Source organism: Arachis ipaensis, chromosome B9, assembly GCF_059453495.1.
Source record: "Arachis ipaensis isolate K30076 ecotype BB chromosome B9, ASM5945349v1, whole genome shotgun sequence".
Classification (NCBI taxonomy): Eukaryota; Viridiplantae; Streptophyta; class Magnoliopsida; order Fabales; family Fabaceae; genus Arachis; species Arachis ipaensis.
Genome location: NC_142444.1, coordinates 136623255 through 136694475, shown reverse-complemented (window position 1 = coordinate 136694475; position 71221 = coordinate 136623255). Strand labels below are relative to the sequence as shown.

At 35.4% G+C, this 71221-nt stretch overlaps 5 protein-coding genes and 1 pseudogene across 16 annotated transcripts; 2 read left to right on the top strand and 4 right to left on the bottom strand.

The window, feature by feature from the left end:
- The first annotated feature begins 6377 nt into the window (after positions 1 to 6377).
- LOC148546481 (uncharacterized) lies at positions 6378 to 7762 on the top strand (annotated as a pseudogene).
- Positions 7763 to 16785: 9023 nt separating this feature from the next.
- LOC107619551 (uncharacterized) lies at positions 16786 to 22595 on the bottom strand. 4 transcript variants are annotated; one of them, XM_016321840.3, is made up of 5 exons: positions 22322 to 22595; positions 19479 to 19694; positions 18836 to 19031; positions 17361 to 18068; positions 16786 to 17212 (listed from the first exon to the last, which is right to left on the bottom strand). In XM_016321840.3, the coding sequence occupies exons 2-5, from the start codon at positions 19637 to 19639 to the stop codon at positions 17021 to 17023; spliced, it is 1257 nt and encodes a 418-aa protein (XP_016177326.1). In that variant the 5' UTR covers positions 19640 to 19694; positions 22322 to 22595; the 3' UTR covers positions 16786 to 17020. The 4 variants fall into 4 exon arrangements, with proteins under 4 accessions (XP_016177326.1, XP_088354134.1, XP_088354135.1 ...); XM_088498008.1 differs by lacking the exon at positions 22322 to 22595 and adding an exon at positions 20032 to 20119; XM_088498009.1 differs by lacking the exon at positions 22322 to 22595 and adding an exon at positions 20013 to 20096.
- Positions 22596 to 26621: 4026 nt separating this feature from the next.
- Positions 26622 to 31147, bottom strand: LOC107618179 (chaperonin CPN60-2, mitochondrial). The gene is made up of 18 exons (XM_016320168.3): positions 30677 to 31147; positions 30505 to 30529; positions 30279 to 30410; positions 29934 to 30093; positions 29565 to 29740; positions 29369 to 29464; positions 29129 to 29233; positions 28949 to 29035; positions 28772 to 28861; positions 28600 to 28680; positions 28443 to 28511; positions 28210 to 28287; positions 28015 to 28110; positions 27808 to 27907; positions 27616 to 27719; positions 27295 to 27400; positions 27105 to 27183; positions 26622 to 27008 (listed from the first exon to the last, which is right to left on the bottom strand). Exons 1-18 carry the CDS (start codon positions 30712 to 30714, stop codon positions 26888 to 26890), a joined length of 1743 nt encoding a protein of 580 aa, XP_016175654.1. The 5' UTR covers positions 30715 to 31147; the 3' UTR covers positions 26622 to 26887.
- Positions 31148 to 31155: 8 nt separating this feature from the next.
- On the top strand, positions 31156 to 35974 carry LOC107618497 (chaperonin CPN60-2, mitochondrial). Its single transcript, XM_016320594.3, has 18 exons — positions 31156 to 31414; positions 31610 to 31634; positions 31730 to 31861; positions 32477 to 32636; positions 32819 to 32994; positions 33097 to 33192; positions 33323 to 33427; positions 33510 to 33596; positions 33692 to 33781; positions 33879 to 33959; positions 34056 to 34124; positions 34285 to 34362; positions 34475 to 34570; positions 34673 to 34772; positions 34857 to 34960; positions 35185 to 35290; positions 35393 to 35471; positions 35569 to 35974. The coding sequence occupies exons 1-18, from the start codon at positions 31377 to 31379 to the stop codon at positions 35687 to 35689; spliced, it is 1743 nt and encodes a 580-aa protein (XP_016176080.1). The 5' UTR covers positions 31156 to 31376; the 3' UTR covers positions 35690 to 35974.
- Positions 35975 to 38805: 2831 nt separating this feature from the next.
- On the bottom strand, positions 38806 to 49262 carry SLO2 (Pentatricopeptide repeat (PPR) superfamily protein). Of its 8 annotated transcripts, none has more exons than XM_021112740.2 (8): positions 49120 to 49262; positions 40890 to 43110; positions 40729 to 40811; positions 40022 to 40619; positions 39745 to 39845; positions 39411 to 39491; positions 39238 to 39321; positions 38806 to 39052 (listed from the first exon to the last, which is right to left on the bottom strand). In XM_021112740.2, the coding sequence occupies exon 2, from the start codon at positions 42994 to 42996 to the stop codon at positions 40891 to 40893; it is 2106 nt and encodes a 701-aa protein (XP_020968399.1). In that variant the 5' UTR covers positions 42997 to 43110; positions 49120 to 49262; the 3' UTR covers positions 38806 to 39052; positions 39238 to 39321; positions 39411 to 39491; positions 39745 to 39845; positions 40022 to 40619; positions 40729 to 40811; position 40890. The 8 variants fall into 8 exon arrangements, with proteins under 8 accessions (XP_020968399.1, XP_020968396.1, XP_088355862.1 ...); XM_021112737.2 differs by having other exon boundaries at positions 40518 to 40619; XM_088499736.1 differs by having other exon boundaries at positions 39411 to 40619.
- On the bottom strand, positions 44065 to 49260 carry LOC107616068 (pentatricopeptide repeat-containing protein At3g23020). Of its 2 annotated transcripts, XM_021112733.2 has the most exons (3): positions 49120 to 49253; positions 46963 to 47194; positions 44065 to 46823 (listed from the first exon to the last, which is right to left on the bottom strand). In XM_021112733.2, exon 3 carries the CDS (start codon positions 46819 to 46821, stop codon positions 44287 to 44289), a length of 2535 nt encoding a protein of 844 aa, XP_020968392.2. In that variant the 5' UTR covers positions 46822 to 46823; positions 46963 to 47194; positions 49120 to 49253; the 3' UTR covers positions 44065 to 44286. The 2 variants fall into 2 exon arrangements, with proteins under 2 accessions (XP_020968392.2, XP_020968393.2); XM_021112734.2 differs by lacking the exon at positions 46963 to 47194 and having other exon boundaries at positions 49120 to 49260.
- Positions 49263 to 71221: the final 21959 nt, after the last annotated feature.

Below are 71221 nucleotides of genomic sequence, written 5' to 3'. Positions count from 1 at the left end.
TGAAGTACCAGAGGATGATCACCTTCAAGCTATCATTGATGGTCTTTCTGAAGATTATGCCGTATACATCTCTTCTGTCACAGCAAAGAGAGGATCTTTCCGAGTTGTTGAGGCTGAAGCATTTCTCCTTTCACATGAAGAGATGCTCGAGCGGATCAAAAAACCTGACATTGGTATGCCAATTGCTCATTATGTTCAAAGTTCTCCATCAGGCTTTGATTACAACCGTGCCACAGCCAATCGACGCAGCCGTGGAGGCAGAAATGGCCGTGGTGGTGGACGTTTTGGCTTCAATAACAACAATTCAAGAGTGCAGTGTCAACTATGTGGAAGATTAGGGCATGTGGTGTGGAACTGCTACCACAGATTCGACCATTCGTTCAATCCCAATTCTGAAAACCCTTCTACGACACCTCAAATTCCATACATCAATGCGCACCCACCACCTCCCCCCGTGAATTTTCACCAACCAACAGCCTTTCTTACTGCCCCATCCTCATCATTGAGTGATGCATCCTGGCTTGCAGATTCTGGTGCCAGCCACCATCTCACACCAGACCCTTCAAATCTTCTTTCTTTTTCTACGAGCAACACAGACACAAATCAAGTCTTTGTAGGTAATGGTACAGGTATTGCCATCAAGAATTATGGCTCCTCTATCCTTTATGATAAATATGCTAATATCTCTTACTGTTTAAAGAATTTGCTTCATGTCCCTCAAATTACCCAGAATTTGCTAAGTGTGTCCAGGTTTGCAGCTGAAAATGGGGTTTTCTTTGAATTTTAGCCTGATTTTTGTGTTATCCGTGATCAGGCTACCAGGGACTTTCTCCTACAGGGCATAGCTAGAAATGGAGTTTACTCCTTTGACACTCTCAGAGTTCCTAAGTCTAATATTTAGGACACTACTTTAAGTTGTAATTCTAATTTTCATCATGGTGTTGTTCCTGGTTTAGACAACTTCAATTCAGCTCTTTGTAATTTTACTGTCACTAACAATTCTAATTTCACTGCTTTCAATACTCAATGTAATGCGAATAGTAATTTTGTTCTATGGCACAAAAGACTTGGCCATTGTGCCATAAAAACTGCGCTTACCATCATGAATAAATGCTCCATTCCTATTACAAATTCTGCATCTTCTTTACAATATAAGTGTGAAATTTGTCCTTTGGCAAAGATGTATAGATTTCATTTTGACCAAACTGAAACTATGTATAGTGCACCATTGCAGTGTGTTTTTGCTGATCTATGGGGACCATCCCCTGTGACTTCCCGAAATGGTTATAAATATTATGCTTATTTTGTAGATGGTTTTTCAAAATTTATTGTTATTTTTCTTTTACAGAATAAATCTCAAACTTTATTAGCCTTTCAAAATTACAAGAAACTGATGGAAAAACAAACTGGTCACAACATTAAATCTCTACAAACCGACAAGGGAGGTGAGTTTCTTTCTAAATCTTTTACTATCTTTCTTGTTACTGAGGGTATCCAACATAGAATGTCATGCCCTTACACACATCACCAACAAGGTAGTGTTGAAAGAAAACATAGACATATTACAGAAATGGGACTTTCCCTATTAGCTATATCATCTCTTCCTATGGAATTTTGGGAAGATGCATTTATTTCATCTATTTACATCATTAATCGATTACCCACTAGTGTGTTGCAAAATAAAAGTCCTTATTAAACTCTATTTCACCATACACCAGATTTCACTTTCTTTAAAGTACTTGGATGTGCATGCTTTTCTTTCTTAAGACCATATAAGAATGTTAAATTTGACTATAAATATGAGATTTGTCTTTTTCTTGGCTATGATCCTAATCATAAAGGTTATAAGTGCATGACAAAGAATGGTAAGGTTTACCTTGCAAGGCATGTTAGCTTTATTGAAACTTTATTTCTCTATCATTCTATGTTTTCTAATTCTGCAATCAAGTCTACTGTAGATACACAAGATTATATTCCTGAATCCACTAAGTTTGAAATACAAATACCCTCATCCCCACCCTCTTCTACAGAAAATTCCTCTCTCCCAGCATCATCTGTCCTGCGAGAACCACCAAACACCACCTCTAATGATTCCCCTATTCACATCAGATCTTCAATTTCACAAACATCAGACCCTCCACCTCTGCCTCAACCCCATTCACCTATCCCTTTTAGTGGCTTAGAGAGAGGTTTACCCTCTATTACACATACAAACACCCATTCCATAATGATAAGGGCCAAATCTGGAATACACAAGCCAAAATCCTTCAACATACAAGTAGTTGATCTTATTTACAGTATACCAATTACAGTTAATCAGGCCCTTAACTGCCCTCATTGGAAGAGAGCAATGGAGGTAGAAATTTAGACTCTAGAGAGGTGTAATACCTGGACTCTTACAGAACCACCAGCTAATGCAACAATAATAGGAAGCAAATAGGTTTTTGCAATCAAGAAAAATCAAAATGGAGAGATTCTTAGGTATAAAGCTAGGCTGGTGGGAAAGGGTTTTCATCAAAAGGAAGGTGTGGACTATGAACAGATTTACTCACCAGTAATTCGACCAACCACAGTAAGAGTTGTGTTAACCATTGCAGTTTCTCTGGGGTGGCCATTAAGGCAATTTGATTGACAATGCCTTCTTAAATGGCACACTTAAAGAGAATGTCTACATGGTTCAGCCTCAAGGGTATGTTCATCATAACAGTTCATTAGTTTTTAAGCTAAATAAAGCTATATATAGCTTGAAACAAGCACCTAGAGCTTGGTTCAAGACCTTATCAGATACTCTCTAAAAGTTTGGGTTTAAAAGTACTAAATCAGATGTGTCATTATTTGTTAAACACAATTCTTCTAATGTGATTTATTTGTTAGAGTATGTAGATGACATTATAGTCACAGGGAACAATTCACAGGAAATTGAAACTTTAAAATCTCAATTACATGGAAAATTTTCTTTAAAAGATCTTGGCAGATTCAACTATTTTTTAGGTCTTGAAGCTACTTATCTTCCCCATGGAGATCTTCTGATATCTCAAATGAAGTATGCCAAGGAACTATTACTCAAGGCTGGAATGAATAATTCAAAGCCTTTGCCAACGCCAATGTCGACAGATTCGAAACTCTACTCCTCTGATTCAGAACCATTTGAAAATCCAACAAAGTACATATCTATAGTTGGAGCCTTACAATACTTAACGATGACCAGACCATATATTACTTTTGCAGTGAACCGAGTGTCTCAGTTTGCTCATGATCCAACCCTTAAACATTGGAAAAGCGTGAAGAGGATACTTCGTTATGTGCAAGGTACAGTAGAACATAGAATTGTTTTTACCAAATCCACTAATTTCAGGATCTTGCATTTGCAGACTCTGATTGGGGAGGTGACTTAGAGGATCAAAAATCCATCACTGAATTTTGTATTTACCTGGGCAATAACCTGATATCATGGAAGAGTAGCAAGCAGACAAAGGTCAGTAGAAGTAGTACAGAAGCCGAATACTGAGCTATGTGTGTAGCCCAAACTGAAATCATCTCAGTCCAGCAACTCTTGAGTGAATTACATATACCACAGTCTACACCGCCTACTGTGATAATCAGAGTGCTAATCCCATACTGCATAGTAGATGCAAGCACCTAGAGTTGGATCTTCATTTTCTTAGAGATCTAGTCAATCAAAAATCTCTTTTTGTGGCACATATTCCATCCCCTGATCAAGTTGCCGATTGCCTGACAAAGACATTATCCCAACACTTATTTGATAGATTCAAACACAAACTGAGAGTATTCTCATGTCCATACCTCAGTTTGAGGGGGGGTATAAGGGATAAGAGTGAGAAGAGTGAGTTGGAGTCAGGGTAAATATTCAGGGGATAACATAATTTAGTTAGTCGGCATTTCTATTGTAGAGTTAGTATGTATATATATGTGATCTGTGTATTTGATTCTAGTATGAAAAGTAATAAGAAATATTTTTCCATTACCCTCTATTTCGACTCTCAATTTTCTCTATCAAGAAACCAGCACTTGTTACATAGCTTCTTGCTGCATCCTTTAATTTGAACCAAAACAAAAGTTACATGATGATACAAGTTCTTGCTATAAATTATCTACAAAATCGACCATAACTGATAACTAATTCTTCATTACTTGCAACATATTGAACCTTAGACCTTTAAGTAGACAAGAAGAAATGACCACAAGCCACACCTAAATATTTCTAATTTAAATATTTTTAATTTTTTTCTGATGAAGTTTTTCTATCTTCATCACAATCTTCTTGTTTGTCTCGCGAATCCCTCCTATATGAACAGTATCATTGGCCTTGACATTACACATAGTACATAATAAATTATCATTGTTTCTTTCAATGAGGGCTCATGCTAAACCCTTCCAACCTCCATCAATTTCATCAACCCACACAAAATACTTACATTCTATTGTCTACATCAGAAAGGAGAAGAATAAGAAAGCCTTTAAACAAGTTTTCATTAGAATAATTCAAAAATAAACATATTTTACATTTCATTAATGATGATGAATGAACCATATTTCAAAATTTGTTAAGGTTTCAGGTTGTAGTAGTATCATATTCTAACCACAAAAATATCTCTCAAAATAATTCATCTCTTGGTTCCTCATGGAAGACAAAGTCCTATCTTCGTTGAAGCTTCCATTCGAGGGATAAGAGTTATATCTGTTGCGCTTAGACATGTTAGGATTTTTAATTTGTTAAGAGAATAAGTAAGAAGGGTAAAGGTTGATGTTAGTTACAATTTGTTATAGGTTGTTGGTTTTCACACCAATACTTAGCTACCTTTTCTCTTTTCTGAGTGTGTATAAATTTACTGCAGTATATTATTTCTTAAATAATCAAAGCACATACTTCACAGTTTTGTTTTCTCTTTTACTCAATGATCTGTTTTCATCTTTCTCTTCATACTTTAAGTGCTTTCATGGTATATAAAGTCTTACTCTTGCAAGCAAACTTATCCTTTATTATTCTTCTTTTCTTTTCTTTTCTTTTTGTGTTTTATTTTTCATATCATGAATTGTTTAATGTGGTTCCACAACTACTTGCAAAACTATTTCTAATTCCCAATTTATGCTAATTTCTATTTTATCTAATTCTACACCTAGTCATGTTAATGAAAATTAATCACATCCCCTTCATCAAAATCTTGTATCTTTACCCAAACCCACCAATAACAATTCTATTGCTGTATTTGACATCTCTACTAATAATTTTTCAAGTCAGCAGTCCAGGTCATCTACCACTCCTCCTTCTTATACTTCAGTTGAGTCTACTACAAGCAAATCTAAAAATTCAATGGCTGATAATACCACTACTGATCAAAATCTAAGAATTCCACACTATAAAACACCTACCTTAACAACAGAAGCTTGTCCATCACCCTGTCCACCTTTCACCAATACACATAATATGATAACAAGGTCTAAAACAAGAAGTCTCAAACCAAAATCATTTATTACTACTAACACATTAGATTTGTTGACTCAGGTTCCTAAAAATGTGTCTCAAGCTTTCAGTTCTAGTCACTGAAAATCTATTATGGACCTTGAGTATAATATTCTATTAAAGTGAAAAACATGGAATTTGGTTGAACCTCCATCCACAGCCACCATAAATGGCTGCATGTGGATTTTTGCAATCAAGAAAAATGCTAAGGGAGAAATCCTTAGATACTAGGTGTTAATGTTGCAAGTGCGAGGAGTGTATGAAGTTTGTCCTACCTCAAAGAAAGCAAGGAAGAGTGAGAAGTTTATAACATGAGATACCTATTAACTTACTACCTTAAGGTTTTGAATTGGATGTGGTGTCTTTTCATTTTATGTTATTGTTGTAATTATTCTATAATTAGTACAGATTTGTTTATATTAGGACATATTTGGAGCAGATTTGTTTTGAATAGCTTTTATTACCTGTTATTTTCTTTCCTTAATTAGGTTGTAAATAATCTTTATATTCTGTATGTAATCACAGTCTAAGTAAAACAATTCGGAAATAATATTCAAAAATCTTCTTTTCAAGTTGGTATCAAAGCTCCCGATTCTGAGGGCTCTGCTTCCGCATTTTTCCATCATTTTTCCAGGCAGCCTTCATTGCTGCAACTATACCTGTTTCGGTGCCCTGCCGTTGCCGCACGCCGCCACCGGAATTTTTTCGGCGAGTTTCTGAATGAGACCACCATCATCAGAAGCGGGATTTGTCAATCTACAAAGCCCAGAAGATTTCGTTGCCATCGGCCACTCCGCACGCGATCTCTTTGATTGCGACGCTGCTTGCCCAGACACGATCGTCGGTTTTCTTTTTTCTTCTTCTGTCTTCCTTTTGCCACCGATTCTTACCAATGATGGATGATAAGACTGCGCCTCTCGTCAGCCTCAATGATCTACCGGTGTTACAAGGGTCGTATTGTTTTTATGGGCGCAACTACCTCCAATAGTCTCAACTAGTTCGCACTACTCTCAAGGGGCGAAAGAAATTAAATCATCTAGAAGGGAACCCTCCAACCACGACAGACCCCAAATATGAAGCATGGGATGATGAGGATGCTCTTATCATGACTTGGTTATGGCATTCTATGACACCAGAAATCATCCGTAATTATATGTTCTTCCCCACTACTAAGGAGATTTGGAATAATCTAAGTCAGGCATACTCAACGAAGAAGGATACTACAGCATGTTATGAAATAGAAAATAAGATCTTCAATTCCAAGCAAGGGAGCTTCTCCGTAATAGACTACTATGTGACGCTGAATTGTTTGTGGATCGAGTTAGATCAGTATCAAAATTTGACTATGCAGTGCACACCTGATTCTACTACATTGACACAATTTATTGAAAGGATACGTATATTTAAATTTCTGTCTGGCTTGCACTATGAATTTGATCCAATTCGAGTTCAAATTTTGGGTAAAGAAAAAATTCTTTCTCTCTCAGAAGTTTTTCATATTGTACGAAGGGAAAAAACTCGAAGGTCAGTCATGTTGGAAGGAAGAAATTCTGTTGATGGTTCAGCTCTAGCCACCAGCAAAGGTCTTTTAAAAGGTCCATCCCTTTCGTATGGAAAGCCTCCCTCAAAGGCTCACCGTGATGATTGCTGGTGCAGTTATTGTAGAAAAACGGGTCATACTAAGAACACACATGTTTTAGACTTCATGGAAAGCAGAAGGTCCTCGAACGTATTGGAGGATTCAAAGGTACCATACATAAACGTCCTAACCACACATTGTCTAACTCTGAAAATGTGGAAGACCTAACTATCTCACAAGCTGCAAAGGAGGCCCCAGCCCTTAGCAAAGAAGAATTAGACCGTTTATGTGGTCTTATGGACTCACTTAGTAAGACATCTAGCCCTTGTACTTTAACCATGACTGGTAAGGGTTCTAGCTTCTTATCCTTTAATGCTCCTAGCACTGAGAGTACCTGGATTGTAGACTCTGGTGCTACAGATCATATGACACCTCATTCTCTTTCTTTTTCATCTTACACCAATTCATCTGGTTACAAACAAATTACTGTTGCTAACGGTCCCATATTCCTATTACTGGATATGGTAACATCCACCTTCAACCTTCTATCCATTTAAAACATGTGCTTCATGTTCCAAAATTATCTACTAACTTCTTGTCTATTCATAAGGTTACCAAAGACTCAAATTGTGCTGCAACTTTTTTCATACTCATTGTGTATTTCAAGATCTTGCCACGGGGAGAACGATTGGAATTGCTAAAGAGCAGGACGGGTTATACTATTTACCGCATGAAAAGAGTACCACACAAAAGGCACTTAATTCAAATCATCGGACAAACATACCGTCCTAGGCAAACTCTCAGATATGGCTTTAGCATAAACGTCTTGGTCATCCTCCATTTAGTACCCTAAAGTCTTTATTTCCTTTTTTATTTATAAAAGTGTCTGTCGAGTCTTTTCAATGTGATGTTTGTCAATTAACTAAACACCATCGGGCTACTTTTTCTCCCAGTAATAATAAAAGTTCTAAACATTTTGATCTTGTTCATTCTGATGTGTGGGGACCTTCAGCTATTAGCAATATTTCTGGTGCAAAGTGGTTTGTTTATTTTATTGATGATTGTACTCGAGTTACCTGGATCTTTCTCATGAAAGATAAATCTGAAGTTTTCCACTTGTTTAAAAATTTTTACCAAATGGTTCGAACACAATTTGGAAGCCTGATTAAGCGATTACGTTATGATAATGGCAGAGAATATGTGAACAAAAATTTTTCCAAGTTCCTTAAGGATAATTGAGTTATTCATGAATTGACCTGTGTAGACACCCCTCAACAGAATGGGGTGGCTGAAAGGAAAAATCGTCATCTTTTTTAGGTTACTCGAGCATTACTCTTCCAAACGTCTATTCCTAAGTCTTACTGGGGGGAAGCTGTCCTAACGGCCACTTATTTGATTAATAGATTACCATCTCGGGTCCTAGACGGTGTTAGCCCTATTCAATTTCTTACCAAAATTTACCCATCTATCCCTATTATGAGTAGTATTCAAAGTGGTATCTTTGGCTGTCCTGTTTTTGTTCATATTCATAATTCTCGTCGGGGTAAGTTGGATCCTCGGGCAATCAAATGTGTCTTTATAGGTTATTCTTCAAACAAAAAGGGATACAAATGCTATCATCCTCAAAGTCGTAGATTCTATATCTCCAAGGATGTCACATTTCATGAGTCCGAGTCCTACTTTCCTAGTTCTCAGCTTCAGGAGGAGAGTATTCCAGAAGCTGAGTTCCTTAAGTCGTCACCTTTTCCCTTGTTGCAGAATTTCACTTCTCCGGAGGATAACAAAGACCCTGAATCAGCATCACTACTAGAAAAAAATAATGAGGAGAATAATCATGACAAATTTTTTGGAAAACAATATCAGCGAAGGCAGCAAGAATCCGTCCTGGTCAAACAGCAACTTCATTCGTCTGAACCGGAGGTAAGACCTCATACTCTTGAGACTCTTGACACCTTAAATACCACTTGTGCAACTAACCTAGATGATTTACCTATTGCCATGAAAAAAGAAAAAAGATCATGTGCCAAATATCCTATTTCCAAATTTGTGTCCACTAAAAATATTTTTGTACAACACCAGAATTTCCTTTCAGCTATTGATTCTGTCAGAATTCCTACATCAGTACAAGAAGCCTTAAAAAATGAGAACTGGGTTCGAGCTATGAATGAAGAAATGAGTGCATTAGAAAGGAATGAGACTTGGGAGATTGTAGAGAGACCAACGGACAAGAAAGCAATGGGTTGTAGGTGGATATATACAGTTAAATATCAATCTAATGGCACATTGGACAGGTATAAAACAAGGTTGGTTGCAAAAGGATATACCCAAACCTATGGGATCGATTACGAGGAGACATTTGCTCCGGTGGCAAAAATGAATACCGTCAGAATTATCCTCTCCTTAGCAGCATACTTTGGTTGGGAGATGCATGAATTTGATGTTAAAAATGCCTTCTTGCATGGAAGTTTGGAAGAAGAAGTGTACATGGAGATTCCACCAGGATATGGTATCACTAGTAAAGGAAAAAGGTGTGTAGACTAAAAAAGGCTTTGTATGGTCTTAAACAATCACCTCGTGCCTGGTTTGGAAGATTTACTCAAGCTATGATATCTTTAGGGTATCGACAAAGCCAAGGTGATCATACTCTGTTTATAAAACATTCACAGGAAGGCAAACTCACTCTACTCTTGGTCTATGTAGATGATATGATTATTGCAGGTGATGATGAGTTAGAAAAACAGACTTTAAAAGAAAAGTTAGCCACTCAGTTTGAGATGAAGGATCTTGGCAAGTTAAAGTACTTCCTTGGGATAGAGGTTGCTTACTCTAGACAAGGCATCTTTATTTCCCAAAGAAAATATATCATAGATCTCCTCAAAGAGATTGGTAAGTTGGATTGTAAGATCACTGGAGTGCCCATAGAGCAAAATCATAGAATTGAAAATGATTAGGAAAGCCCAAAGGTGAAGAAGGCACAATACCAGAGGCTTGTGGGAAAACTCATCAATTTATCACATACCAGGCCTGACATAGCCTATGCAGTTAGTGTAGTTAGTCAATTCATGCATGATCCAAGAGAGAGACATTTGCAGGCTATAAACAAGATTATTCAGTACTTGAAAACCTCTCCAAGGAAAGGATTGCTATTCAAAAAGAAAGGGATTTTATCCATGAAAGTATATACTGATTCTGACTATGCTGGATCAATTATTGATAGGAGATCCACTTTAGGATATTGCATGTTCTGGGTGGAAACTTGGTGAAATGGAGGAGCAAGAAGCAAAATGTAGTTGCAAGATCAAGTGCAGAGGCAGAATTTAGAGCCATGGCTCAAGGGATTTGCGAATTATTATGGATGAAGATCATACTCGATGACCTCAAAGTAAAGTATGAAGCTCCTATGGAACTGATTTGTGATAATAAGTCTGCCATTAGTATTACACACAATCCAGTTCAACATGACCGAACAAAGCATGTAGAAATAGACCGACATTTCATTAAGGAGAAATTGGACAATGGTCTTATAGCCACCAAGTACATCCCTTCAAGACTCCAATTGGCAGATATGTTCACTAAGGGACTTTCCATAGAGCACTTAAAAGACCTTACTTGCAAGTTGGGAATGATAGATATACATTCACCAGCTTGAGGGGGAGTGTTGTAATTATTCTATAATTAGTACAAATTTATTTATATTAGGACAGATTTGGAGTAGATTTGTTTTGAATAGCTTTTATTACCTGTTATTTTCTTTCCTTAATTAGGTTGTAAATAATTTTTATATTCTGTATGTAATCACATTTTAAGTGAAACAATTCAGAAATAATATTAAAAAATATTCTTTTCAAGTGTTATCTTACTTGATTCTTCCCTAAAATCTTCTCGATGGTCAAGAGCTCCCCACGGTGGCCCAACACAAGGCTCGCCTTGAAGGAGTGGACCCTTCGACTATGCCAATTTAATTTTAATAATGCCTTCATAAATGGCATTTTACATGAAATATTGCATGGCTTCTGTTGATGATATTGTTGTAACAGACTATCAGGTAGTGGTAATATTGAAGTTGAAGCCCTCAATAATAAACTTAACCAGATTTTTCCATTGAAGGATCTTGGGAAAGTGAATTTTTTCCTAGGTTTGGAAGTGTCATATCTATCTGATGGAAGTGTGTTTTTGTCACAACAAAATTATGCTGAGGAAATATTGCAACCAGCAAAAATGCAGGATGCTAATCCAATGGCCACACAGATGGTTGCCTCCCTAAAATTGTTTAGTGAAGATTCTGAATCTTATGTGGATCCAAGATAGTATCGATCGATTGTTAGAGCATTGCAGTACCTTACAACCACGAGACCAGATTTTACGTACTTAGTAAATAGAATTTTGCAATTCATTACAACAATAGAAGGCTGTCAATCGAGTGCTGAGGTTTTTAAAAAGTACAATTGATCATGGAATTATTTTCAGTAAGTGTACTAATTATCGTTTGTTGGCTTTTGTTGATGCAGATTGGGAAAGTGACCTAGATGGTCGCAAATCAATCACAGGGTACTGCATATACATGGGCTATAATTTGGTGTCATGGAGGTGTCTCAAACAAAGCAAAGTTATTAAAGGCACAACAGAGACAGAATACAGAGCCATGGCCTCCATCTAACAGTTGTTGGTCGAGTTAAATGTGAAGTAACAGCTGTTGGTCGAGTTGAATGTGAAGTAATCGATTACTCTTACAATACTCTGTGAAGTAGATGCAAGCATATGAAACTCGATCTTTATAGTTTAAGGGAGCATGTTAATAACAAAGAACTGTTTGTGAGTCATATAGCGACTCAAGATCAGGTTGTTGATCTCTTAATGAAACCCTTGTCCGTAAGACTATTTGACAAGTTTAAAGTTAAACTTAGGATGAGAAATAACTCCCTCATAAATTTGAGGAGGGTGTGTTAAGGTTGAAATTAGTTACAGTTTGTTATTGGTTGTTGGTTTTCACACTAATGCCTACCTACCTTTTCTCTTTTTGAAAGTGTATAAATTCACTGCAGTGTATTATTTCTTTACATAATAATTAAAGCACATACTTCACAGCTTCGTTTTTTCTTGTACTCAATGATCTGTTTTCATCTTTCTTCTCATATCACAAATGCTCTCACAATTTGGTAAGAAACAATAACGGGGACAAATGAAAGAGAACGAAAACATAACAGTAACTAGGGCAATTGACACATCATACCTTAGAATTAATGTGCCACATGGGATTTTCAATTAACATCTTAATGAATCTTTGACGTATGAGTAATTTTGACAAACGGACTCAATCTTTCTTCTTTCATAATTAAAAAATTTGTTTCATTCTTACACATGGATAATTTTGTCGGCTTTTATAACTTATATGGATAAATTTGATAATTTATTTCTATAATAAGTGATGATTAATTATGCGTGAATTAATTTATGCTTGTTTGACTAGTATATATCATGTTGAAATAATATATATTTTTTATTTATATAAAAATAGTGATTTTATGTTGTATAATTATTGGGTGACTTCTCTGGTGGTACAGTATAAGATGATTTACTATGGCCAAGTTTTGACTTGTAAATGGTATCTTTACACGTAGTATAAGAAATCTCTTTAAAAGAGTGTAATTAAGTTGTTTTTTAGTGGTGTGTTAATGCCAAACACGATAACTTACACTTCTTGACGCAATGGTATTTCAGAAAATTTGCCATTTAATAATAATAGTTTGTAACATGGATTTAGGTTTTGGTTTGAGAAAAAAAGAATAAAACAAAAATTTTAAATTGTCCAAAAAAAATTATACAGGTTTTTTTATATAAAACTCAATAATATCACAATGGAGCAGACAATAAAAAAGAAAAAAAAAGGGTTAGAAGGTGTAAATTTAATTAACGTATAAGGCTTATTTAAGATTCAAAGAGAAAAAATAAAGTTAAGTTAAAAAAATACAACAACGTAATTCATAATTAACGTATTAATGAATTAGTGTTACAAAATAAATAAATAAATAAATAAATAAAAAGTGATAAATATAAAATAAAAAAATATAATTAGATAATTTTAGTAATAAAATTTATTATAATTACTATCTTAATATAATAAAAATAATATATTTATTAATATTATAAAAAGTGAGAGAGAAGAGTATTTAGAATAGCTGTAACATAAAGAAAGAGAATTATTTTATTATTGTGTGTATCTTCTGAAACTTTAGCCTCTTATTTATATACGTATAACATGTTTATATTTTCAGATTCAAATTGAGAAAGTACGAGGAGCTAATGTAATTAGTGTACAATGTGTACAATAGAGATATTTTTTAAATTAATATTAAATGATAATTAAATTAATTAATTACAAAATTATTTCCAATTTTAAATACAAAGCAAATAAGGATTTCAAATAGTCATGAACACCTCCAACCGGTCTCCCTCTCCCTCTCAATCCTCTCTTATCTGCCGCTCCGCTACAGACACCCGCCGCCATAGCCCTCAACATCCACCGCCGCAGCGCCGCGTGACCTGAAGCCTTCATCAGCGCCGATCAGAACTGCAGCCCCTAACCTCCTTCGCACGCGTCTTCGGTCGGCCCCGGTCCTGCACCGCTCACCCATTGCGCGCGCTCGTCTTTTGGCGCCAGCCTATCTCCGCGCCAGTAACTTGCACGGTGTGCGCGCCCTGCGTCCACCTGGCTCCTGCCTCCTTCGTCAGCCAATTGAAGGCGTGACCGTTGGACGGGTCATGGTCGCATTGGTGTTACGACCCCTCACACCTACCGTTCGTCGTCTTCTCTTCATCTGTTCAAAAAAATTTTTTCATTTTTCATTTTATGGTTACATCAAATCATAAGACTCATGTGTCAAATTATACTTTTTTTTCTTTTTTTAACAAAAATTAAACCGTTAGATGATCATAGTTGCTTTTTTCTGTTTATTCATCTCTTTCTTCTTCTATTTTAATGGTCAATTTAAGATGGTCATTTTAGTAGGTATGCGGATGGTTATTTTAAATTTTATGTAGATGATTATTTTGATTGGATTGAGTTTAGTTATATATAATTAAAATATGTTGGATGTTCAATTCATTAGGTAAGCAGATAATTATTTTTATTCAAGTGGATGGTTATTTTTACTAAGGGTGAGTGGCGTGTGGCAAGCCAAGCAACGAAGGTGAAGTGGGATGATTATTGATGAAAATAGGGGTGGTCGTCGGTTGAAAAAGAAGAGGGTATTAGAATGAAATATTTTAGTAAATTAGAATTTTGGATGGTTATTTTTTTGAAATAATTAATTAAATTTTTTAAAAATTTAAAATTAAAAAATTTAAAATTTGAAATTTGAAATTTGATGTGAAATAACTGAACGAGAGTTTTTGAATTTAAGATCATCTGTGGAGGAGTTTTTATTATTTATCCTATTGGGCTAAATAACTAACCCATTTTATACATTGTCAAAGATTTCTCATTATTAGTTAATTATAGCCGTTATTAATTTAAAACTCTTAGAATTTGAGTTATATTTTTCAAATTAAATAGTATTTTGACCTTTTTTTTATATGAGTAATTTCCACAATACTATTATATGAATAATTGCTATTGTTTGATTATATTAGAATTTGAAAATTTAAATTTTATTTTTTGATACTAAAATACCATATTAGTTTATTTTAGAATACTAATATACTCTTTTTAAATTTTGACCAAAAATACTTTTATAACGAATTTTAAAAAGAGTGGAACAATCTCTAGATTTAAGGTCGATTAATTATAAGGGTGCAATTGAGAACAAAATTCATTGTGTATTGTTAATTGTGAAAAATTTGGTTATAAAATTACATTGATATCTATTTCATTGCTCCGTTGTCAAATTTAGATTAGTATTGCAATTTTAGTGAAATATTTTAATTTTTTTTTAATTATAGAAAAAAAATTCATAACTGCCCACTTTAAAAAAGAAACATGGGATATTTTAAGTCTATTATCTCAAAATTAAAATATTTAATTACTAATAAAGCCAAACAATATCGGATTTCTGTTACTTATATTACAATTACTATAAATTAAAATTCTTAACAAAATGATAAATTAAAATTTGGTTAAATACATTTGAGTTAATTAAAAAGATAAAATTTATTTAGTTAAAATGATATAGTTCGGTAATCTGATGAGTAAAAAATTCACTTAAAATTAAACCTACTAATTCTATTAATCATTTATAAACTTTTGTTCCTTTAATTTATCTATCTTGTATAACTATTGAAAAAAAATAAATATTTAAATAAATATTTAAAAAAAGAAAAAAGGACAAATAGGTCCCTGGAATTTTGCCCCGCGGACATTTTCATCCTTAACCATTGAAAAATATTTTTAAGTCCCTGACCTTCACAAAACTTGGACGGATCAGTCCCTGACGGAGACATTTGGACGGATCAGTCCCTGATGGAGGCATTTGGACGGAGGGACTGATCCGTCCAAGTTTTGTGAAGGTCAAGGACTTAAAAGTATTTTTCAATGGTCAGGAACAAAAATATCTACGGGACAAAAGGTCAGGAACCTATTTGTCCTTTTCTTTAAAAAAAAATTATACCTAAGATTGTAGAAAAGTCGTTAATAACTATCAACGAGCCGCTAATATTATTTAAAATTAATGCTTATAATGTGTTCTAATTTTTTTGAAGTGTAATATGCCAGTATTTTAATATCTGTTAAATTAAATTTAAATTTTAATTTGTAGTCCAACATTTTTTTATCACGTCTATTTAATTTGAAAAATATAACTCAAATTCTAAGAATTTTAAATTAATAAAGGCTATAATTAACTAATTCATTAATATGTTAATTATGAATTGCGTGACTTAACCTTATCTTTGTTTTTTAATCAAACTTAAATAAGCCCTATACGTTAATTAAATTTACACCTGCTAACATTTGTTTTTCTTTTTTATTGTCTGCTCCATTTTGATATTATTGAGTTTTATATAAAAAAGCCTATGTAACTTTTTTTGGACAATCTAAAGTTTTTGTTTATTGTTTTTTTTCAAACCAAAACCTAAACCCTTGTTACAAACAATAATCATTAAATGGCAAATTTCTTAAAAGAATTATTCTTCACATACAAGTTATTTATACATACAAGTTTATACAAGTCATTTATATTGTATTATTTAAAAATTTTTGGTGTATATATATTAATAAATTTTGTATAATTCAAACTCTTCCTTTTCTTTCTTACATTATAAAAGTAAATTTTATTGAATTATGATTAACTTGTATAAACTTGTATGCCAAAAAAACTTGTATGTGTAGTAAGTCTCTTCTTAAAATACCATTGCGGCAAGAAGGGTAATACCACTTTCCTTATACTACATGTAAAGACACCATTCGCAAATTAAAACTTGGCTATGGTAAATCACCCTATGTTGTACCACCAGAGAAGTCCCCTTATTAAAGTACATGTAAGATGGTTATTTGTATTATTTGATTTAATAATTGAGATCAATTAAGTATAAACATTACCAGTGTAAAAAAAATTATTTTCTATTTATAATTATAAGTTTTAAGATATTATTTTTTAATCTAAAATTTTTTGAAAATTAATTTGGATATTTACCTTGGAAACAACCGTCCAATGCTTGTCTCTAAAGCTGCGTTTGTTTTTGCAGACAAGACAAGACATGATACTGAAACAGAGACAATAGAATGGAGACATTAAAAAATATTTTTTGAGTATTGTATTTGGATACGATGTACAAGACACTAATGTAAAAGATCAAAATGGAACTGCTATTTTCCACCTGGCTTCAAGTTAAAGAAATCAAGCATTGGCATCTTCATTTGCTTAAGCCACTGCCATAAAGCAATAAATGAAATAATTTTGCCATTAAGTTGCACAAACACCAGTGTTACAACTTATAAGCATTCATATACTTATAAACTACTGTAATCAAGTGCCGATGTTAGGTGCACGGACTGACACTGGTGCACCAAGAGAGTATCTCCACTGATCACAAGCTGAGCATTTGTCCAACTTCACACTGTTTTCCAGCGTACAGAATTTACAAGACCAAGTACTGTATTTGGTGGCAAAATCTTTCGGCTGTTGTGTGCCACACAACTCACATAATGGAGCTAATGTCTGCAGTGGTTCAACATTATTCACATGCATTAGAGAAAGGCCACAACACAATCATTGTAAGAGTAAACTCGCCAAAAATGTTTATTGTACTTTGTGACAAACTGAAAAAAGGTTTGAAAAGAATAAAGCACTATGTTTTGATACTTACTTTATTTAACAGAGTGCACATTGAGCACTCCCACATTGCAAATTCTTCAGAATGAGATGTATTATTATCACCAGAAAGTGGAGTGGAGGAGCTTGGAATATTTGCAGAAGTAGATCCTATCCGCGAATTTGACTCAGAATGTGAAATGCTTTCTAATCCACCAACACCCCTTCCTTGAGTCACAGTGCATTGTTCAATGATAGATCCAATCTGTGGTGCATCCGTAGTCAAATCAACATATTTAGGGGTACTAGACGAGCAATCCAGTAAACTTGAATCCATGACACGACTCCTTTTCTGAGATTTCAGATCCAAAGGTAGAGAAGGATTGTCTCGAAGTCTTGAGCTACCCACATTTTTACCCTTGCGCTCAATATTCTCAGCAGGTTCAAAGTTAAAATCTTCATGATCTGAAGCTTCACAGGTTTGAGAACCACACCATATGTCATCCTGTAATCTCCTTTCTGCAGCCATTGCAGCCGCTTGCACTGGAGAAAGTGCCTTCATTATAACACTATCACCTCCAAGACGGTTAGGTCCAGAGGGAAGGAGTGATCCCAATCGCGATCTCTTTTCTGCAGCTGCAAGTGCTGTTTTACGGAGTGATGAAAGGGATGGCTGCCGGGAATGACCACCTAAGCGCCTTCCTGGAAGGTCAAACCCCTCTCCCGAGCCAGTTACTCCATTGGACATCAGCTCTTCACATTCCTGTATATGATCATTAACATGGATTACATTATAGATGCAAGGCAAGGACTAGAAGAATAATAGCAACTCAATAAGAAAGACATAGATTACTACATAGAATTCATAGCAACAGGGAATAAATGTTTCAACTTTGCAGGAACTTTTATAATCAATACTACTATTTATAAGACTTGTTTGCTACTACTAAAGCTGTAAAGCAATACATCAAAAGTGAAAGTATAGAGAGGATTCTGCAAGTATATTGCTACCTGCAGAGTCTAGCACATCTAGTGGTTGGAGGAAAGTTGCAAGAGAGATAACATTGTGTTCCCCATCTTTTTCATTTTCTTTATATTACTATTATTTTTTATTATTAAGTTGGGAGCTAAGGTAATAAAAATGCTCAATGATCAATGGAGCCTTAATATTATAACAATCTAGGTCTCACATATTACAAACATAGTTATAGCTAAATAAGAACATTATTAGATTAAACAACAAAAACAATGACACGAACAAAATCTAACGGTGAATGTTATTTGCATGTACTATAAAAGAATGACAGGAACAAATTGAAGGAGTTCAAGGCTAATGTCCTTTAGTATAACAAAGAAACTTAAGGCTTAAACAAGAAAAATATCAGATAAAAGTTACTCTTGAATGAAATGTAATACATAAATTCCCAACACCAATGTGATTGTATAAAACAACGAAAGTGTTCTTTTTAAGAATCTAGTATAACAATCCACATGCATGAACAATTAAAAGAGGAAGGGAACAAATAGAACCTTTCTAAGTTCATCCCAAAGCTTGTAGAAGTTGGCATTATGAGGACCATGGGCATTATGGCAAAGCTCATGAAGCATCGTATCCAAAACTTGATCAAATGGGTAGAAGTCCAAATCCCTGTTCGGTCTGCGCAATCGCAACTTCACATGTATACCAGCTCCAACATTCAACCCCAAAAGTCGCGGATTGTTTGGGCTACAATCATTTTGGCAAGTTCTTCAATAATCTCACAAAAAGAAAAGAGCAAAACAGACTCACTCATCAAGTAAAAAATAAAAAATTCAGTTTCATTCCCCTGCCCAAAGCCCCAAACTGAAAAGCCATGCTGCATTTAAGCGAATGCAGCATTGAAGAAACTGCATAAGGGGCAGAACCAATGTTTCTACTCAAAATATTCTGTTAAAGTTCTAGTTGTTAGAAATCGGAACCCCAATAAATTTTAGTAAAATCAACAAATCACAAAAGAACCATAAAAGAAAAAGTAAGCAAAATATCTGATTAAAAATGCGGTTTTTTCCTCCCCTCTTACCGCCATTGCTTGGATCATTCTTTTTCCATTGCTGCATTACCCGTTCAAAAAAACCATAAGAGAAGTGAATGACACTAAAAGCAAAATCAAATGAAAAACAATAGTTGAATTACCAGAATTCAGAGAGAACCTTGACCCTCCATTTGTGCTTGCGCATAATGGGCTGGACCTGTTTGGCGATCTTCTCCAACATCTTGGTGGCTTCTTCTTGCAACGGCTTCCTCTTCAGAGCGTTGATTTCCCAAACCTTGTGGAGATCGCCAACGTTGTTCATGGTTCCCAAAATCCTAAAAATTCCCCCTCAGAATTGTGGAATGCGCTACTGCGAACTGGGTGAACAGAAAAACCGTTAGGATTGGTTTTCAAAGAATTCTAATTAAGTTTTGATTTTGGTTAAAGCTTTCGGCAACCATGCCTGAGAGAGGGTCAAGGATTTCTCCAACAAAATATTTACAAATTGATCCCAATATAAGAACTAAAAGTATTGATAATTATTCATATGAGAATACTTAGATAATTTGAGTTGATATTAAACTATTTAAAATAATATATATTAACATTTAAATTAATATTCAGTTAAATCCCAAAACAATTATGTATCTTGACATCTAAGTAACTGTTAAAAATAAAATAAAACAGAAAAACACCAAAAACTAAGCAGAATACATCGCCGGCGATGGTGGAGGGATCCTCCGCATTCTATAGTTAGAACCGAACCATCAATCGAATTAATCGGATTACTGGGTCACCCCGGACCACCGATTTAACATGTGAATCATTATTTGAATGAGCTAATCCGATCACAATTAAATTTTGGTAGAAATTTAGGTATAATTAACTTTATGTGAAATTGATAACTAAAAAGATGATAATTTTAACAATTTTCAACTATAAACTTCACTTAAAATTAACTGCACATGAGTTTTCACCTTAAATAAATATAAAAAAATTATATATTTTCACTAGTTACCAATTAATTACGAACGAAACTAGTTACACCTAATTTTCACAATAAAAATTCTAGAATCCTCAGCAGATTCAATTCAATTTAAAGGTCCATTTTTCATCTCAGCAGAAAAGAAAAGATTATCACATAATAGTACCTAACACACTAAATTCACATCATACAATTTTGTATTTTTATTCTTCTTTTTTTCTTATTCTCCTCTCATTTTTAACTAAAACCATAATCCTCCATTGATCAACTTTCCTAAACAAATGAAATGGTCTCTCAATACCTCTTAATCAATGGGCCATGGTCCTAACAAATGATTTTATTGTTCTCCTTTAAACATGTTTATACATGATTTTACCACCTTTACTACAGTAATTTAGAATATTCTCATTCATAATCTTATCTTTTCTTGTACAACCAAAACTCCTACATTGCAACAATTTTATATTCGCAAAACTATCTTATGCTCTTATTGGCACTTCACCACCCGACATCTAGTATAATGAAGTATGGCTCGTCACAGCACTTTAGCACCCAAAAGTTATTAATTTTTTCTACACCAATCTTCCCTGTGTAGATCAAAATTGCCATGAGCTGAATCTCTATTAGGCATCAGAATATAGTATTAGCAATTAAATATTATAGGTCCAATTACAGGAAGACCACTGAACCCCAGATTAAGGGCAAGGCCAAGAGAACTTCTCCCTTAAACTTATAGGATGGAACTAGACTCCTAACCAAACCTGTCCAAATTGATTGTCTAAATTTCACTGTTTTGGTTGGCTCTCATGCCTACTCTCTATGCTTCCTTATTTAAGCCCTTAGTATCTAATCAATTGAATTTATTATTTGATCAAGAGGGTAATCTTTTTGGTTGGTCATGTACCTAAAAGAAGGTCCTCATCACACATTAACAACAACAACAACAACAAAGTCTGATCCAACTAAGGTGAGTTGGATACATAGACCACTCAAACACAAATACACAATCTGCTCAATAAAAGGACTTAGCATTTTACTATAAAATTTTCAGAAGGTCCTTCATAATAGTATTTCCTTTTTTTTTCTTTTTATATGTATAATAGTCTTCCTTCATTATTAATTGGACAATCTTCTATCCAATTGACTTTTCTCACTAGAGCCTAAAATCAAGTTCCCTACTGATCCCGTCAAGCCACACACATAACACCCTTGCAAGATTTCAAGTGGTGTTTATTTTAGGTTTAATAACTTTATTAGTTCCTATAATTTAACTAAATTTTCAATTAGATCCTTATAGTTTAAAAGTTTGTAAGTATGTCTCCATACTAGATAAAAAAATTGAATTAGGTCCTTACTATGATTAAAATAGTAGGGTTTCGTGATGGAACTCAAACATCAATTATGTGTGTTACCATCAATTACATTACTAAAGCATTTGTTGCACCTAATTATTCGACAACTGTGTCCACAAAAAGTCTGAGACTTATATTTAAGCATTATTTTCAGTTCATGAAGAAGAAAAGATCTTTGCTCATATCCGGAAACAGGGCTACTTGAAGAACCACCAAAGCTAACTATAGAAATCATCCAAATCAATCACATGAAGAAAGTAGAAGACAGATAATTCATTTAAGAAACCAGAACAGAAATATAACACAAGATGCAAACATCATATAGCTTGTATTTTTATTCGTCTTTTTTTTTTCTTATTCTCCTCTCCTTTTTCAATTTTCATGTAACATTATTCTGCCATAACCTATAACCTTTCACCCACAGAGAAAACCTTCTCTTGTGACCAAAAAGGAGTCCCAGAACAAAGTTTTAGAAAGAACTCACAGCAAAAAGAAACGTTTTTTTCACTTCCTTTGTTTTGCAGTCATGGTTCCTTCGTTCTTATATCTAAAATATATACATCTCTCAAACACCTTTCTGATTCTTCTTATACATCTTTACCAACATCAATCGAATAATTATCAACAAATTAAAGAACAAATAAAAACGAAAGAAAAAAATGCTCACCAGATTAACCCGAGCACGAGCAGCCGGCTGATTCAGGAGGAGCAGAGGCAGACGGCCAACCCGATCACAGAGACGGCGGAGTAGAGGACGACGACCGGAATAAGGAAGCAGGAGATGTGGCAGAAGACGAAACAGAGGTGAGGCCGTGAGGATGGGCGGCTGCAGTGACGGAAGAGAGACTCAGAATGAGAGATTGGGTTGAGAGTGTGACTGCTCAGGGAGGGATGTAGTTACTCCGTTCACACTTCACACAATACAAGAATGAAGAGGGGGAGACATCTGGGGTTGGCGGGATTTTGAAATTTTATGTTAGGTGAAAACTCGAGTTAATACTTAAAATGACCCCTGAAATTTGACCTCCGACGCAATTTAGTCCTTAAATTTTTAATTGACTCAAATTGTACCCTGAAATTTTGACTCGTGCCTCAATTTGGTCCTTCCGACGTTTTCGTCACCGGAAAGCTGACTTGGCAATTTTAAATGACACGTGGTACTGTAACGGTTAGATGACATGGCCAAAATTTTCAAGGCATCAATTTAACCCCTCACAATTTAAACATAAAACCTAGAGCAACCCCAATTTTCCCAAATCGTAATAGTTAATGTGTGTCCTAAGTACACATGATAAATTTATTATTAAAAAATTTTAAATATTTTCATTTAATAAATATAAAATAAATACATGAAAATTTTAAATTTTTTCATTTTTTCAATAAAAAATTTATTAATTTATAAACTTAACATGTCTCTTTAAGACACAAAATAGATAAACTTTTATTTTTATTAGTAACAAATAATATTTATATTTAACATACTATCTATACATTTGTTCTAAAATTTTAAAAGAATCTTTGAAAAATTATTTAAAAATCACATAAAAAAACTAAAATTCGATCTCTTGCAAAATGAAAGAGAAAGAATGCAGATTTCTGTAGCTCACTCTTGACATCATACTGCTACATATAATTTGGACTTCAATTTCATTTTGCGGGAAGCTTTCACAAAGTGAACATGTGTATTTTGATATCTCTTTTTCATTATGTGTATTTTAGGAATTAAATATTTTAAATATTTATTAAAATGAAAAATCCGAATATCATGTTATGAAGTACCATTAACATGGAAGACGAAACAGCGTGGGTTCAATCAGGTACTACTCTCGGAGAACTCTACTACGCAATTGCGAATAAAAGCAAGGTTCATGGCTTCCCTGCTGGGAGTTGCGCTACAATTGGCATTGGAAGACACTTGAGTGGAGGTGGATTTGACACCATCTTTAGGAAATATGGCCTAGCAGCTGATAAGAACAATGGAAAAAGATCTGTTTTGGGCCATAAGGGGTAGAGGAGGTTCAAGCTTTGCTGTTATCACAGCATGGAAGATCAAGCTTGTCCAAGTTCCATCAACAGTTACCATCTTTGAGGTTTCAAAGAATCTTGATGATGGTGGTTCTGAGATTTTCACAAAGTGGCAAACGGTTGCTCCAAAGCTTTCTGTAGAACTCTTTGGGGAAATTGGGGTTGCTCTAGATTTTATGTTCAAATTGTGGAGGGTTAAATTGATACCCTGAAAATTTTGGCCATGTCATCTAAGTGTTACAGTGCCACGTGTCATTTAAAATTGCCAAGTCAGCTTTCCGGTGACGGAAAACGTCGGAAGGGCTAAATTGAGGCACGGGTTAAAATTTCAGGGTACAATTTGAGTCAATTAAAAATTTAAGGGCTAAATTGCATCGGAGGTCAAATTTCAGGGGCTATTTTGAGTATTAACTCGTGAAAACTCAGCTAACTTCGTGTGGTAGCCTAGGAAGCACCGATACGACACGCGATACGGATACGACACAACACGGATACGCCGACACGTTCTTTTTATAAAAAATTGGATACGACACGTTTAGGATACGTTGTGAATTAAAATTTAAATAATATATTAAATTAATAAAATATTATATTATAAATATAAGAGGAAATATAGTTGCATAAAAAAGTCTAAAAATTATGCAATTATTAAAAAAAAAAAAAATTTTAATCTATTCTTGCCATTTCGCTAATAGAAAATGTATCAATTTCTTCTCCTCCAAGTCCATCATCCGTAAATACCACAGCTTCTATGTTTGGTTTATCTAAAGATAAATACGAAACCTCACTCAGATCTGGACTATTGTCATCAACTCTGCTTCTATTAATTATTTTATTTTTAAATTTAAGTTTTGATTTGTTTTTATTTTAAAATATTTTAAAATTAAAAAAAATCGGTTAATTGGGCCATAAAATCACAAAATCGAGTCGGACTCGTTCGGATTCGTGACAGTTTCACCAAAATTCTGCACCACAAGAAGACACGTCACCGATACGCTCGTTTGAAGTATCCGTCGAGTGTCGGTGTCGGATTCGTGTCCGACACGGATACGCCGGCACCATAGGAGAATCCGTGCTTCATAGGTGGTAGCTAAAAATGGTTAGACGATAATTTGATTAAATTTGTCAAATTATTTATAATCAATTTTATATAAAGTTAATTGCACTTGAATTTTCATCTTAATAATTAATAGAGTATATATTCAAAATCTAAAATAGATTTTTAAATAATTTTTGTGGGACATTTTCGTGTCAAAAAATTTTTATTACATTGAAATTTTTAAATTTTATATAGTTTTTGTTTGGATACTAAAAAATTGTTAAATAATACTACATATCTAAAATTTTTTGTTAATCAAATTCAATCAAATTGGTTTAACATAACAAAAATAAGTTATGATTAACATTATTCCAACTCTTATTGTTTAATTTAGTTAGACTTGATTAATAAAAAAATTTGAGTGTGTAGTATTACTCTAAATTCTTATAAAAAAAAAACCTTTTTTAAATTTTAATATATTTGATGAAATTTTAATAATAAAAATAAAAATATTAAAAAAATTTAAAAATATCTTTTTCTAAAAATACAATTTACATTTTTTAAAAATTTTTTACATAAAAAAATATTTTTATACGAGATATCGAAAAATAACAAGGTTGGTTTGAACTATGGACCCTACTCCCCAAAGAACCATGAAAAAGTGAATGCTCTATCCATGCTTGAAATTCTTGAAAGAGACCAAAAAGAGCAAGTTTGATGGCGTTGAGGCAGCTATGGCAAGAACCAAGTTCAATTCGGACCATGATGAGGAGAAGGACAACAATACATAGAACAAAGAAAAACAAATGAGGAATATGAAGATTTAATAGTTAGGATTTTATAATTGTGTATAGACCAATTTAGATATTTTAAACAAATTTAGGACACTAATTTAAGTTAAATTTATTGTTTGTCCACGTCAACTTGTAGTAAATATCAGAGACTTACATTTTTAAGAATGAGGAGTACATTTGTTAAAAAAAAATGAAAGTGTAAAGTGTAATATTTGTTAAAAAAAAATGAAAGTGTAAAGTGTAATCTTTAATCTTTTATTGCTCTCTTTTTTCATATTTATTTTTAGTCCCACTTATAAAATTAATGGTAGAAGATCACATTTTATTCCCTCAAGTAAACAAAAATTAAAAGGATTCATTTCCTGGTAAACATATAGCATGCAACTACCAAACTAACTCCAAGTGTCATCCAGCTCTAACTAACTTCTTATCCCTCTAACTGCTATACTAACTTAACCTGTGATACACATAACTTACTAACAAGGTCACAGTATAACCTAGGGATGTCAAAGGGATGTCAATGAAGTAGGACGAGGGCGAGGGCAGGACAAGGGAGGGGAATGCCTCCCTGCTCTCAGAATTAATCCCCATCCCATTTCCCGCCATGGAGGAATAATTATCCCCATCCCCGTTTTCCGCGTTCCCCGCGAGATCCTATTCCCCATCTCCCTATGTTTAACATTCATATGAAAATTATAATAAAAAACATAAAAAAAATTAAAAAACAAACTACAAAATATTTTTACAAACACACAAACATATCTTATCCAAGATTATAAATCCAGAAATATAAATAGCAAATCATAGTCCATAAAATAAAATCTTAAACAATAAATAAGATTTTTTAATGAGTGAAATTACTAAAAAAATCCCTATATTAGAAATAAAGTAAGGGTCACTAAGTAAGTTAAAAAATTCAGAGAATTATCGGGGATGGGGCGGAGATCCCCGCGCCTGTCTCGGGAGAATTTCACTCCCCATCCCATCTCCACGGAAAAAATTTTCCACCATTGGGACCCATTCGAGGCGGTTCCCGCAAGAATCCCCACCTCCTGGAAATTTTTGACACCCCTAGTATAACCCATGAATAGACGAAAGGCAGAAGGGGCTAACCAGTGAAGGCCATCTTTCAATTGATAATTATCAGGGAAACAATGTTCCGTAAATCAAAATGTAGATGTAAAAATGGTCCCAAAGTTGGTTACCATTTCAAAACAATCATCACGTTTTCCTAACTAACATCTTCGATCTCTCACTATGAATACATGGGTGCCTTATGATAACAAAATAAGACAAAAAAGCTAAAAATTAGTGGAGCACCAGGACCATTCTTGTTCTCCAAAAGGAACCCAAATTAACAGGGAAATAGCAATTACTAATAACCCATGCCACCCATTCCCCCCATTCCACCCATGCCACCAGCCATTTGAGGAGCCTCATCTTCCTTTGGGAGTTCAGCAATAACAGCCTCAGTCGTTGTCATCAAAGAGGATACACTGCATAAAATTGTGATGAGCATGTGTATATAAAATAAACATATACACTATATCAAATAGATTTATATCCTAGGCGATTTTCTTAATATCCTTTACCTGGCGGCATCAACCAAGGCGGTTCTGATCACCTTCAATGGATCAATAATTCCGGATTTAACCATATCAACATATTCACCTGATCATTGAGGTGAGGAAAAAAAATGATGGTGGAATAAGTTAATGATCTCAGACGGGCTTATCTTTCAACCCGTAAGCAGCACTTATAAAGAAAGCAATCAACACTGACCTTTTGCTGCATCATATCCAAGATCAGGATTGTCCTGTTCCAATAGTTTTCCAACAACGACAGCACCCTCAACTCCAGCATTTGATGCAATTGTGTGGACAGGTGTCTGGATAGTTTGTCAAAACCGTTAGCATAAAGTGATCAAATAAAAGTGAAATTCATGTTTTTTTTTTTGGATTAAAAAAAGTGAAATTCATGTTAGAGCAAATTCATGCTAAATTCATCTCTTGTTTAGGGCAGCAAGTGGCGTTCGAATTGCTGTGGATGAAGAATGATACAAACCAAAAAATAAGTGCAAAAGCTGGGGAAAATAATTCAAACCTTCAAGGCATTTTGGATAATTTGTACGCCTATCTTTTGATCGAAGTTGGCAGTTGGAAGCTTATCTAATTCTTTTGATGCATAAAGAAGAGCAACACCGCCACCTGTGGGAACATAACGTATTGTAATGTAGGTCTAATTTAGGTTGTAAAATTGAGCAAATCAGCAAGTGCTATTGTGCTAATAACTTACCAGGTACTATGCCCTCCTCTACAGCAGCCTTGGTTGCATTCAAGGCATCTGTCACTCTGTCCTTCTTCTCACCAACTTCAGCCTCACTGGCTCCTCCAATCTATAAAATGCAAGTTTGTTATATTGATCTTATCATTATAGAAACTTAACAAGTTCACCAATATAATGAAATCACTCAGAAACAAGATCAACAAAAAATAAACTTACCTTAAGCACTGCAACACCCCCAGAAAGTTTGGCCAGGCGTTCCTGCAACTTTTCCTTGTCATAATCTGAAGTGCTATTTTCAATTGCTGACCTAATCTGCAAGTCGAAGCTCATTACAGAAAACAAGTCAGAAAAAGATAAGCTAGTATTAACAAAGAATGGTAAAGCCAAATTTATGAGGAAATTCACTCAGACCTGGTCACATCTTTCCTCAATTACTTTCTTGTCACCAGCACCATCAAGAATGACAGTGTCATCTTTAGAAATTGTTACCTAAAACATTAAGAACCTTAGTTGTTAACATCAACTAAAATTGACCCAAGGAAAATTTATTTTGAGTAAACACTAGTTTTAGAATGTGTGTAAATTCACCGCCAAAAAATATCATGTATATTAAATTTATATCACAAGTACAGCTAAAATGTTACCTTTTTACAGGTGCCAAGCATCTCCAAATCCACTTTTTCAAGATTCAAGCCTAGCTCTTCAGTGATAAGCTAAATGATAGAGAAATGTATCATTCAGATGTTTGTAACATAAGATTTTTAGTCTATGTTAATAATATTAGCACCACAATCCACTTACATCACCTCCCGTAAGAACAGCAAGATCCTGAAGTCCAGATTTCCTGTTTTCACCAAAACCAGGGGCTTTGATGGCACATACCTGAGGCAATCCAACAAACCCACATTAGCAAAAACAGGGATCCAATAATTGACGTAAACAACAAAAATTTAATTTATAGAATGAAACAAACCTTGATTCCAGCACGAAGTTTATTTAGAATAAGAGTTGCAAGGGCATCACTTTCCACATCTTCGGCAACAATCAACAAAGGTCTTTGTCTCTGATGACAGAAATGTCAATTGTATGAACATTTTAAAAGCCAATCCGAAAATAAATACAATTAAAAAAAGCTAATGATATTGCACACCTTTAAAGCCAACTCTAATACTTTGACTATAGCATTTATACTTGAGATTTTCTTCTCATGGATTAGAATGAGTGGATCCTCAAGTTCCTGTAGCCACAATAACACTACAATGTTACAAATAACATTAAAAAGGGCATATTTTAGTAGCTATAAAGTAAAAGAGGTATAGAGGGAACATACACATTTCTGGTTCTTCTGGTTAGTTATGAAATATGGAGAAATGTAGCCCCTATCAAGCTTCATTCCTTCAACAACTTCTAACTCGTTATACAGTGTCTTACCATCCTGGAACAATTTAAATTTAGAGCTGATCAGATGCAGAAAATTATGGACACTAAAAATTTGGAGGCTCCCCTCGTGAAGAAACTAAAATCCAAGCGAAAAAAAAAATATTTACAAGTTGGAAATAAAACAACTTACTGAGATAGTGATTACACCCTCTTTGCCAACTTTCTCCATAGCCTTTGCAATTAACTCACCAATTTCTCTTTCCCCATTAGCTGATATTGTCCCAACCTATCATCCCAAATGTAGAAATAGGTTCAATTTAATGTCAATCTTCTTGCAGCTGAGATAATATCCCATCATAAGCTCTAACAAAACCTGAAACACAAACCTGAGCTATTTCTTCAGAAGTACTAATCATCCTTGCTCTGCTTTTCAGGTTTGTCACCACAGCATCAACAGCCATATTTATACCTCGCCTCAGGTCCATTGCATTCATTCCAGCAGCAACTGACTTACACCCTTCCGTGAAAATTGCTCGAGTAAGAACTGTCGCACATGTAGTACCTGCAAAAATTCAATACATCATTATTAGGTTCTGTAACAATATTAAGATAATAACTGAACATCAGTATAGCAATTGTAACAGTATTTGGCGGTCAAACATAGAGAAACCGATTTCCAACCACCAGCGAAACCACAAAATCACACATTTCTTAAAAACAAAAGAGTAGTCAATAGTGAAGAATTAACAACTTACCATCACCAGCGACATCATTGGTTGCATTTGCAACCTGCTTTACAAGACTAGCACCTACATTTTTTACTTTATCCTTGAATTCAATGCTCTTGGCTACAGTGACACCATCTTTTGTCACTTTAGGGGCACCAAAACTTTGCTCAATCACCACATTACGCCCCTAATAACAGAAGATACTTTGCATCAACAATCAAGACCGATGAACCAATAAATCTGTTGGACTCAAATTGATATCTTCAATTCATGCTTCATTGTGGTAACCATAGATTCATATGAAAAGTTTCACTTGCTCTACCAACCTATATCAATCACAGTTCCCTGATAGAACATAAGTTATGTAATTACCTTAGGACCCATTGTAACTTTCACAGCATCAGCAAGCTCTTCAACACCCTTAAGCATCGCAGCCCGAGCCTCCACACCAAATCGAATATCCTTGGCCGCATAATTCCTGCTCCAACTCAACCTACTTCCAATCTGTATCACACAACATTAAACAATAACAATTATCAGAGGAAAAAAGGGATCATTTTTAGTCAATACATTTTCTCCATTAACGAAGATAATTCACCTGTTGACTGCTGTTCCTGGCAATCCTGCAACCAATAAAAATAACAAAAATTCAGCGACAATGATACAAAAGCAGTGAAACATTGCATCAAAGTACGACACGATACTCATACTCAAAATATGAAAAAAGAAATGAGAATATGCACAAGGAGACACTGCCATGGGTGATGTACCTGACTTTAGAGGCTAGGGAAGTGGCAAAGCGATACATGGCGGCTGATGATTGAATTGAGCAAAGAAATTGCAGAGACTAGTGGTGAAGATGAAGATTGAAGTAGGGTTGCTTTTGAAGTGGTGTGAGAAGGCTCTAGAAGAAGTAGCTACCACTACTAGGGTTTATGGGTTTATGTCTTGTGTTTTTATGAGAACTTTTTTTTATTTTTCTTCATTTTCATTTTTTTCAATATATTTATTATTTATGTCCTGTGTTTAAAGATACATAAGCTACTACCTTCCTTGTTTTGCGGCTATTTCGGATTTAGTCCCTGCATTTATAAGTTTTATCACTTTAACCCCTTTAATTTGGATAACTGAGACTGCTATGCTAAAACTCTGAAACAATAATCGTCAAGAAGACATCATCACATCAACATGGAATTCAGAAAAATAAAAAATCACTTAAAGGACTTGATAGTTGAGAACATAAAAAGAAAAATGATTATAAATTATAAATAGAATAAATAATAAATAATAAATAAATAAATAAATAATAAAAAAAACACAAAACCCTAAACCCTGCTGGTAGCTGCTGCTTCTAGAGGTTTCTGTTACCATCTCAAAAGGAAGTGTGCTCCATTGTTCATCTCAACCATTAAGCCCTTCAATTTCTCGGTGCATTTCTCAGTTTTACTTTGCTAAATTCAATCCACCACCATGTACCGCTTTGCCGCTTCTCTTGCCTCAAAAGCTAAGTAAGACACCAATGACAGTCCCTCCTTTTTCAACTCACAAAGCTTTTGAATCTTGCTAGTTGCTACATTTATGTGTTTTCTATATTCATTTCTTGAGTATTGTTCACAGATAGATCCTGCAATGTTAATTACTGTGTATATGTATTTTGATTTGATGTAATGTCTCACTGTTTTTGAATGATTATTCTGTTGCAGGATTGCTAGGAGCAGCAGTCAACAGGTGATTTTCTTTACTTTAATGGAATTTCAATTTTTTTTTCGTGATTTTTTTTTTCTTTTTTGCTGATTGGTGTTGTGTACCGTTGTGCGATACAGATTGGAAGTAGGTTGAACTGGAACAGGAACTATGCGGCAAAGGACATTAGATTCGGCGTGGAAGCTCGCGCTGTGATGCTTAAGGGTGTTGAAGAGCTTGCCGACGCTGTCAAAGTTACAATGGGTCCTAAGGTAATTTATAAGCGGATTATGTGTTTGATTGTTACAACGGGATTAGTATAGATTGGTAGAATCAGTGGAAGGGGTTTGGAATGAAACTTAAACATGTATGAATGAATGCTGATCCGGGACTTTTTATTCAATCGATATTTGTTCTCTTGCAAAGGAACTGCCTTTTGAAGTAGGAATGGAAGATATCAATTGTCGTCTCTTCATTTTATATGATTACAAGCTATGATTCATGGTCATGGATACTTCAACGTTGCTATATGTACCTATACTAATATTTGTATTATGCTCTGGATTCTTATTTGTTTTTATCTCTCTAAAGGTTTTGTTTTTATAAAGGTTTTGTTTTTATTAAATATTCTTACAATGGAAGTTCATTAGTTGAAGTATTTAAGATAAATTTGTCTAGACTACTTATTTTCTTTAATTGTATCTTTATTTCATTTTTATGTTTTTATGAATATGCCGTTAAAGTTTATCTTTTTGTACGTAGTTATAACATTTTTATTTAATGTATATTTCTGTTCTGTAACTTAAATTTATTTAAATTGTCGTATTTGTATTTATTGTTTTCAATATTCATATTGATTGTTGATATGAAGTATCTTCTGATGTTAGGGGCGTAATGTGGTGATTGAGCAAAGTTTTGGTGCCCCAAAAGTAACAAAAGACGGAGTAACAGTTGCAAAGAGCATTGAATTCAAGGATAAGGTCAAGAATATTGGTGCTAGTCTTGTGAAACAGGTTGCAAATGCAACTAATGATGTTGCTGGTGATGGTAAGTGAAGTCTTCATTCATGGTTATGCATGGATTTTTGACAGTTGGTAACTGGTTTGTCTTCATTCCTAGGACATGGCACATTTTCAAAATACTGTTACATTTCTTATGCTGATGTTGTGCAGTTATTTTGGTAATGTTGCTACTGTAACATAATAACAAGGGCCTATTCCTTTTGGCAGGAACCACATGTGCTACTGTTCTTACTCGAGCCATTTTTACGGAAGGGTGCAAGTCAGTTGCAGCTGGAATGAATGCAATGGACCTGAGGCGAGGTATAAATATGGCTGTTGATGCTGTGGTGACAAACCTGAAAAGCAGGGCAAGGATGATTAGTACTTCTGAAGAAATAGCCCAGGTTTGTGTTTCAGGTTTCGTTAGAACTTATGATGGGCATATTGTTGCAGCAGCAGCAGCTATTTTGAGACTGAACTTCCCATTTTAAAATTTATGATGATAGGTTGGGACAATATCAGCAAATGGGGAGAGAGAAATTGGTGAGCTAATTGCAAAGGCTATGGAGAAAGTTGGCAAAGAGGGTGTAATCACAATCTCAGTAAGTTTTTATATTTGCAACTTGGGAACTTTATTTTTTCTTTGGTTTCTAGTTTCTTTGTGTCTGATGGTCTTGGATATTTATGCCCATGATACTGCATCTGTTCAGCTCTAACTTTAACCTGTTTCAGGACGGCAAGACTCTGTACAATGAGTTAGAAGTTGTTGAAGGAATGAAGCTTGACAGGGGATACATATCTCCATATTTCATAACTAACCAGAAGAACCAGAAATGTGTATGTTCCCTCTCTACCTCTTTACTTTTAAGTTTATAGAATAGCCTCTTTTTAACATGTTATATGTAAATTACGACTACAGGAACTTGAGGATCCACTGATTCTAATCCATGAGAAGAAAATCTCGAGTATTAATGCTATAGTCAAAGTATTAGAGTTGGCTTTAAAGGTTAGCAACAACAATTTCCTTTTGGTATTCCTTTTTTTTTTTTTAAAGTATCAACTTTTGTAGTATGTGATTGGTTGACATTTCTTTGTTATCAGAAACAAAGACCTCTGTTGATTGTTGCAGAGGATGTGGAAAGTGATGCCCTTGCAACTCTCATTCTAAACAAGCTTCGTGCTGGAATAAAGGTTTGTTACACTAGCCGAGAGATTTACCTTTTGCGTTCAAGTCAGATTTAGGATCCTTTTATGCTTATCTTGTGTGTTATTTGTTGCATTGGCTCAGGTATGTGCCATCAAAGCACCTGGTTTTGGTGAAAATAGGAAGTCAGGCCTCCATGATCTTGCTGTTCTTACAGGAGGTGAAGTAAGTGTTCTGTTACTGAGGTTATTACTTATTACTATAAAGTAAAATCCTATGTTAAACAGCTTATGAATGATACACTTTTTATATCCCTTTTAGCTTATCACTGAAGAGCTTGGCATGAATCTTGAAAAAGTGCATTCGGAAATGCTTGGCACTTGCAAAAAGGTAACCTTTCTTTCTTGCTGGATTTGTTATATAATTTAATGGACAATAGAGTTTTGTTAGAGCATGTACACCATAATTCAGAAGCTAGTGTTTAAGCTGAAAATAAAGTCTTTGGCTTAATTTTAATTGATTTTGACAACTAAAGTTCTTAATAATCTAGGTGACAATTTCTAAAGATGATACTGTCATTCTTGATGGAGCTGGTGACAAGAAAGCAATTGAGGAAAGATGTGATCAGGTTTGAGTGGATCTCTTCTTAAATTTGGTGCTACCTTTGATGGTGTTTACATTACTCACATTGTATTTTTTTTTTTTCCTGACTTGATTCTTGTGATCTTTTCAACAAGCAGATTAGGTCAGCAATTGAAAATAGCACTTCAGATTATGACAAGGAAAAGTTGCAGGAAAGACTGGCCAAGCTTTCTGGGGGTGTTGCAGTTCTTAAGGTGGGATTATTAAGTTGATCCAGATTCTCAGTGGTCTCTTACCTGGTAACATGTTAAGGTTCTACACTGATAATATTAACATAAGAAACTTGCCTTTCACAGATTGGAGGAGCTAGTGAGGCTGAAGTTGGTGAGAAGAAGGATAGAGTGACAGATGCCTTGAATGCAACCAAGGCCGCCGTAGAGGAGGGCATAGTACCTGGTAAGTTATTAGCACTTGCAGTTGTATACTCAGTTTCACATCCTAAATCAGACCTGATATAACTACATATTATGTTCTGCACAGGTGGTGGTGTTGCTCTTCTTTATGCATCAAGTGAGTTAGATAAGCTTCCAACTGCCAACTTTGATCAAAAGATAGGTGTACAAATTATCCAAAATGCTTTAAAGGTTAGATCAACCCCAACCCCTCCCCCCCCCCCCCCCCCCCTTTTTCTTCTCCTTTTTCTCTTTTTCTGCTGCACTTTGTCCTTAAACAAATTGCTCGTCTTTATTGTAACTTACTGTTTCGTTTGAGGCCTTCTCCTCCATTACTTTGGGATGTAGTATATTTTATCACAAGTTCCACTCTTATTTACTTGCTATACTATTAACTGAATTGAAAAACACTCCAGACTCCTGTGCACACAATTGCGACCAATGCGGGAGTTGAGGGTGCTGTTGTTGTTGGCAAACTTTTGGAACAGAACAACCCTGATCTTGGGTATGATGCAGCAAAAGGTTAGTGTTCCTTGCTTTATTTTTAATTGATGTTTACATGTCAAAAGATAAGGCCAAGCAGCATCACTGATTTTCCTATTAACTTCTTTTTCTCATGATCAGGTGAATACGTTGATATGGTTAAAGCTGGAATTATTGATCCACTGAAGGTTATTAGAACCGCCTTGGTTGACGCAGCCAGGTAAAAGATGCTAAGAAATCCGACCTGGATATAACTCTGTTTTTGTTTATGTTTAATTGTTTATTATATAATTTTGCTTATCAAAATTTTTGTGCAGTGTATCATCTTTGATGACAACAACTGAGGCTGTTGTTTCTGAACTCCCAAAGGATGACGAGGCTCCTTCAATGGCTGGTGGCATGGGTGGTATGGGTGGTATGGGTGGCATGGATTATTAGTTTGGCTTCCTTTTGATTATTAATACTTGAAAAAGAATGGTGCTTCACTAATTTATAGCCTGTGTCTTATTTGTTATCACAAAGCATCCGTGTGTATTCATAGTGAGAGATCAAATAGATAGTTAGGAAGGGTTTTTTGTTGTTGCAATGATAACAAATAAGATATTTGAGACATTTTTACAGTGTGATCTACAGAACGTTGTTTCCCTGTGAAATTGTCAATTGAAAGAGGTCTCTACTAATTTGACGGTTAAAGTTAACCCCCTTAGCTTTACATGTACTAAATAATTGTTTTTACCATGAATTTAAATAATTTGATATGTCCAAAAGTGACAAAAATTTTGTAATAATGTTTCTTCTATTCTTTTCGTATTCATCATGTTTTTGCTAATACAAATGTTCTTCCTTAGTAAAATTGATTCTTACAAAATATTTTGTATAGTCAGATTGCTTACATCTCTTCCACTAGTGTATACAATATAGGGATTTTTTTTATAAAATAAATAAATTAATTACTGATGTATGTTCTTTAAAGATATTTAGTTTTTTTTTTTTTTTGGTTAACAAGATATTTAGATTCTATTATTTATTTTATTGACAATGTCAACATGATACTTACTCATATTTTTTGTCACGGTCAACAAGTTATTTTTAGTTAGTGCAAGTATTGATTTTTAAATAAATTATTAACGTAATCTTTTCACATTAATTCTGAGAGCACACTAATAAGAAAACCAATCTCACAGGTTGAAAGGAAATATAAGGAGAGGATATCGTTAGAAAATCAACAAGAAAAGAAAAACATTTTACAGCACTTAAATTTAATGTTATACAACATAATAGGCAGCAAAACCAATCAAGCTATACCAATATTTCAATATTATATTCAATACCTAGCTGGTTTATATACATGATATGATGATATGATATTATGATATGAGTAAAGAATTATACCTTGAGATAAATGGTAACAAGATGCAATGTTAAGTTTTTTTTTTATGGCGTTTAATCTAATGATATAATCTTTGTTAGATTATGATGATTTATATAGTGTAAAATAATACTTAATTTTTTGTAATACTTAAATATATATTATTTTATTAGTTATTCATCTCAAAATCATAATTTTTCATTTTATCCAGGTATAAAATTTTACTAATATTTAAGTATATACATTTACGATTAATCTCTACATACAAGTGTTTTGTGCTTACAATCTTTACAAGTTTGAAGAGAACGAAATCTCATAAACACGCTGCTTATGTTACGGGTATCTTTAACAAACTTTTAAATCAATCCAAATCAATTAACGCGTGAATATATAAGTTCCATTTTTCAAAAGATTTCGTTTCCTTTTTTCGAATTTCTAGCCAAATTTGTTCAATCTCCTTCGTGCGTTCTCTCTTTGCCTTCGATCTCCTTCTGTTTTTTTCGATTTTCATGGTTTCTGAAATCAAGCTTTGAAATTGTTTTGAAGATAATGGAACTTCATAAATACACCTAAACGATTACAGAAATACACCAAAGGATTATAGAAATACACCCAAGGGATTACAGAAATACACCTAAACGGTTACAGAAATAAACCAAACGATTACAGAAATACACCCAAAGGATTACAGAAACAAACCCAAAAGATTTAAGAAATACACCCAAAGGATTTAAGAAATACACCCAATATCAGGGGGGAGACAGTATATTTCTTCTTGAAATCTTTTAATGTTTTGCTGGTTAATGATGAAGCCCATGGCAGAGACAATCTAGAAAAAAAAATCTAGAAGAACAGTAAAACAGTACCTTGAATAATGTTTTTTCGTTTTTTCTGGTGATTTTTTATGGAGATTTTGTATCTTTTCTTCTTGATTCTTCTACTCTTCGCAAAATCATAGTTTGTTGCGAATGTTCCTTGAATCTTGACGGTTTGCGTTTTGATTGAGGAATAAGAGGAAGAGTGCAGCATAATGAACACGTGCGTTGGACGCTCAATTTTAAAGGAGTGGTGCGCGTATTTTTTTCTTGAATTTGGACTAACTTGTATAACTTGTAAGCCAAAAAGGCTTGTATGTATAGCAGGCCTCGTACATTTAGTATTTATTCACGGAAATCCTATGTATTTGGATTTTTTTTTAGGTCCAAATAAATATCAATAAAATCAAACTTTATTTGATTGATCATTTTGGAATGTTTATTCCGATTTAAAATGTCTTAAAGAATTAATATAAACGATACTGAAATATAAAATTATCTATAAATTATTTTATATGACAAAATAGATCCAATTAAATATAAGTTAAACTATTTCTAATAATAATAATTGTTATTTTTATTATTATTGTTGTGACATTTTGATTGCTATCTATACCTTGCCTTGCATTCATGCTATTTTATTGATTTATACATATCAACCAAACTTTGGATACTGGGGTTAAATTAATCCGTAATCCGTGAGAACTTTCAGGGAGAAAAAAAAAACTCTTTATTTTTTTTATTTTCAAGGTTGTAACACAAGCTCTAATTTATAGAGGAAAACTATTTAGAATTGTTTAGTTTAGCATTGGAGCATCAGACATGTTTAGTCTTTTTGAAAGCTCTTCACTCTTTTGTTTTATTATTTTTTCTTGTTCTAAACGTAAACGTAATTCTACCCTTTAACCTATATTTATCTAAAACTAAAAATTCTAATTTTTGCATTTATTTTTTTATTAGATTAAAATTTATTTTTTATTTACTAATTTTGTCTTTTATTGTTCATATGATAAATTTTATTTTTTTATAATATTCTCTCATACATATTATTTTTGATAGAATTCTTATTATTTTTTGTGTATGAATTATTTTTGCCACTATTGTTATTTCTCTTTTTGTATAGAATATTTTTTTTTGTAATTCGAAGAACTTGGGAGTTAGGACACTAAAGAATACCGAAAATACTAGAAAAAAAATATTAAAACTTTTTTAAATATTTAAAATAAAATTATAAAATAATATAAAATAATTATTTAAATTTGTCTTTTTCAATAATTTTTCATCTAAAGGTGATTTTAAATAATATAATCTAAACAATATTTAGTTTACTATAATCCATTTTAATATAAAAATTATCAAACATAAACCACTTTAATATCAACTCACTTTTGATTAAAATCAATTTTATACAAATTTCTGTTTGCAAACTTTAATTCAAACACACACTTAATTGAATACATGAATACAAAATTTTCCTCGTACTATATTTGTGCACCTTCGGGTCCACCAAGCCAAGCCACCGCATACTGCATGTATTAAAATATACAGTTGATGCACCATTAACCTTTTCTCCAGTAATCTATCTCCGTTCAAGCACCACCAACTCTGGTTTTATTTCTACAAAAATAAATAAATAAATAATTCATGCTATGACAAAGAGCGACACCAAGTGTTTAGATCTTAAGGTTTATTTTCAACAATTATGTGGCAGCACCAGTTCAATTTATATCATCAGTGTTGCTGATAGTGCACTTCAAAGTAGCAACAAGAATTAATAAAATGGAGGGTTTCCTATTACAAACCTATGTCTGTAGTCTTGTTTTGATCACATCAAAAGGAGTTGTGAACAAAGCAGCAGTAGATCCAGCTAATCCTCCACAGATTAACTACAAAAATTTGTAAAATGATCATAAACACATGCATCTTAGTGAGACAAAATAAAGACTATGAAAGCACAAGGAACACACGAACTTACAGTCTGAAATGCGTTAGGTTGAATAATAGATGACAAAGATGGCATCACTTTTTTCAACCTTTCATATCTATAAAACTATAACTGTTCACAGAAAATAGCCATAAACAAAACCTTATCCCAAAGAACTCAGAAAAGCGATTGCAGAAGAATATTAACAGCAGAGGTTAGAAATGAAAAATCAACAATCATACGAAGCTTCCTCTACACTCATATTAAGACATGAAAATGTCCAGGGTCAAAGTTGGCAACAAATATAGAAAATAGCAAACCACCAATTCCTGACACCTGATACTACAGAGAACATGTAATGAAAGTTGAAATGCCTATTATTAACCTTGGATAATTGAATGTGGAACATTTTGCCACAGTATAGCTCCCCAACCTGCATAAATGGATGGAAAACCAGCATTTCTGAATATTCCAACCAAAGCATCCCTGCATAGATTATATTCATAAGCAGGGAAACATAAAATCAATACAATATATCTTTTGTAACAGTGAATATAGATTGCAATGATTGAATAGATTCAGAAAACACAAAAAGCCAAGGCATCCTCAATCAGATCAAGAAGTGATGACAAGTACAGATGATAATAAGGGCTGAGGCATACCAACGGCTGCGATAATGACACCCAACTTGCATCTGCTGCTTAATTCGTTCACTAGGAGTGAAAATGAAAGAGGTGGCAATACTTGCAGAACCACCACCCACACAATGAGAAAAAGAATAATACTCTTGCAGATAATAACCACCACTCACTCATTCACATGGATTTCTCTTCAAACAGCTATTTATAAAATATGTATATATGTCTGGTCAGTGCCAGAGTTGTATTAGCTTTATGTTTTTGATGATTACTTAATCAATTCAAACCCCCGTCGTTCTCTTCATCATCTAGATTCCTTCTTCCCTGGTAATTTCTTTTATAAAATAAAAATTGTCCGATTCTCTAGTTAAATAGCATTGTTCTTACAAATAGCAAAAATAGGATGATTCTACAACTGAAGAGCTTTTTACCATGCTTGTTCAGTAAGTCTGATTTACAACTCTATATTCAGAGAAAGTAAGAAACTGAGAAAATATTTTTTATCGTAGTTCTAAAATACCTGAAGGGTAATGGCAAAGTGCCAAATGATATACATGTAGTCACGTACAAAGGATGTGTCCATTCTGTAAAGGCCCTTCAAAACTTTCTTTTGCTCATTGTTCTGGCAAGCAAACATAACATGATCAAAATCAAGGAATAATAGGAGTTCTCTATGATGGATGGGGAATCAAATAGTACCAACGAACTAAAAATTATGGTTAAGGCCCTACAGCTTTAGCTTAATAGCTGTACATTCAACTTGGCTTTGAAAAAAGTTTTGGAGGATCCTGATCCTGAGTTTCTGGCCAATACCCTGATTTCAAGAAAGAGAAAAGGTTTAATGTCCGAAGTGAAGGATGCCAGAAAGCATTTGCCATAAGAAATTTCATACTCTATCCAAGTGCAGCCTCTACTGGCATTTCCATTTCACAATGCAAGTTAAGTTCAGAATCACTTTCTTCCTCACACATCTCTTCATCAACTTCTGGCACGTAGCCATCTTGCTTCATCTGTTTTGTAAGAATTTTCAGAACTAAATAGATGTCCTTCCTTCGAGGGTGACGTTTATCTTTCACCATGAAAACATTCATGCAACTCTGAATTTCGATCCAACTGCAACCAGGTTGCTTAATCACTCCCCGTTGCCTCATCTGTTTCCTGATCCTCACCACATCTTTCCATCTACCAAGTTCAGCACATATATTTGAAAGTAAAACATAAGGTCCAGAGTTCAAGGGATCGATTTCTATGAGCTTTCCCGCCACATATTTTCCTAATGAAATGTTTCGATGAACCTTGCAGGCCCCAAGTAAAGATCCCCAGACAACAGAATCAGGCTGCATTGGCATTTCTTCTATCAATTTTATCGCTTCATCAAGGCAACCAGCCCGACCGAGCAAGTCAACCATGCATGTATAATGGTCCTTTGATGGTGCTAAACCAAACTCAATCCTCATTGAATGGAAGTAATGACGTCCTTCTTCAACAAGTCCTGCATGGCTACATGCAGATAGAACCCCAATCATAGTTACATGATCTGGTTTTTCTCCTGATACCAGCATTTTCTTGAAAATTTCAAGGGCCTCTATACCATAACCATTTTGTGCATATCCGACTATCATCGCATTCCATGAAACATTATCCCTTTCCTTCATATGTTCAAAAACTAGGCATCCTTCTTCAACCAATCCACATTTCATGTACATGTCAATGAGAGAATTTCCGACAAAAATATCAGATTCATCTACGGACTTGAACCAAAATCCGTGCTTCAAAATGTGAGTATGAGCCTGTCTGCCAAGCTTCAGATCAGAAAGATTTGCACATGCATTGAGCAGGTTCCCAAAGGTGTAATGAGTTGGCCAAATGGATTCCCTCTTGAGGAGGAGAAAAAGTTTAACAGCCTCCTCATTCTCTCCATTTTGTGTATAACCCGCTATAAGGGCATTCCAGGACACCACATTCCTCTCCATCATGGTAGAAAACATCAGCCTCGCCGCTTTCACGCTTGCCACCCTTGCATATCCACTAACCATAGAGGTTTCAGACACCACATCCCTAAATGGCATCCTATCAAACACCGTTCTAGCTTCATTCACTTTCTTGCACTTTGCATACATATCAACCAATGCATTGTTTAACACAAGATCACTCCGGAATTTGTCCTGTTTCATAACACGAGCATGAATTTGCAATCCTTCCCTAATTGCTGACAAGCTTGCACAAGCACTTACTACACTGGCTAGAGTAACTTCATCAGGTTCAATCCCACTATTCATCATTCTTACAAAAACCTCTAGAGCTTTTTCAACAGGACCATTTTGCTCATAGCATGTAATCAAGCTGTTCCAAGAAACAATGTTCCTTGTGCTCATGCCATCAAAAGCTCTCTGAGCAGAGGCCACAACCCCACACTTAGAGTACATATCAACAAGAGCAGAATCCATATAAACATCTGATGAGTAATGATTCTTTGACATCAAAGCGTGGATTTGAATCCCCAAATTCAAGTCAGTTAACCCTGCACAAGCACTTAGCGCACTCCCAAATGAGTACTCATTAAGCACAAAATTCTCACGGTGCATGCCAACAAAGAATCTCAAAGCTTCCTGGAAGCAACCGTGTTGGGAAAAACCTGACACCATAGCATTCCACGAGCACTGGTCAGGTTGCGGCATTGAGTTAAACATGTTCAAAGCCTCATCAAGACAACCGGGCTTCGCCAACGCGCTTAAAATTGCATTCCAACTGAAAGTGTTCCTCTGGGGCATATGGTCAAACACTTTGCGCGCGTCCTCCAAACAACCGCATTTTCCATAAGCATCTATGAGCCTGTTCAGAATGAAGATCTCCGACGAAAACTGCGACTTAGTAATTCGAGCATGAATGCGACGCACGTCACTAACGAACTTTGATCGAACGCACGAGTCCAATAGCTTCGCGAAGGGAGTAGAGTCAAGGAAATCGGCGTCACCCACCAACTTTCTGGCCCAACCCATCTCTGCCCATTCGAGAACCTTCCACAAAGACCTTTATTTTGGCAAAGGGGGTCCTATTATCCGAACTTGTGGCACTTGCACCCTCCTCTTTCTTCCTTCAAATAAAGCTCCGTACTTCGTAACCAAGTTCACAAGACAAGAACAAAAATAGAGTCAGAAACAAGTTTACATCTTGTAAGCAATTTACCTATTAATATACAACTAGAAAATGGGAAAGTGGTAAGCATGAAATGGTCACGGAGCACATCCCTGTCTTTGGTTATTGGGTAATCTAATTCATCAGCAACTATCAGCCTATTACCACAAAGACATACACATGTCAAACTTTGCGGACATCAAATATATACACAACAAACAGATATACGAAGTCATCTATATTACGCCCACCATTTATCGCCACCGAGGGAGGTACATATTGGCAAAGTCTAGAACAAGAATTACCCTTAAATCATATTCTTGGTAAAAGTTTCTAACTTTCTATGAATACATGTTTTGTAATTTGAGGCATTATGCATTATTTAATGTAATGTCTTTTGAAAAAAACTAAGAATTTGGACACATAATAGCTACTCATAAGCATTCTTTAATCTTGACACATTTCAAGAAAAGCAAACAGTTAGAATGGAGACATTAACGGAGGGGGCGGAAAGTCTGACAGAGTTAGTGATTAGGAGCCCCAGTGTCATTTTCTAATTGATGAGAGACAGAATGGAAATTCGTAAAATGGTTAAAGACTAGGCTGGGCTTTTCCTCTTAAAATTATAAACTTTTAATTTAAATGTTGTAACGGTAGCTATTTTGAATTTTAAATTTTGACAACTAAAGTTCTTAATGATCAAGGTGATTGACAATGTCTAAAGATGATACCATCATTCTTGATGGAGCTGGGGACAAGAAAGCAACCGCGAAAAGATGTGATAACGACTGAGAGGATCTCCTCTAAAATTTTGGTGCTACCTTTCTTGGTGTTTACATTACTCACATTGTGATTTTTTTTTCTGATTCTTGTGATATTTTCAACAAGCAAATTAGGTCAGCAATTGAAAATAAATAGCGAGCCTTTTCCTCTAAATACAAAGAAATCCTATGACCCATTTCTTAAAAGCAAAATGATTTTACATTTTTACAGCACTCAAATTTAATGTTATACAACATAATATGCAGCAAAACCAATCAAGCTACACCAAGAATTCCAATATTATATTTCATACCTAGCTGGTTTATATACATGATATGATTTAAGTAAACAAAATTCTGCAAAATCTATCAAGGTCTTTGCAGATGACATATCTATTCACTATCACAATCAGAACCACAATCATCATCTACTTCAAGAACACTTGAAAGTGCTGAAGTCCATGCCTGAAGACCATGAGAAGGATCCTTTTTCATCAACACTTCATATTTTCTAACACTTTCCCTTGACACTCCATATCTCACCAAAAGATTTCCAAGTGATCTAAAACTACAATTATCAGGTTTAACGGCAGCTCTTACCATTTCCCTGAAGGTATCTATCGTATCCTTGGCTCTCCCAGCAATGATATACAGATCAAGCACACTATTGTAACTTTTCGGATCCTTCAAGAGCTTCAATTTTCTCATCTGCATTGCAATTTCAATGGCTTCATCAAGCCTCTCAAGTTTCTTGTACAAACTTAGCATCATTGCAAATGTGAATTCGTTTGCAGCTCTCTTTCTCTTCAATGTCTCGAATATCCCCTTCGCTTGGTCGATCATAGATTGCTTAGCATAAAGATCAATCATACAATTACAAGACCATACAGCAGCACCTCCTTCTGATGATTGAAGCAACTTGAATGTTTCTTCTGCTTGTTTTAGGTTGCCAACTTTTGTGTACAACTTGATCAAACAATTGTACATGACAGTATTTCCTGGCAACCTGACTCTTTTCATTTCATCGGCATAAGCAATGGCTTCTTTAACCCTTCCAACATCAACAAAAGCATTGATCAACACCCCATAAATTATAACATCCGGCTGCACACCGTACCTAATCATTTCCTTATATGTATCATCTGCCATTTCCAATTGCCCTAGTTTTGCAAAGCTGGAAATCACAGCACTATATTGGACACAATTTCTCACTAATCCTGCCTCCTGCATTTTTTTCAGATATGACTTAGCAATCTGCGGCTTGTCGGCAGTGACTAAAATATGTATGAGAGAGCTATAGCTGCATGTGTCTGCAACTACCCCATGTCTCTGCATGCTATCAAACAATTCACATGCTTTATCATAGCGTTTCCCTATGCCATAAGCTTTAATCATCACATTAAACTCAAGAACACTTGGACTCTTCCTTTCTTGGGATCGAATGAAGACTTCCTCGGCTTCTAAAGTATGTCCATGCTCTCCATATGCATCAATGTTGGCAGCATAACACTCGGATATCATATTGCCAGCGAGATGAAACCTCCAAAACCAAAACATGGACCTTTCAAGCATTCCTGCTTCTATGTACATCCTAGTCAACGCAGATTGGGTGAATTCATCTATTTCAAGGCCCCTCTTATCCATATCTGATATAAGCTCTTCAGCTTCATGAACCATTTTCCTTATCGAGTATGCATATAAGAGGGTACGATAACTCACACGATCTGGCTCAAGGCAAGCCTCCTTCATCCTTTTGAAATATTTCGTTGCACCAGTTATATCATTATGTTTGGCATGGATGGAGACAAGAATATTGTACGTCCTTGTGTTAGGTGAGCAACGAAGTTCTTCCATTTTTCGCAGGAGTAAGCTTACTTCCTCTAGTTGTCCATGGTTTCCACAAATGTGAATCATTGTATTGAATGTCACAATGGTTGGTGCTATACCTTGTTTAAGCATCTTAACAAAAGTTTCTGATGCTTCTTTAAGCCGGCCAGACTTTCCGTATGTGTCAATCAAGGCATTATAGGTATGTGAGCTCAAAGAAGCATTAGAATATGCCACCCTCTCTGCTTCCGGTGCAGCCACTGCATTCTTATTATTTGGCCTCAAAGGTTTACCTAATGACCATTTCTTGAAAAACTCTTCAGCTTTCCGAAACTCTCCCGCCTTCTTGTATAATTGGACTACAGTTACCATAGTGACCTCATCAGGTTCCATTCCTTGACCAAGCATCCTCTCAAGCCAAAAAAGTGCGTCCTCTTTTAGCCCACCTTTGCTATATACATCAATCAAAGTTCCATAAGTAGAATTCGTTGCTGTGATCCCCCTCGCATTCATCTCATTCCACAAAATCTCCACACGGCTCCACTTCAGCGCCTTGCCAAGGGTCCTAATCATGATGTTGTAGTGAATCACATTCAATTCATGGCCATTCTCCTTGAACCACTTGAAAATCTCTAATGCTCTGTCCCACCTCCGTTGCTCCTTCAAGATGATGCTCCTCTCCTTGTTGTTGATCCTCTCCTCCCACGGACTCAATGCCTCACCCACATCCCGGAAAGTATCCAAAGCATCCAGAATGTCAGGGATACATCCACCATAAGAAGCCCATTTCTTCGAACACTTGGTGTGCCCCTTCAAATTCCCACCACCACTACCACTCAGCTCATCGCCAATTTTTCTCTTTTCGAGAGCCCCATCATTGGAATTCTTCTCCAAACCTTGTTTCCTCAATTGGGTCTCACGATTCACACGTCCTGGAGAATAGCGCTTGACAAAGGTGGTTCCTTTGCTGCCATTATTGCTTCTATGAGGAACCTTTTCAGCTTTCTCTGGTGGAGAAACCAAAACAGCGTTTGAGTTTGGAAAGATGGGTCCATGGAAACAGAGGTTGGTGGTGTATAATAGTTGCAGCTTCATGAACATTGCTGCAAACAGAGAAAAAAGAACACAATGGTGAAAGGTGTAAGGCTGGTGCTGGCGGAGTAAGAACTAAAGCATCAATTAACTGATGGAGTAAGCACAACAGATTCAACAATTGTTGAACAAATTGTAATCAACGTTTACCTGTAAGTGGATGAGTGGGTTGACGGCGTGGTGAGAGCAGAACCGAATATTGATGTGTGGGTGGATGACGGCTGTCATAGGCGGTGAACTGTGGTGGACCGGTGACAGAAGAACCGCGAAGGCGGAGACAAAGCCACAACCCACGAAGAAGAAGAATGGCAATGGGAGGGGTGAGTCACTGAGTATAGCACCAAGAAGGGGAAACAGGGAGAGACCGCGAGTGAATGTAGCTCTGTTATTTTGTTCAGTATTCACTTTTCAGTGATTTGTGAGAATGTGCGACTGGGGGGGGGGGGGGGGATTTTTGTCTAAAAGGCTGCGTTTGTTTAGATTGCGTTTGTTTTGCTGTACATGTCCATCAAGACATGGATACTATGGTACATGTCTAACGTTTGTTTCCTGAGACACAAAATTATGAAGGACATGGTTACACACAATCACCCGTAAAAAACATGTATTTTGTGAAGGACACGGTTACAACTTTATCCCTTAATATTTTAATAATTCCAACCATGCCCCTTTCATCTTCCATCTAATTTCTCCTCCAGCCTTTCTTCAGCATCTTCTCTCTCGCAGGTAGCTTTCTCTGCTTTCTGCCGCCGCTGGCTTCAGGCATCAACGCCGCTACCCTCCAACCTCTCTCTTGCTGTTCGTCTTCTCCAAGGAGAACGTCCCCTCTACTTCGCCCTCTCATGCGTCTCTGTTGTTCTTGTTCCTCTTTAAGATCTTCCCGATGACGGGAACAACCACTAATTCAGCACCAAGGAACCACCACAGATCTATGAGCAACAAAGAAGAGGACTCGATACCACCAGAGGTAGATCTATACTGTATGCATCTGCTTCGTCTTCCTTCCACATCACGTCTGCCTCTCTTTCCTCTGTGCATCTTCGTTGTCTCCTCCTTCCCTCAACCTGTAGTGCCGCATCTCATCCTTGTGCTCTGATATGGTCTTCTCTTCTTCTGCCTCCTGATTCACTTTATATTTGTTTGAATTTTTTATTTTTATTTTTTATTAAAAAAATTAAATCTGTATTCTTTTATTTGAGATAAGATTGAAAATTTTTTGTTGATTTTATACATATTGAATTTAATTTGAATTTGTGTATTTGTTTTCATTTGGGATGAGATTGAAATTTCTTTTTGTTGATTTTATAATATTGAATTTAGTTTGGATTTGGGTTTTTGTTAATTTTGGATTTGATATGAAGATGGTGGTAGTTTTTGATAACTCTGAAAGAAGAGTGAGAAAGGTAGAAGTGGTAGTAGTGGCGGTGGTGCTAAAATGGTGAGGGTAAAATTGACATTTTAGTATAAGTATGAAAAGTGTGATCTGTTTTGTCTAAGGTACCAAACAAGATGTAAAATTAAGTGTCTTTTTGTGTCTATGTACTTTTGTGTATTTATGTGTATGTCTCTGAGACAACAACCAAACACAACCTTAGGCACCGGACACTGAGACGACAGGGAAAACACAAAATTATGTTTGAACAAATGAAACATGGACAAAAAAGACTAAAGAGATATTGAATTAGTATATTTTGTGTATAGTCAAAACCAACCCGGTGATCGAACCGGTCAGACTACTGGATCACTGAGTCTTTGGTTCAACCGGTGGGTTATGAGTTAAACTAGTTAACCCAGTCTTATTTACAGAATGTTTTCCCCAGATTCAACTACTTGTTTACAATGGCCCCGTGCAGGATCAGTTTTTCCTCTATTGTTATTTTTTTGGGTTACAATTGTTGTATCAGGAGTTGATCCTTGTTCTTGGGATGATGGTGTTTCTGATGAAGCCATCTTAAAATCCCATAAAAGAAAAAAAAATCAATAAACTAAGTACCTATTAGCAAAACCAACTAGCATCTTTACAGCAGCAACATTCAACAAAATTCATAATCAGTAAAACCGATTCATAAACCAATTCAACAATTAACATAACCACTGCATATTCAACAACTAAACCCTATTCATAATCAGCAAAAAATTAACAATAAAATTCACAGCAATAAACCAATCAACAATAAAATTCAACCTTTTTTCAATTCAACCACTGTCATATTCATTTCTAAACAGCATCCTAAACCAATCAACAATAAAATTCATAGCAATAACATCAATGAATCAACCTGGAAAGAAAAAAAAATAAATGTTCACCTGTTGTTCACAGAAGGTGGATGTCAAGCAGCAGTTCAGGCAGCAAAAACCACGGAAGAGAGGCGAGGAGGGACGGAGGCGGGGCGAGACGCGAGCACTGGCAAGACGCGAGCAGTGGAGCACACCAGGCGTTGGGTGCAGTGATGGCGGACGACGACGATAAGCTGCACGGCTGCAGGAAGCACGGCTCGAGCACTTACCGGCGGAGGCACGGCGAGACGCGAGCTTCCGAGCACACAACACAGTCGGAGGAGAGAGGAGAGAGGCGAGACGCAATTCGCAAGCACAAGATGCGGAGGATCGGGCCAGAGGCGCGGCGACGGCGGTGACGGCGGCGAGCGTGTGGTGGCGGTGAACCGAGGTGAGCTGAGGTGAGCTCCGAGCGCTGTGCCTCTGTGTGTGGTGTGCCGTTTTCGAAAGTGAAAGTGAGAGTGAGAGTGAGAGTGAGAGAGCTGGGGGTGGTGTGGGTTCCCAAATCCGAAACTAGGCTAGGAAACGTCAAACTGCCATTTTTAACATTTCGGAACCGGTCCGGGTATCTCAAACCCGTCAGTTCATCAGTTTTTGCAAAAATTCGGCCAAGTCAAACCGTTTCTCAAATCTGCCGGTTCATTGTCCGGTCCAACGTTCAATTCGGACCGGACTAAAGGCCAGGTTGTCGGTTGTTTGGTCCGACTACCCAAGCGATCCGGTTTTTAGATAGAATTCTGTGTCCAAAAATACTAATAAAAACGCAACTTATTTTTTATTTTCTTATTATTTTTATCTATTTTTTATAATTATATTTTTTATCGTTAATTTTTTTTTTCTAAAATTTATGAAAAAATAAAATAAATTAGACTTTTATAATTTTTTTATATTTAACTCGTCATTAAACAAAATACAAGAATACTAATTTTTGTATCTCACTTAGATCGTGTAGACTAGACCCAATAAAGGTGCTGATCGATGAAGCCTAGCTCAATATGTAGATAAATCGAGTGAAAATGTTATAAACTAATAGCAAATTGGGATAGTATTTTGGACCCAAATATAGTTAGTATTATCAATACTAGATACTAGTATTGTCTGATTTGATATGAAGTAGGATAGATCGAAAATTTGACCTGATCTTAGTGTGATCCAAGAACGGAGTCTTGTGCAGCCTAAAGAGGACAATACCCCCTCCCAAATTAATTACATGTGAAATATTTTATTTTTATGTTTTACTCTCCTTAATTTTGGTTTTGGACCTCTTATTTTGTTATTTTTTTTATGTTGACTCTCTCCAACCAAAAATTATAGCTCCATCACTAATGTGATCCTTATAAATTCAAGAAAATTTTCACTCGTCCTTAGTATCACGTTTAACTTTCACTCCTCTCTCTCTCTCTCTCTCTCACTTTTAATTCATTTCACTCGCTACTTGTTGTCAAAAGGTAAATTTTAATTCCTTGTCTTGTTTTATCTTTTAATTTTTATTTAGGATAAACTATTATTTCTATCCATGAATATTTAGAACGCTAACAAATTTTCTTATGTAAAAAAGAAACTAATTTTATATTCATGAAAGATTGACTTTTTTTTTCCATAAATTATCTCAACTCTAAAAAACCATTTAAAATTTTTAACTTATCCTCTAACCTAACCTAACATAATCTCAATTCTAACCTTATTCCACAGCTAACACCTTCTCTGCTTCTTGTTGTCCTTCTCTATCTCCATTTTTTCGGATTTTTCTAATCCTTCTTCTTCACATATTCAATGCTTTCTCCTTCTACCAAACCTATTTAGCATGGCTACTATGCCTTCTTCTTATGACCTTACTTTCTTTTATGACCCTCATCATCATCATATATTGGAAGAATTAGGTTCTTATGATGACCTTACTTTCTTCCATGATCCTCATCATTATCACATCTTAGAGGAATTAAGTTCTTGTTCTTCTTATAAAAAGGTTGTAGCAGCAACGCCATTGTTCTTCAATAGATATAAAATTTTAAGATTTCTTTATAATTCTCTGCCTCTATCTGAGACACAACCAACACTATTTTAAAAGAGAAGCGCACAGTAAAAACATCATCATGACATCATCATCCTCATTACAATAACAAGAAAAATAAGTTAGTAGTATTTTTTGAAAAAGTGAATAATAATAATGGAAAAAGATTCTCTAAAGTAACAATATTAATAAAGTAGTAAAGTGGTATTTAAATTACTTTTAAATTTGTAATATTTATTATTTATAATCCCCACTATCTTAACTCAAAGGTGATTAACAATGTATTTTTTTCTAAAGGGACAATATAACTTTAGAAGAGACAAATCCAATAATAATAATAATAATAATAATAATAATAATAATAATAATAATAATAATAATAATAATAATAATAATAATAATAATAATAATAATAATAATAATAATTTGAAGAGAAAGGTGATGGAGATGGAAGATTAGGGATGGTAATACGGCTAATACCACCCGAACCTACGGGTACCCACCCCGCCCCTACCTGCTCGGGGCAGGTAATTATCCGCCCCGCACCAGGACGGGTTCTGTAACAACCCTGATTTTTGAGTATGCGAGATCTTTTCTGAAGGCACGGATTTCGCCAGAAGATCAGTAAAGGGAACACCTCTTCTATATCAACCAGTATCTCAATCCTCATTGTCATTATGTTATCTTTAAGCTAGAACCTTTTCCGAGGCAAGCTCGATAATGCGGTCACGAAGAACCTAGTTTTTGAACTGTATCGGTTAGGAGTTTTGATTCAGTTTTTCGTAAATAGTCCCAGTTTGACGAACCGGGCTCGATTTATGAGAGAAGAGAGATAATAGGGTAATATTATCATTATATTAGTATTAGAAGCTTCTTGAATAATATTATAAGGTTACCTGGTCAGTTTTAGTTAAAAACAGAAAATCGGTTTAACCGGGTTTACGGTTTACTGGTGCAGCTTAGCACCAGCACTCTCTGATGACTTTAGCAATGCTAAGGAATCATCATACATGTTTTATTCTCATAATAAATATGTTAATAGTGTCATTTATTCTAGTAGCTCAGAAAATAATTTTTAGAGATGTTTTTACAAGTGTTCCGATACATCTAGTTTTAATAGTTATACACCTGAGATATTTTAATATTATTTTAACCCACCTCCAAGCCAACCAATCACAACTCACTCTACACCCCCAAGACCTCCAATGCTGTCTCATTTCATCATTTTGGCTGAAAATAACAAGAGAGGAAAGAGAAAAACTTTCATGAACACTTAATCTTCAAAGCTTGATTTCTTCTGAACTAAAACTCAAATCAAAACTCCGATTTCACCAAAATGATCCTTTCTTCTTCCTCTACATAACCATATAACTTATCAAGGCTAGAATCAAGGTGAGATGGATGCACCATCTCCCTTTTGATTCGGTTTCAAGAAAACATGCTTAAACATGTGTTTTCTTGATGTTCTTCCTTAAGAATCATGCTTAACTTGACTTGAGGGCCAAGAAACGTGACTTTCCAGCAAGTCTAAGGTTAGAAATCACTTCCTAATATGCTGAGTGAGATTTGGTTAGTTGAGGGTTTTTGGATTTAAAGTTGTTCTTGATGTGATTTAGGAGGAAAAAGTGCTTAAGGACCACCTGAAAGTCTAACTGAATTAGGAGCAGCAAAACCAGGTAGGGTGTCACGAAATTAATCTTGATTATTTGTGTTTGAGCTGTGTGAATGTTGTATGAGTTAGCTGTGCTAAAAATTGGTTACATATATGATTGATTCTTGGTGAAAATTTGGTGAAATTTTGATAAAATTTGATGAAATTCAAGCTTTAAAGTTCATGTTCTTGGGGCAGCTAAAAAATCGAAACCCTAGGCTTAATTTGAGATTCAATTTGTGTTGAAATCATGTAGAAAAGATGGGGTTTTAGTGGCTGCTAATTTATTATGAATTATAGTAAAAATCGGTTGCTGAAAATACTGAAAAACGGGTAAAAACAGAGAAAGAATTTGAAGAATTTATGAAGAACATGAAGAACACTTTGAGTGTGACGAAGAACAATGAAGAACAGGTTTTAGATCCTTAAAAGGGCAAGGAAGTAAAATTTTTGGTGTTTAAGGGGTTATTTGGTAACTTCTGAAAGTTAGGGTGGTAAAAGTAGAAATATTAAAAGTTACGGGTGGTAAAAAGTGAATTTTAAAAGTTAAAAGTAAAAGATAAGTTAATTTTCGAAAATTAATGATAAAATAATAAATAATAATAAAATATTAAATAATAATATTTAATTAAAAATAATATTATAATAAAAATAATAAAATAATACGGAAAAGGCAGTTTTCTGTAAAAGCTTTAGAAAGACAACTTTAAGCGCAGAATCTCATAATTACCTTCATAAAACACTTAGGGAGTGGTAAGAACATATTAGTGAGGCAAAGATAAATAAAAGATAAAAAGTTGAAGAAAAGATAAAAATCGAAGAAGAAGTCTGTAAAGTTTTAATAATAGAAAAACAGACAGAGATTAGTGAACAAACTAGGTCAACATAGTTAGTCATTGAGTTGCGACTAGGGTTAGGTATTATATGAAAAGTTAAACTGTTTCAGTATAGACTTAATGAACCTATTCTTGGGACAGGTTAACTATTCATACCGAAATTTACATAAGCTTTAAATACATACATTAAGCAGAGAAATCAGAGCAGAATAGAGAAACACAGAGAACAGAGTAACAAGAGTAAAGTAAAGAGATAAAGTGAAAAAGAGTAAATATAGATACAGAGGAAGAGTAATCAGAGAAAAGTAAAGAGATACAGAAAAAAGAGAAATCAGAACAGAGTAAAGAGATATTATAGATATATTTGTTGCTTAATGCAACCCAAGAGATATTATATATATATATATTTGTTGCTTAATGCAACCCAAGAGATATTATTTATTTGTTTGTTGTTTAATGCAACCCAAGAGATGTTTGTTTATTATCTGTTGCTTAAAGCAACCCAAGAGCTTCTGTAGGGAAACTAGGATACCTACAACAATTTTTCGTTCCCAAGAGTATATTTCCTGCGAGTAGAAAGCAGAGGCTGTCTCAATAGAGCTGCTAATAATTATATGCGCATTTATTTGAACGGAAGATCATATCCGGGAAATCGTGAACTCGTGACCGGATAAATGTCGAGAATGCAGGTGCTAACCGACACATGATCTCATGGCCTGTACTAGGACTAGAGATGCATCATTCTTGTCTACGCATCATTCTCTGTTGCATTCCTACTTGTGTGTGATCTATTTCTTTATGTTTGCTTGCTCGAGTGCTATGTCTGTGCTTTACCTTCTTGTATTCTTCTGCTTATGTTCTATTCTTTATTTTTCTATCTATTTTAAACTTCTGTTTACTACTTTACTGTATTTTATTATCCATCTGCTAATCGAAAACAAATAAATGAACGTAACTAACAACCCCGACCCTACTAAGAACTCCCCAGTTCTTACCTCTTCTCTCACCCTTCCCCCTTCAGATGGAAGCATGAGTTCCCTTCCATAATTCACTGACGATCATACGCAAAAAAGGATTCTGCTCTAGGCAGTCCTCTGAGTCTAGAGTGAACTCCATTTCTGTTTATATGTATATACTGTGAGACCAGCCAACGTCTGTACCCCGTTCGTATGCGCACTTTAGCCTAAATCCTGTGTACGAGACTCCTGTTGTGTGGCTACTTGATGAGGTACCAGAGAGACGTTATATGGCAATGTCTGATCGTGCAAAGGAGTAGTAAATGATGTTCTACCTTTTGCTGATGTACCTGACTTGATTTTTGAAGACTTAGAACGTACTTTCCCTCGCTTTAGTAGTTTAGAGGGACTAGGTGAGTATAGAGTCTATAGGCTAGCCTGGGCGCCAGCTTAGGGACTTCTTGAACAGGTCAGGGCCTAGGATGTTGTATTTATATATATGTATATAGTTATTATCTAGCTATATCTAGGGTTGTTCTAACTAAAAGTCTATACTTAAATAAAAGTTGGATCACTGAATGTTGTTGACTGCTTGTGATGTATTCATGTGTGGTTGTTTATAACCATTTTATCTGTTATCAGTTGTGAATTAATTATGAATGATTCCGTCTATTAATCCAAATGTTTTCAAAAAAAAAATACCCCGCAAATTAACTATGTTTTTAACAACGAATCAGGCTCATATGATAAATAATAGATAATAATTAGGAAGACAAATTGGTAGCGCTCAGTTTCTGGTATGATCTAGACATATTGAAAATTGGGTCGTTACAATTTGGTATCAGAGCAGTTCGTTCCCAGTAGAGCATGGGGAGTGAACTGACTATGCTTCATTGCATACTCTGCTTGTGTGTCCCATGCTGTTAGGGTATCTTCAAGATACATTTGGCATGAATGTCTATGAGTGCTCATTTTGGGAATGTTCGTGCCTAACTTGAGATATTAAGACTGATCACCTTAATATTGATTGTTTGATGCGGATAAGACCTCAATGACTGTGAATAGGCATGGTTTAATCGAGTTTCGAACGACAAATTCGTGAGAGGTACAACTATTCTTATAGCTGTTATGATCTCCATGGCCATGGCTATGTGATATTTAGATGCTGTAAGGAACGAACTGATATCTTCGTCAGGATGGCTTGAAGGAAATAGACTGCTTGAAGATGGATTCTTGCATGTGGTTGAAATTTTGAGGGCAAAATTTTCTTTTAGGAGGGTAGAATGTAACAACCCTGATTTTCGAGTATGCGAGATCTTTTCTGAAGGCACGGATTTCGCCAGAAGATCAGTAAAGGGAACATCTCTTCTATATCAACAAGTATCTCAGTCCTTATTGTCATTATGTTATCTTTAAGCTAGAACCTTTTCCGAGGCAAGCTCGATAACGTGGTCATGAAGAACCTAGTTTTTGAACAGTATCAGTTAGGAGTTTTGATTCGGTTTTTCGTAAATAGTCTCAGTTTGACGAACCGGACTCGATTTATGAGAGAAGAGAGATAATAGGGTAATATTATCATTATATTAGTATTAGAAGCTTCTTGAATAATATTATAAGGTTACCTGGTCAGTTTCAGTTAAAAACAGAAAATCGGTTTAACCGGGTTTACGGTTTACTGGTGCAGCTTAGCACCAGCACTCTCTGATGACTTTAGCAATGCTAAGGAATCATCATACATGTTTTATTCTCATAATAATATGTTAATAGTGTCATTTATGCTAGTAGCTCAGAAAATAACTTTTAGAGATGTTTTTACAAGTGTTCTGATACATCTAGTTTTAGTAGTTATACACCTGAGATATTTTAATATTATTTTAACCCACCTCCAAGCCAACTAATCACAACTCACCCTACACCCCCAAGACCTCCAAGGCTGTCTCATTTCATCATTTTGGCCAAAAATAACAAGAGAGGAAAGAGAGAAACTTTCATGAACACTTAATCTTCAAAGCTTGATTTCTTCTGAACTAAAACTCAAATCAAAACTCCGATTTCACCAAAATGATCCTCTCTTCTTCCTCTACATAACCATGTGACTTATCAAGGCTAGAATCAAGGTGAGTTGGCTGCACTATCTCCCTTTTGATTCGGTTTCAAGGAAACATGCTTAAACATGTGTTTTCTTGATGTTCTTCCTTAGGAATCATGCTTAACTTGACTTGAGGGCAAGGAAGCGTGACTTTCCAGCAAGTCTAAGGTTAGAAATCACTTCCTAACATGCTGAGTGAGATTTGGTTAGTTGAGGGTTTTTGGATTTAAAGTTGTTCTTGATGTGATTTAGGAGGAAAAAGTGCTTAAGGACCACCTGAAAGTCTAACTGAATTAGGAGCAGCAAAACCAGGTAGGGTGTCACGAAATTAATCTTGATTATTTGTGTTTGAGCTGTGTGAATGTTGTATGAGTTGGCTGTGCTAAAAATTAGTTGCATATATGATTGATTCTTGGTAAAAATTTGGTGAAATTTTGATGAAATTTGATGAAATTCAAGCTTTAAAGTTCATGTTCTTGGAGCAGCTGGTAAAACGAAACCCTAGGCTTAAATTGAGGTTCAATTTGTGTTGAAATCATGTAAAAAAGATGGGGTTTTAGTGGCTGCTAATTTATTATGAATTATAGTAAAAATCGGTTGCTGAAAATACTGAAAAACGGGTAAAAATAGAGAAAGAATTTGAAGAATTTATGAAGAACATGAAGAACACTTTGAGTGTGATGAAGAACAATGAAGAACAGGCTTTAGATCCTTAAAAGGGCAAGGAAGTAAAATTTTTGGTGTTTAAGGGGTTATTTGGTAATTTCTGAAAGCTAGGGTGGTAAAAGTAGGAATATTAAAAGTTACGGGTGGTAAAAAGTGAATTTTAAAGGTTAAAAGTAAAAGGTAAGTTAATTTTAGAAAATTAATGATAAAATAATAAATAATAAATAATAATAAAGTATTAAATAATAATATTTAATTAAAAATAATATTACAATAAAAATAATAAAATAATGCGGAAAAGGCAGTTTTCTGTAAAAGCTTTAGAAAGACAACTTTAAGCGCAGAATCTCATAATTACCTTCATAAAACACTTAGGGAGTGGTAAGAACATATTAGTGAGGCAAAGATAAATAAACGATAAAAAGTTGAAGAAAAGATAAAAATCGAAGAAGAAGTCTGTAAAGTTTTAATAACAGAAAAACAGACAGAGATTAGTGAACGAACTAGGGCAACATATTTAGTCCTTGAGTTGCGACTAGGGTTAGGTATTATATGAAAAGTTAAACTATTTCAGTATAGACTTAATGAACCTATTCTTGGGACAGGTTAACTATTCATACCAAAATTTACATAAGCTTTAAATACATACATTAAGCAGAGAAATCAGAGTAGAATAGAGAAACACAGAGAACAGATTAACAAGAGTAAAGTAAAGAGATAAAGAGAAAAAGATTAAATATAAATACAGAGGAAGAGTAATCAGAGAAAAGTAAAGAGATACAGAAAAAAGAGAAACCAGAACAGAGTAAAGAGATATTATAGATATATTTGTTGCTTAATGCAACCCAAGAGATATTATATATATTTGTTGCTTAATGCAACCCAAGAGATATTATTTATTTGTTTGTTGCTTAATGCAACCCAAGAGATGTTTGTTTATTATCTGTTGCTTAAAGCAACCCAAGAGCTTCTGTAGGGAAACTAGGATACCTACAGCAATTTTCCGTTTCCAAGAGTATATTTCCTGCGAGTAGAAAGCAGAGGCTGTCTCAATAGAGCTGCTAATAATTATATGCACATTTATTTGAACGGAAGATCGTTTCCGGGAAATCGTGAACTTGTGACCGGATAAATGTCGGGAATACAGGTGCTAACCGACACATGATCTCATGGCCTATACTAGGACTAGACATGCATCATTCTTGTCTGCGCATCATTCTCTGTTGCATTCCTACTTGTGTGTGATCTATTTCTTTATGTTTGCTTGCTCGAGTGCTATGTATGTGCTTTACCTTCTTGTATTCTTCTGCTTATGTTCTGTTCTTTGTTTTTCTATCTATTTTTAACATCTGTTTACTACTTTACTGTATTCTATTATCCATCTGCTAATCGAAAACAAATAAATGAACGTAACTAACAACCCCGACCCTACTAAGAACTCCCCAGTTCTTACCCCTTCTCTCTCCCTTCCCCCTTCAGATGGAAGCATGAGTTCCCTTCCGTAATTCGCTGATGATCGTACACGAAAAAAGGATTCCGCTCTAGGCAATCCTCTGAGTCTAGAGTGAACTCCATTTCTGTTTATATGTATATACTGTGAGACCAGCCAACGTCTGTACCCCGTTCGTATGCGCACTTTAGCCTAAATCCTGTGTACGAGACTCCTGTTGTGTGGCTACTTGATGAGGTACCAGAGAGACGTTATATGGCAATGTCTGATCGTAAAAAGGAGTAGTAGATGATGTTCTACCTTTTGCTGATGTTCCACCTGACTTGATTTTTGAAGACTTAGAACGTACTTTCCCTCGCTTTAGTAGTTTAGAGGGACTAGGTGAGTATATAGTCTAGGCTAGCCTGGGCGCCAGCTTAGGGACTTCTTGAACAGGTCACGGCCTAGGATGTTGTATGTATATATATGTATATCGTTATTATCTAGCTATATCTAGGGGTGTTCTAACTAAAAGTTTATACTTAAATAAAAGTTGGATCACTGAATGTTGTTGACTGCTTGTGATTTATTTATGTGTGGTTATTTATAACCGTTTTATCTGCTATCAGTTGTGAATTGATTATGAATGATTCTGTCTATTAATCCAAATGTTTTCAAAAAAAAAAATACCCCGCAAATTAACTACGTTTTTAACAACGAATTAGGCTCATATGATAAATAATAGATAATAATTAGGAAGACAAATTGGTAGCGCTCAGTTTCTGGTATGATCTAGACATATTGAAAATTGGGTCGTTACAGGTTCTTGGGATGGGCGGGACAGGGTCGGGTTTAGGTGATACCTGTCCCGCTATATATATAATATGTATAATATATGTAAAATAATTAGTAAATGATTAATAATATTGTATCATATTTAAATTTTTACTTTAATTTATGTTATGTATGTGACGATAGTTATATAAATTTTGAAATTTAATTTTATTTATTGAATTTTAATAATTATAAAGGCGGGTAGGGGCAGAACGGGTTAGAGTTCAACGTTTTACTACTCGCAGGTAGAAGCGGGGCGAGTTCCATGCGGTTGTTGTACGGCAGAGCGGGGTCGGGTAGAGCAAAAATCCGCCCTTACCCGCCCCGTTGCCACCCCTATGGAAGATAATGGAACCTTTAATGAGTCATCGGTGTATTCAACTAAGATTTAGGTGATGATTTTATTGAAACCTACAAGAAGAATATAGATAGAGGAAGATTGGAAATTGAAAGTGAAATATGATTAGAGTTGGGGTTAGATTAGGTTAGATTGGGTTAAAGGGTAGTTTAAAAATTTTTAATATTTTTTAAAATTTGGGTAGTTTTGTTGTGAAAAATGCATTTTTCATAGATATAAAGTTTGTTTTGTCTTTTTCTGAATAAATTTACCAACATTATGAACATTGGTGGATAAAAAATGTTAGTTTATCTTTTTATTTATTTTGATTTATTTTATTAATTTTGTTTTTATATTTTTATGTCATTTATATTTGTATTTTATTGTAAAATTAGTACAGAAATTTATATTTTACATTAATATACGCAAAATCAAAAACAAAAGAGTACATTTTATATAGTTTTTTTTGTATACATAAAAATAAAGGTTTTTATATAAAAAAAGTCTAGGAGACTAGCACTTTTATTAAAATTTGGCTAACACTTAACTAATAAAAAAATGAGTAATTTTACACTACTAAATATAATCTCATACTATTAAAAATACTAATAATAACTAATTAATAATTACAAATCATAAAATCTACGGGTCTTTAACTCTTTTTTTTTGACATAAATGCGTAATAGCGTACATTTGACAATGTTATATTGTAATTAAATGATTCAAAGCATTTCACAAGGCCTTGTTACAAAATGAAATGTGTATATATAAATAATCACTCGCATCGAGGTGTTGCAAATGTAATTATGTAAGTGAATTTTTTTTTTCAAATTCTCAAGTAATCTGAACCAGATTATTAGGATTTAAGGCATATAAATGTTACCCAATTTTTCATGGAAGTGCTGTAAAATGTATGTATTTTTTTTACTCACCATAACTTGTTGCAAAATATTTGAGGAAAATTTGTGATTAATTCTCATTACTCACCATTGTATATAGGACGAGATGTTCATCACTTGGTACTCATGAAAAAATAATGGCAGAGAAATTTATTTATATGTTTTGTATCCAAATACCTGAATCGATGAAAGTTCTATTGATGGAATAATATTTATATGTGACAGACTAGTTGGATGAGTTTGTTACACAAAATAAGTTAAAATTTTGTACTTTAGTGAATTTGGATCATTTTAGGGGTAAGTGAATATCTCAAATGGCCTACAAATGTCCAGTAGAATTGACAAGTGAAGATTTTGTTATCTAATTTTTTGGGTTTATGCTTGTTTGCAATGATGTTCAACTATCATTGTCAAAATCCGAAGTAGCAACATATAAAGTTATACATCAAAGCTAAAGATGTGGTAGATAGCTCCAGTCAGAGATAAATACAAAGGAGAGAGTTGTAATCTTGCATCCAGAATTTTAAACTATACTTTTACATTTTGTATGTAATTTTTTTACTATATAATGTATTTATGTTATAATTGTTTTATTCACTAATATTTTTCGCATAACCAATTTAATATCATGTACTCAAGTATTTGTAAGTAATTTTTACATACTCACATTTATATCCATTTTTAAAAATTTTGTTTGATTTTTAGTAATAAATTAAATTACACAGTTAATTTCTATACTTTTAATAAAATTACAATTTTATCATTATACTTTAAAAATTTATAATTAAATTCTTAAAACCAAATATAATTTTATTATTAAATTTTTACTGTTCAAAATATGTTAGAATTAACAAAATATTTTTTAACGTATTCTTAAGAGAAAAGGACAAATAGGTCCCTAACCTTTTTTCCCGCGGACATTTTCGTCTCCGAAGAATAGAAAATACATTCATGTCCCTGACCCCTTTAAAATGTGGACAAATATATCCTCCGTTAAACTTCGTCCGTTAGTCCCGACAGAAAACGCTGACCTGGCTCCTGTGGCGCTGACCTGGCCGTAACGGGATGACACGTGGGCTATACCTTCTGAAAATAGGACGTATTAGTCCCCATGCTCCAAAACGACGCTGTTTCTCCCCCACCCCTCCAAACACACTTTAATTCCCATACGCAATACCCATAACACCCATGTTTGATTTTCTGAATTACTAAAAAACCCTAAGAAGACAGACGATCAAACTCCCTCTTCCCTGTTTCTCCCTCCAAAAATTACACTACGTAGAAGAGCAATCGGTGCATCATGAAGTTGCTGTGGGAGGCTGAGAAGAAGGATTTTGTTGAGTTCGTAGTTGCTGTCTTCGTCAAAAGGTAAGATTATCTTGCTTAGCATTAAAGTTTTGGTTATTGTTGTGTGAACAAAGGGTGAAGACAGTATGTGTGCATGTTGAGAGTGTGGGTAACAGTGGTGTAATGAAGTGGAAAAACTTTTTTGAAAATGTTGCACATAGGATTAGAAGGAGGGATTGTGTTAGGGCAAAGGGGTTTCGTTCGTAATTTTGGTAACTAGTTTTTGGACTGACACACTGTTGATCATTGGTTAATTTTAGATGATTAATGTTTTTGTGGTGTCGGGTTTTTATCATGGAGGTAACTTTGTCAGAGGAAGTGATGGAGCCCTGGTTTATTAAAATAGAAAGGAAGAGAGGTTCCCTGAGATGGACCTGGACTTCGTGAACTTCGGAGACCTTGTAACATTATTTAAGGGTTTGGGATACCAGTCATACAAGGAAGTATATTGGCATGATCCAACAAGTAGTGACATTGAGTCTGGGCTGAATATATTAACTGAGGATGCAGGGATCAATGCAATGCGAAAGAACATATTGAAGAACCAACAGACTTCTGAGTTCCACATATACTTTGATCACCCAGTCGATGATCCTGAGGTGGTTGACGATGCTGGCAAGAATAGTGATGGGGCAGTGGATGTGGATGTAGATGAGATTTTAGAGGAACTGAAGACATCCTCTTTAGCAGATGACGGGTACGAAAGCACGGAAGATGTGCTGTATAAACTTCCACCAGCTGGATTTGAGACCGATAGTACTGAAAGTGACACTAATGGCGGGATTGCTAGTGGCAAGAGAAAAAGAAGTATGAAGGGTAAAAAAAGGTTGTGACCCCGAAGAAGCCAGTTGCAAAGAGGCAAGGGTCAAAGGAAAAATCTAAGGTTAGAAAGAAGAGGGTTCGACATGGGACAAGGGTGAAAATAAGAGGAGAAAATAGTGCAGGTGCTAATGCTGGGATGGGTAGTGAAGTTGGGGGTCAGGGAGCTGATGGGCCGAATGATCAAGGAGGTGGTGGTGATGAACCTGGTGTGCAGCCGGATCATGCAGTGGCAGGTGGATTCTATGTCAGCGAAGTCCCTACAGAAATGGAAGAAATCGTATTTGAGTATGAGTTCGAGGAGTTGCATACACCCAATTCATCCAAGGATGAAGGCAATAGCAGGAATTTTCCTGAGTTTGATGATGATTAAGCTCATGGTGAGGACATATTTGAGTTAGAAACGAGATTTGCTACTGTTGAAAGGTTTAAGGAGGTGGTAAAAGATTCATTCATTGCTGAGGGAAGGGAGCTGAAGTGGATCAAGAACGATAAGGAGAGGGTCAGAGTGGGTTGCAAGGATGAGGAGTGTTCGTTCCTAGTTCATTTGTCCTACAACAAATCCTTACAGTGTTATCAAGTTAAGACGTACCAGCAAGAACATATTTGTGTAAGGGATTTAGGCAGTAATGCAGCTGATCAGCATTGGCTTAGCAAGAAAATTGAAAAGAGGATGGCAACCCAACTACACATGAACACAAGATAGGCAACTGAATTCCTAAGGGAGGAATTTTCATTAAGTCCCCACCCTAAGATGGTGTACAGAGCAGTAGTGGAGGTGAGTGAGAAGATCATGGGCAACGAGAGGGAACAATACAAGAGGAGCAGGGACTACTGTGAGCAGATTTTGATAAGCAATCCAAGTTCAACGGCTAGGTTGGAGCTCATGCCAATTCCAGAAGCACCTTCTGTATTTGATAAATTATACATATGCTTGGATACTTGTAAGCAAGGGTTCAAGGATGGGTGCAGGCCGTTGTTGTACTTGGATGGTTGTTTTCTGAAAACCTACTACATGAGTTGGCTTCTAGCAGCAGTTGCTCAAGATGCAAATAATCAGTCTACGTTATCGTATATGGGGTTGTCAGGGCTGAGACCAAGGATGCTTGGAAGTGGTTCCTGACAAATCTTCAGGGAGACATAGGAGACGATGCCATCCATGGCTGGACCTTCATATCGGACCAACAGAAGGTAAGATGTAATCCTGGTTAATTAATATGTTTGCTTCAAATATTATCACTTTCATTTGGTATATCATTCCTTTATGAAACTGTTTCCTGCCCTCGTTCAATGCAGGGTTTATTCCCTGCGCTAAAGGAGGTCATGCCACATGCAAATCTCCGTAATTGCGTGATGCACATGTGAAAGAATTTCATAAATCACTTCAAAGACTTGTACATCAGAGAGGTTGTGTGGGAGTGTGCTAGATGCACTACTGTTGCAGAATTCAAGGAATGTATAGAAAAGGTGAAGGCAGTGAACCAAGGTGCTTGGGAATACCTTAGTAAGTTTGAGCCAGAAACTTGGGTTAAGTTTTATTTCTCCCATATGCCAAAGGTTGATAACCTCACAAATAACATGTGTGAGGTGTTTAATGCCAAGAGAGTGAATTATCGAACTAAGCCCATACTCACCATGTGTGAAGAAATCAGGTATTACCTGATAAGGAGGATGGTGAATCACAAACAAGTCCTGGAGAACCACACTAGAAAGCTAGCACCAGTCCAGCAAAAGAGGATGGAGAGGTTAATCAACCTTAGCACTAAGTGGATGGCTGAATGGGTTGGTGACAACGAACAGAAAATATTTGAGGTGAGCCGGAAAGCAAGCAAGGTGGATGTAGACTTCATTAAGTACACTTGCTCGTGCAACAAATGGCAACTTATTGGTAACATCTGTGATCACTCTAATTCATTCATTGCAGAGTTTTGTTATTATTAGCACTAATTATTTTGTCATCATTAAAAACTGTTTCTTTCATTACCTCAAGCATGCCTTGCATTCATGCACTTGTTCCCATTAGGAAGAGAAGTGACATGCCACAAGACTATGTCCACCCTTGGCTATGTATGGAGTCAATCCAGAGGACATACGTACACTGCATTAAACCAGTGTCAAGTGCAAAATTTTGGCCCATAACTGAATTCTCATAGCTAGACCCACCCATCATCAAAAGAGGAATTGGCAGGCCAAAGGTTCATAATCGGCAGAAAGACCCTGCTGAGCCACTGATGCAAGGGGGTAAACTGAAGAGGTCATTCTCTGTATCTTGCAGCAAGTGTGGTAAAAAGGGCCACAATTATAAAACTTGCAAGGGAGCTCCTTCGAAACCAATTGGAAGCTGAAGACAAAGCGGCCTAAGAAGAAGGGAGATAGCACCTCCCAAGCACTAGTTGTGCTTCCTTTGTCACAATCAGCTCCACCACCAGAGGTAAGATCACTTTAATGTCATAATATTATGTGTTTGAATATCTACTCCAGCAACAATTCTGTCATATCATTAAGTAGTTCAAGGTTTAAACTGTCTTAGTACTAGAAACATCAGGGATTATTATGTCTTAGTACCACAATCTTCAAGGAGTGATCTGTCTCAGTATATTACTCCTGAGGGACAAATATGTCTTCGTACTAAATTGTTAACTACTTTGACTACTATGTCCGAGATGCTTCAAATAGCCAACCAGGTAGCTCAACACCCCAGTAACAACACTCTACTGTAACGATTTAATTGTTTGTCATTATAAGCTGTTTGGTATGCAACATTGACTGATTGCGGCCTGAATATTTTGTGGTGCTTTGGTGCCCTCCTTCCTATAGGTTCTGAGTGGAGCTGGCCCAAGTGTGCCAAATGTTGTACCAGGTCCAACAAGAGTTATAAGATCAACACTTGTGATAGCACCACCAGGGCCAACGGTCACTCAAGGCAGGTCACCCGCCCCAACTTCAAGCCATCCATTTAAGCCCCTCAGGAAAAGCTCCATTCATGGTCACTGGCACAACTCGACCAAAACAATCAAGGTTTATACCAAAGCAGAAGATTTTCAAGCCACCAGCTCCACTTGATCAAGGGCCAACCCCATCTAACACACAGCAGGCAGCACCAGTTCATGAAGTCTCCAAAGGACCAACTCCATCTAGCACACAAACTACTGCACATGATCAGGAGGCTCCACCACTAACTGTACCAAGTGTGTCAGCATCTAAGGATTCCAAGGAATGAAGCATCATACCATTATGTTATTTTGTGATAAATGTGTTCTGTTGCAATTCTTAATGGCAAATTCCAGATACAACTATCCTTTTTTTTATAGCTGGTATTTTAGTTAGCCGTTACTGGTCAAGTAAAAACTTGTTAATGGTGTGCATGCCATACATGTGCACACATTACTACCAAACTGGTCTTCTTTTTTTTTTTTTGGTTGTCAGAAACAATGATGAATGTTTATATTCACAGCTTTAATGTCACTTCTTGAATGTTTTATTATCTATAATTTGGCCAGCGTTGATTTCAATCATACATTGCAACATATAGGATAAAAATTGATACATTTATAAAAAGGACATGTTCAATTTTTTTGGGAACAAATTACCACATTTATCGTTTTCAATCATCGATTCATTCTTACAACTTAAAATAGTAACAATTAGGATAATTAAAATCACACATATACACCACCCTGTTGGGTTTTTTTTTTCATCTCTAAAGCTACTATCCTCTTCTCCAAAAATCTGATCCTGTTTTCCATGTCTTGCTTCCATTCATGCTCTTCAACGTCACCAATTTTCTTCTCTTTCCGGTCCCTTGTATCACTCATCCCAAGCCTTGCAATGTGCTCATCCAACCACAGAAAGAACTTGCAATAGGGTTGTCTTGCCTGCATAAAATTAGTCCACAAAACTCACCAAAAAATCTGGTTTTGGGGATAAACCTTAACACAAACAGAGTTCCACACAGTTGCTTTAGATACCTTATAAAATGGACATCCGAGAAATAATTTGTTAGGATTGCTGCTCGTCATCAACATGAATAGGATTGTATTTTCCCCAGATAAGCACTTTGGTGAGACACTATCTTTGTCATCCTTCCCGTTAGGAACCCAGCCTTCAGCAAATTTCTCTTCTCTTCCTCCACCTCCACTTCTTCTCGAGCTAGATGATACCTCATCGGATGCCATGGGACGAAATGCTCCCTTCTTTCATTCACCCGCTTTCTGTGCATTCCAGGGATTAGGGTTCAAGAATTTGAAAGATTGGGGGTGGGGGAGAAACGGTATCGTTTTGGAGCGTAGGAACTAATATGTCATATTTTCAGAAGGTATAGCCCACGTGTCATCCCGTTACGGCCAGGTCAGCACCACGGGAGCCACGTCAACATTTTTCGTCAGGACTAACGGACGGAGTTTAACGGGGGGTATATTTATCCATATTTTAGAGGAGTCAGGGACATGAATGTATTTTCTATTCTTCGGGGATGAAAATGTCCGCAGAAAAAAAGGTCAAGGACAAAGCAAAGCAAAACTATTTTCTATTCTTAATCCAATTCAGCCTATTTGTCCTTTTCTCTATTCTTAAATGTATTTCTATTGACAAAAATGACAAATTCTCCCTCAAGTTCCTTTGCTTGCTTTGCTTCCATTACTCCATCTCCTTAACAAAGTTGTCGGTCTCAGCAAAACTAAATTTGTCATTTTTGTCAATAGGCTGAATTGGATTATATGGATAAGCCAATGCCCCGACAATAAAATGGGATACTAGTGATCTCGCAGAGTGGAGTTCATCTCCCAGTGAGCATTCCTCCCATCCCCTAAAAAATAAAATAAAAAACATGAAAAACAAACTGGGATAAAAACTGCTAAAAAATTCAATCAATAGCATCAACACTACAAATATATTCTTGCTGTATTGCTTACGTCACTTCTACAAATCATAGTAGTAAATGTTTTATCTTTTCATATGTAAGACTAATCCATGGATCAATAAAAAAGGGAAGAGTAAGTGACAATTACATCCTCAAAGATTTCGACTTTAAACTAGTTAGCTCTTAAGAAAAAAAAGTACTAATTAGGTCCTCAACAATAGTAAATGATGGACATGTATATCCTTCCGTCAATAGAAAGTACAAAACGAAATGAAGTTGTTCATGTATTTTCTTATCTAGAGTAGTGCGTGTCCTATTGTCATGTATTTCCTTATTTACAGTAGTGTGTGTCCTATTGTTGCAACATGAATATAAAAACAATATAATTTTGAATAATAAAACATTCATTATCTTTTGAGTTTCCATATAACCTTTTTCAATTGCTTTTTTATTTACCACAAATTCTACCAAAATAGGTGAAGTTTCAATTCAAAAATTATTATCTTCCAGAAGACATTTCGAAGAAAGAACTGTTTCAACTATTCAGTAAAGTAATTAATACTCTAATTATCAAACTTTAACTTAATAATCTAATTATCAAACTTGGATAGTTAATAACTAAATTAATAAATTAAGAAACATGTAACCAATAAACTAACTTCAATGGTTGAAAAATATCTACTCCAATATTTAATATCTAAATTAATAATTATGTCGTTAACAACTTAATTACAAAAAAAAATGATAATCACATTCCTAGAATTATACCATATCAGTAACCTGTTGCTAAAGATACAAATTGTGTTTTAGTTCTTGGCAAGTATCCTAACCATTGCTATACATATATGGGATAAAATAAACGTCAAGATAATAAAACTAACCGCAAAATTGGCTGCTCCTGTGTAGTGCCATGTCACGTTCAACCTATTGATGTTCGGATCACGTGCATCTGCGTGCGTCATCTTCGTCTTACTCAATAATATGGTCAGAAAGGGATAGAAGAGACGAGAAAGTGGTGGAGATGTTGGAATGGGGTCCAGAACGTCGCTGTAAATGACATCTATATATAGGCGTTACCTAGTATTATCTCGTTTGCAGTGTAAACGAGATAAGCTTGCACGTATCTCGTATACACTATAAACGAGATATATATGTATCATGTGTACTATCTTATCTCGTTTATACTGTAAACGAAATAAGTAATCCTACGCATTTTCGTAATAATTTTTAAAATTATTATTTTTGTAAATAAAATATTTATTTAATTTATTTAAATTAAAAATCCTAAAAAAAAGACACAATACTAACAATAATTGTCAAATCACAATTCAAATTTTGTACCAGAGGCAAACTTGTGAATCATTCATCATTTTGAATCCTTAAATTGAGAAAAGAAAGTGATGAGCGGATAATTTATACGCTTTTTGGCATTGTTTTTAGTATGTTTTTAGTAGGATCTAGTTACTTTTAGGGATGTTTTTATTAGTTTTTATGTTAAATTCACATTTCTAGACTTTACTATGAGTTTGTGTATTTTTCTGTGATTTCAGGTATTTTCTGGCTGAAATTGAGGGACTTGAGTGAAAATCAGATTCACAGGTAGAAGAAGGACTGCTGATGCTGTTGGATTCTGACCTCCCTGCACTCAAAGTGGATTTTCTGGAGTTACAGAACTCAAAATAGTGCGCTTCCAATTGCGTTGGAAAGTAGACATCCAGGGCTTTCCAGCAATATATAATAGTCCATACTTTGGCCGAGTTTAGATGATGAAAAAGGGTGTTGAACGCCAGTTCTACGCTGCAGTCTGGAGTTAAACGCCAGAAACACGTCACAAACCAGAGTTGAACGCCAGAAACACGTTACAAACTGGCGTTCAACTCCAAGAATGACATCTCCACGTGTAAACTTTAAGCTCAGCCCAAGCACACACCAAGTGAGCCCCGGAAGTGAATTTATGCATCAATTACTTACTTCTGTAAACCCTAGTAACTAGTTTAGCATAAATAGGACTTTTTACTATTGTATAAGGGGGATCTTTGATCAGTTTTATGCTATCTTAGACTTTCATGGGGGCTGGCCATTCGGCCATGCCTGGACCATTATCACTTATGTATTTTTAAACGGTAGAGTTTCTGCACTCCATAGATTAAGGTGTGGAGCTCTGCTGTTCCTCATAATTTAATACAAAGTACTACTATTTTCTATTCAATTCAACTTATTCCACTTCTAAGATATCCATTCACACCCAAGAACATGATGAATGTGATGATTATGTGACGCTCATCATCATTCTCACTTATGAACGCGTGCCTGACAAACACTTCCGTTCTACATGCAATTAAGCTAGAATGAGTATCTCTTAGATATCTAATACAGGGGACCGAGTCCGAGTTATTAGTATCTTCGTGGTATAAGTTAGAACCCATGGATGGCCATTCCTGAGATCCGAAAAGTCTAAACCTTGTCTGTGGTATTCCGAGTAGGATCTGGGAAGGGATGGCTGTGACGAACTTCAAACTCGCGAGTGCTGGGCGCACTGACAGACGCAAAAGGATAGTAAATCCTATTCTAGTATGATCGAGAACCTCCAGATGATTAGCCATGCCGTGACAGAGCATTTGGACCATTTTCACAGAGAGGATGGGATGTAGCCATTGACAACTGTCACTACAAGAAAAAAGGCCTATGGCCACGTTTTTTTCTTGCCACGCTTCAAAAGCGTGGCCAAAAGTGGTCAATGGCCACGCTTTTATGAGGGTGGCGATAGATTAGAGATTTGGCCACTTTTTTTTTTGCCACGCTTCAAAAGCGTGGCCATAAAGAGAAACGAGGACGTTTTAAAAGCGTGGCGACAGGGTTTCATTACGGCCACGCTTACAAAATGTGGCCATATCCTGGTACTCTTTTGGCACGCTTTAAAAGCGTGGCCAAAAGTTTTTTTTCTGCCACGCTTCGAAAGCGTGGCCGTAGAGTGAAACAGCGACATTTTATAAGCGTGGCCAGAGGGTCCCAACCCATTGACTATAACCCGGCCCCAAAACCCGGTCCCCAACCCGGTCCCCAACCTATTGACACTAACCCTAATCTTCGAAAACCACTCTTTCACCTTCGAAACCACTCGCCTGGAAGAGCTCCTCCCAACCTTCGCCCTTCGCCCTTCGCCCTTCGCCGTCGTCACTTGAAACCACTTCTTCTTCATCTTCTTAATCTTCATCTTCGTCTTCATACTCTTCTTCTCTTTCTTGTTCTTCTACCGATCTTTCTGGATCTCTCTGTTCACCTTCGAGCTCCACCAAACATGGGCGACGGCAAGGTCAAGCTCGCCGACGATCTCTTCTCCTCCAAGCCCTCCGATTCCAAAGGTCTGATCGATTTTCCCTTCCAACGCTTCTTTTTTTTA

Bases quoted from the DNA above. Each gene is read 5' to 3' on its own strand.
- LOC107619551 (XM_016321840.3), bottom strand. From the start codon at position 19,639: ATGAACAACGTTGGCGATCTCCACAAGGTTTGGGAAATCAACGCTCTG. The intron at 19,032-19,478 runs GTAATTCAACTA...AAATGATTGTAG, and splicing joins AAGGTTCTCTCTGAATTCTG to CCCAAACAATCCGCGACTTT. The intron at 17,213-17,360 runs GTAAGTATCAAA...GAACCACTGCAG, and splicing joins TGTGCACTCTGTTAAATAAA to ACATTAGCTCCATTATGTGA.
- LOC107618179 (XM_016320168.3), bottom strand. From the start codon at position 30,714: ATGTATCGCTTTGCCACTTCCCTAGCCTCTAAAGTCAG. The intron at 30,530-30,676 runs GTACATCACCCA...TATTGGTTGCAG, and splicing joins TCCCTAGCCTCTAAAGTCAG to GATTGCCAGGAACAGCAGTC. The intron at 27,720-27,807 runs GTAAGTTATTAG...ATGTTCCCACAG, and splicing joins AGAGGAGGGCATAGTACCTG to GTGGCGGTGTTGCTCTTCTT.
- LOC107618497 (XM_016320594.3), top strand. From the start codon at position 31,377: ATGTACCGCTTTGCCGCTTCTCTTGCCTCAAAAGCTAA. The intron at 33,960-34,055 runs GTAAGTGTTCTG...TATCCCTTTTAG, and splicing joins CTGTTCTTACAGGAGGTGAA to CTTATCACTGAAGAGCTTGG. The intron at 34,363-34,474 runs GTTTGAGTGGAT...TTCAACAAGCAG, and splicing joins TTGAGGAAAGATGTGATCAG to ATTAGGTCAGCAATTGAAAA.
- SLO2 (XM_088499734.1), bottom strand. From the start codon at position 42,996: ATGGGTTGGGCCAGAAAGTTGGTGGGTGACGCCGATTTCCTTGACTCT.
- LOC107616068 (XM_021112734.2), bottom strand. From the start codon at position 46,821: ATGTTCATGAAGCTGCAACTATTATACACCACCAACCTCTGTTTCCAT.